The sequence below is a fragment of the Lactuca saligna genome, chromosome 4 (assembly GCF_052625555.1).
Source record: "Lactuca saligna cultivar CGN05327 chromosome 4, ASM5262555v1, whole genome shotgun sequence".
In the NCBI taxonomy this organism is placed as follows: domain Eukaryota; kingdom Viridiplantae; phylum Streptophyta; class Magnoliopsida; order Asterales; family Asteraceae; genus Lactuca; species Lactuca saligna.
The window spans coordinates 240,901,779-240,973,867 of record NC_136420.1 but is presented as its reverse complement, the minus strand read 5'-3'; the positions used below and the strand labels follow the sequence as shown (position 1 = coordinate 240,973,867).

General features: G+C 36.3%; 2 protein-coding genes across 3 annotated transcripts; one reads left to right on the top strand and one right to left on the bottom strand.

The window, feature by feature from the left end:
- The first annotated feature begins 35,522 nt into the window (after positions 1 to 35,522).
- On the top strand, positions 35,523 to 46,128 carry LOC145043426 (tetratricopeptide repeat (TPR)-containing protein). 2 transcript variants are annotated; one of them, XM_078992073.1, is made up of 19 exons: positions 35,523 to 35,718; positions 37,013 to 37,352; positions 37,509 to 37,608; positions 37,771 to 37,878; positions 38,311 to 38,492; positions 38,592 to 38,787; positions 38,859 to 39,116; positions 39,313 to 39,459; positions 39,870 to 39,948; positions 40,208 to 40,321; positions 40,396 to 40,580; positions 41,214 to 41,332; positions 41,433 to 41,556; positions 41,701 to 41,766; positions 42,268 to 42,394; positions 42,603 to 42,717; positions 43,005 to 43,189; positions 43,307 to 43,419; positions 45,644 to 46,128. In XM_078992073.1, exons 2-19 carry the CDS (start codon positions 37,018 to 37,020, stop codon positions 45,908 to 45,910), a joined length of 2,820 nt encoding a protein of 939 aa, XP_078848199.1. In that variant the 5' UTR covers positions 35,523 to 35,718; positions 37,013 to 37,017; the 3' UTR covers positions 45,911 to 46,128. The 2 variants fall into 2 exon arrangements, with proteins under 2 accessions (XP_078848199.1, XP_078848198.1); XM_078992072.1 differs by lacking the exon at positions 35,523 to 35,718 and adding an exon at positions 36,070 to 36,259.
- A 279-nt stretch (positions 46,129 to 46,407) lies between these two features.
- LOC145043427 (chlorophyll a-b binding protein CP26, chloroplastic-like) lies at positions 46,408 to 48,006 on the bottom strand. The gene is made up of 6 exons (XM_078992074.1): positions 47,728 to 48,006; positions 47,547 to 47,631; positions 47,408 to 47,458; positions 47,089 to 47,209; positions 46,858 to 46,992; positions 46,408 to 46,754 (listed from the first exon to the last, which is right to left on the bottom strand). Exons 1-6 carry the CDS (start codon positions 47,936 to 47,938, stop codon positions 46,494 to 46,496), a joined length of 864 nt encoding a protein of 287 aa, XP_078848200.1. The 5' UTR covers positions 47,939 to 48,006; the 3' UTR covers positions 46,408 to 46,493.
- Positions 48,007 to 72,089: the final 24,083 nt, after the last annotated feature.

Below are 72,089 nucleotides of genomic sequence, written 5' to 3'. Positions count from 1 at the left end.
GAGTTCTTGGCAAGCTCTACTTGTGTCGAAAGTTGCGTTTGGAGCTTGACTCCGCATCTGATTGCTTTGACTCCATTAGACGTCTATCTAAAGCGGCTTGTTGTTCCCTTAGTTCGGCGAGGGCTGCAATAATTTGCGCTTGAAACGCTTCGGTTTGGAACTGAGCGTTGTCTTGCCTATTGTCCAACCTACGGATGTCAGAAGTGTGAGCCTGCACTTCTACGTTGATATCCCGGAGTCGACTAGCTTGTACTCCAGACTGATAGGACTGATTGGCTAACTTACCCACCATTACTGGGAGTGCTCGATCAGCCGAACCTCCGCCGCGGACATCATAGAAGTCCCGGCACATGCCGTAGGGAGGGCGTAGGTTTTGCTGTTGGCTCCAATGGTGGAGGTGACTTCCCCAGACGGGAGTCGGTCCTTGAAAGTTCCTTACGAAGACGGGAGGTTGAATGGGTGGTGGATCGATAACTTCCGGCTCTGAGTCGGTACCGGAGTCATCACCCACGTCTATGGGTTCCTCGTCCTCTTCGGGATCATCTTCGATCCATCCTCCATTACCTTGGTTGGGAAAGTAGGGGTCGCCAGGGTGGTGAAATCCAGCCATTTGACTATACGAGAATTTAGGTTATAAGAATTGAATAAAGTCGGAACATGTAAAACATGTAAGTTAAACTAGTTTAGATAGCAAATACTCCTATAGTATTTAAATTCTTGTGTTTGATTTTTGTAATGGTTTGGTACGGTTTGACTTGTTGCTTACTACGATAATTTCTCGATTCGTGCGTGTCAATTTGCCTATATACTTGTAAAATTGTACAATATGAAAATAGTTTGTGGTATGCATGTAATTGTACTTAAATGAACTATTAATTTAAGTTGAACGAAATGATGTTTAAGTGTAAAAAGAAATTTGTTTTGTTAGAGAGTATTAGTCCCTTAAGCATTTATAGTTTGTATATCTTATGTGGTTCGATATACTTAGTTCACTATAAACATTGCTCTGATACCAATCTGTCACACCCCCAAACCTGAACGGCGGAAACGTTCGGGGGCGGTTGACTTCATGTGGTAGCGTAACAAATGAATACATAGTAAAGAAAGCAATACAACCATCATATATATAATTGAAAGTTTACATTTGTCAAAAGTTACATGTTCAAAACCAATTACAATATGATGTCAAAAATATGAGATTAAACTGGCGCCGCAGCATCTCTTCTTCAAAAGCATATTAGTACCTGAAATTTACTGGATCCCTGGGACATACAAGTAATTTTTGAAAGAGTTGATCAGCATTTAAGCTGGTGAATTTCATAAGTATTTAAATGACAATGTTTAAATGAAATGAAATGTCTTATCTTTGTTTGTATGTATTTTAGAAAATCCTATATTTTCTACTAGCATAAAAGTAGTCTTCATTCAAGACCAATGTTTGTTTCCAAGATATATGTAAAGGTAAAATAATAAATGAGTTTGAAAACCTGGTAAATCAATGCGTTTTTAAATACCCCTTGTGAGTTTTATAACCATACTATTGACTCGAAATGCCTATACACAACGTTCTTCAGGCGTTGGAATGTTATGACGTTTGTCACCCCAAACGGTGGACTGTAGCTAACAGTCAGGGCGCGGGTTGTCAAGCCCGTATAGATCTATACACAAACACCATGCTCCCCCTCCAAGGGATTCTGGTATATAATATAGGACTTGAAATGTGTACTCGAACGTACATGAAGTTAGTGTCTCACAAACCCGTGGTATAAAAACAGATCTACTGGTTAAAATGTTACGTTTGTTCTTGTATACGAAAGTAAACTTCTTGAAATATATGTTTCTAGTACATAAGAGTTAGAAATCTGTTCGTAAAACTATACCTATTATAGTTTTACAAAGTGTGCCTTGTTTGTTTTTAGAAATACGTAGGAAAAGAATCATTTGTTTATGAAAGCATAGATTTTTGGTGTCGATTCTACGATAGAAAAGAATAATTTAAGAACAGTTTAGTTTTATACCTGCATTACAACAACTTTATATTTTAAAAGATTGAATGCTATTGTAACATATGATATATATTTATATAATTAAAAGTTCCTTTAAAGGTTTATAAATCGCATGTGATTTGAATATTTAACAGTATATAAAAGAGTTTCTTTATATAACACACGATAATACTCGTGTGTTTTACTTGTAATCCCCCCCTTTGAAAACATATAAAAGTATTTAGAATAATTAAAACGGTTGATTAAGGGGTATGAAACTCACTTGAAAGTTTTGGAGATAGCGAGATGGAAGACCGGGCAGAGTTTCGTCTCGGGAAACGGATTTTCCTCGGGATTCTCGGGAATCTCGGGAGTAAAATCGACCTTCGGTACTTGAGCCAAAAAGACCAGAGCTTCGGGTTTGAAAGGGCACGGAAAACGAGGCAAAGTAGAGTGAGAGAGAAGAGAAATGAGCCCCTTCTTTGGAAACCCTCGCATGCTATTTATAAGGAGGCTGGTCTGCCTCGGTACGCGGGGCGTACGCTAGTACGCAGCGCGTACGCGTGCGTCATGCGTGACCGAACCCGACCGCCTCTGCCTCGGATGGGACGGGTTCCTGGGTTCGCGGGTCGGATGGGACGGATCGCTGGCACGCGGGTCGGATGGGACGTCGGGTCGGGTCTTCGGATCATGCGACGTGGACTGTTTGAGACCGAGCGTTCTCGGGTACGCGGGGCGTACAGCAGTACGCGGCGCGTAACGCGTATGCTGACTCCCCTTCGGATAATATCCGAATATTGATTTAAATAAATAATTAATTTATTTAATAAACTTCAAAAATTCATATCTTCTTCATACGAACTCCGTTTTCGATGGTCTTTATATCCCCGCGTAGGTGAGACTACGCTCTTCAACTTTCGTTTAGATTCCGTCGGCAAATTCCAAAATTATTTTTTATTAAATATAAAATCTATCGTGTTTAAGGAATTTCTTTGAAAATTCGTAACTTCTTTATCTGATGTCGGTTTTTGCCAGACTTTTTACCGCTAGAATACCATTGTTGAGACCTTCGATTCTCGTTTAGGTCATTCCGGTCAAAAGTCACTCGATTTCTGATTCGAGTTTTTAGCTGTCTGTTGCTGAGTCGAATTTGGAAAATTCATAATTTCGCTAAATGAAGTCGGATTTGGGCGTTCTTTTCACGTACGATCATGGTTCAAAGACATTTAATCATAGAAGGAAAATAAATAGGACTTATTTGTACATTTATTATGAAAGTAAATTTTATTACTCAGAAGTGGTTACAATACTTGACCCACTTTGGTCGTTACAAAGAGTTGAAATATCGGGTTGTCACAGGGGGGGGGGGGGGAATACAAGTAAAACACACGACTACTATCGAATGTTATATATAAAGATTATTATACACTTTTATTAAGTGGAATCATGTGTGATTTATAAACTTTATAGGGAACTCCCGTACACAAAAATATATTACAATAGCATTCTATCTTTAAAACTATAAATGGTTGTAATGCATGTATAAACTAAACATTTTCTTAGATTTAAAGTATGTTGTGTCTATCTTAGACTCTACAAAAATCTATGCTTTCATAACAAGTGATTCCTTTTCTAGATATTCTAAAACAAACGAGGCACACTTTTAGAAAACTATAATAGGTATAGTTTTATGAGGATATTGCTAAGTTTTACATACTAGAAACACGATTTTCGAGAAATCACTTTCATGTACAATAACAAACGAACATTTCAACACGTAAATCTGTTTTTATACTACGGTTCTGTGAGACATTTACTTCACGTACGTTCAAGTACGCATTTCAAGTCCTGTATTATATACCAAAATCCCTTGGAGGGGGAGCATGGTGTTTGTGTATAGATCTATACGGGCTTGACAACCCGCGCCCTGACTGTTAGCTACAATCCACCGTTTGGGGTGACAAACGTCATAACATTCCAACGCCTGAAGAACGTTGTGTATAGGCATCGCAAGTCAATAGTATGGTTATAAAGCTCACAGGAAGTATTAAAAATACATTGTTTTACGAGGTTTTCAAACATATTGGTTATTTTTACACTTACATATGTTTTTGGAAACAAACTTTGGTCTTGAAGTAGGACTACACTTATACTAGTAGAAAATATAGGATTTTCTAAAAACAAACAAACAAGGGTAAGACATTTCATTTCGTACAAACATTGTCATTAAATACTTATGAAACTCACCAGCTTAAATGCTGATCTACTCTTTCAAAATTACTTGTATGTCCCAGTAATTCAGTAACTACAGGTATCATTATGCTTTTGATGAAGGGATGCTGTGGCGCCGGTTTAATCTCTTATTTTGACATCATATTCGTATTTGGTTTTTGAACATGTTACTTTTGACAAATGTAAACTAACAATTATATATATGTGATGATTGTATTGCTTTCTTTACTATGTATTCACTTGTTATGTTACCACATGAAGTCATCCGCCACCGAACGTTTCCGCCGTTCAGGTTTGGGGGTGTGACATTGTTTGTCACACTCCTCCTGCTCCCCCATCATTCCTCTCAGTTGGATAGTCTCTCTTGAAGTGTCCCATTTCACCGCATAGGTGGCATACTGGACTTACACTGGTATTGGTGATTGAAGCAATGCGCTGGGTCTGGGTCTTGTAGATTTGGGCAGTATGTTCGTTCTTGTTGCAGTTTTTACAGTGCGACACTCGGCAAACCCCATTGTGATGGTAGCCCCACTCGTTACACTTTGGGAGTGTTCCCATATATTGTCTGACCGGTGCTTGAGTGACAAACGTTGTGGCTGGGGTCGAGGCATGTGTTATGATTGTTGTTGTAATTACAGGGGCAACCACGGATTGTTGTCTTTTAGCACATTTTTAAGATAGGTTGTGCTTCTTTTTGTCCCAAAACTTCTATTTCTTGCTCTTAGGTTTGTGGTATGAGGCATTTTTGTTGGTAGACGCCTGCTGGTGTTCTTGATTGTTATTGCGGTTAGTATTCCCGACACCGCCTTCATTTCTGCTGGCGTTGTTAGCATTGAGTTGCGCCATGACGACTATCACGGCTGCCGTAACCGCAACTTGAAAAGTAGCAGAGTCTATCTGCAGGATTGTTGCCTTGCTTGTTGGTCGGTTGCCTTCTTGTGAAGACATAACCCTGTTGCATGGGTAGAAACGATGTCGTGAGTGGGGATGACTATCTCTAGTTATAATTGTTGGATTAGTGCCAGTAACCATATTTGGTAAATACTTGACCCGATTGTGCATGGTCCTTTTGGGTTGCCTTCACCAAAGCAACTTGACTGGAAAAATAATAGAGAAAGAGGTTATTATGATTTATTAATATGTTATATGAATAATATATTAAAGGAGAAATCATATTTGTTTAATTAATATTGGTCAATAATTAATTAGGAATTAATTTTGTGATCAAGTGTAATTAATTAAACTAGAGGGGTTGAATTGTAATTATATGATAGTTGCAAAATAGGGTAAGGATTATCCTCGAATATGGGTGGACGAAATCTAAAGGATATGTATCCTTGAAATCGTCCAAAGAAAAGGGTTTTCAAGGCTTATCTTATTGTCACTTGGTGGGCAAGCAACTGGATAAGGATAAGGACTGAAACCCTAATCTATACACCTATATAAAGACCCCTAAGGCTCATGAATTCGTCCATGCCTTCCCAAGGGTTCCTAGGGAAGAAATTCTATACCCTTCTCTCTCTCTATTACCTCTCCATTTTCTCTTGGTGTTTGTGAGCCATTAGAGGCACTACACTTGTGGTGCTTGCTTTCAAGACTTAGGGTTTGAAGATTTAAGTTGTTATTACAATATAACAACAAGAGGTATGTGTTCTAACCTTCTACATGAATTTCGAATATTGTAGGCCACATTAGGGTTTCTTTATGTGTTCATAATGTTGTGTCTCTAATAGTGAAAACATAGATCCAATTCTAGGGTTGCATGCACACATAGGATTGTTTGTCTAAAACACATCAGTGGTATCAGAGCCTTTGGTTAACTTGTTTTCAATTAGTTTATTCAATTGTATGAACTTGACATTTTAGGGTTTATTGCCAATAAACCCTAGGAGGCTAGGGTTTTTCGAGATTAGGGTTTGCAAACCCTAATTTGCAAGAGTTTGAATAAGATCTTCAAATCCTTTCCTTAAACCCTTAAATTTCGAAATCTAGCGTTTGTTTTAATCCCTTGATTTTCGAAATTAGCCTCCTCCCCAAGATAAGATCCTAAATTTTAGGGATTTGGTTTATCTCATATCTTGTAATTATCCTCTAATTGTTATATATGGTAATTATAGATTTTGCATTATCCTATCCTTATTTTCGAAATCTATAGAGATATTTAAGGGATTAGGATATCTTAAATGTATAAATGGTAATTATCCTCATGATTTAGATAATCCCTTATGATTTAATAATTAAATTAATAGTCTAATTCAAGATAATTATTAAATCAAGAGTTTTAATATTTAAAATTTTAATTTAAATGTCATAAATTCGAAATTTTAAAAGAAATTAAAACTAAATTGTTTTGAAAAGTTTCAAAACTTGCCCTCAAGTTTTGGAATTTAAATTTTGATTAAAAGTTTAATTTTTATGCATATTTAAATTCTAAACCTTAATGTTTTGAAAAGTTTCAAAACTTGCCCTCAAGTTTTGGAACTTAAATTTTGATTAAAAGTTTAATTTTTATGCATATTTAAATTCTAAACCCTAATGTTTTGAAATGTTTCAAAACTTGCCCTCAAGTTTTGGAATTTAAAAGTTGATTAAAAGTTTAATTTAGGAATGTTAAATTCTAAAACCGTAGTATTGTTTTCGAAAAGTTCAAATCACACCCTTATGGTTTTATTAATTAATTAAGGTGTATAATTAAAAGAAGTTTAATAAATCCATAAAAGTTTTGGTTTACAATTAAAAGTATAATTGTTATATTTGACCACCTAACATTTTAAAAGTGTAAAATACACCCTATACTATATATAACATTAAAAGTCTAACATTATATATATGTATGAGTAAAAGTCAGTCTTACCGTTAGTAGGCTTCATTCACGAAGCTGGTCTATAAGGGGTGTTTGACGAAATTGCCTATAAAATGGCGATTGAATGGGTATCCACTCTTACCCACCACACTCTTGACTAGTGGAGGGTCGTTAGCCGAACGGGTAGGATAGGACAAAACTTTCCATTATAAGGATAATGAAGTAAAAAAGTAACTAAATGTTTAAAAATTCCCAATCTTAGTTACTTAGGCAAAAGTGAATTGATGCAATTCCATGAAATTATACTTTGTGCCCTTGCGAAGACGTTAGTGGAGCATGTGTGGTTCACCGGCACACTAAATGGTTCTAAGCAAAGGTAGCAAAGGGTGACTCAATGTTTGTCATAGTTCGGTGGAGCGTGTGTGGTTTACCGGCACATCGAATAGGTGACTGTAACATGTGAGGGCACCATGTAAGTTTGCATGGTTATTCACACCCACTTTGTGATCCTCGGCATCCCAGTCACAAACAAGAGGGGCATATCAAGATTTAAACATGCCATTGAAAGTTCAATGAATCTCAAAGGATCTAGGAGTTTTCATAGATTTAAAACTTAAATTTCTTTTTCGTTTTTCGTGGTGGAAATTAGTGAATCGTCATTCACTTACCTTCAAATATTCTGCAATTAGGGTTACGGCATCCCTCTCCCGAGTTGTGGAATATTGTGTTGGGTCCTAGACTTAGTATTTCATTTGGTTGATTTACTAAGGACTCAATCAATCAACTAACTTGAATTTGTTTCTCCCGTTTTGTAGATGTCAAAGTTTGACAACTATGGTCTTCACAAATTTCGTGGAACAAGCATTCCACATGAAGATGGTATTCCACGATTCGATCAAGGAATAAGAAATCATGCTTCACTTCCTCCACCTCCTCCAATTGTTCTCCCTAACCCACAAGATCAAAGAATTGAAAGGTTCAATATCACTAAGGCCCTATTGGAAATGAAACGTGAAGATGGTAAATCCGTGTGTGCCCACATTCTAGGAATGAAATCACACATCGATAGGTTGATTATGTTGGGTGTATCATTTCCCGATGAGTTGGCTGTGAACTGGGTTCTGCAGTCACTCCCTGAATCATATAATGAGTTCAAAAGAAAGTATTATATGATCGATCATGACGATAACCTCATTGACCTAACTTACATGCTCATTGCTGTTGAATCAGAAATGATTTGGCGAAGCAATGGAGCGTATTTGTTGGGAAAGTCAACCGACCATGCTTCCAAGGATGTTCTAAGAGAAGCGACTTGCGTTTTCTGCCAAGAGAAAGGGCGTTGGATAGAAGTCTGCCCGAAGAGCCTGAAGATTCCAAAGATGGGAGAGTCAAACAGTATGGTTGTGCTTCAGGTAAAAATCCATTATCTAACTCCATTAAGTTCCTATTCGTTGATTCTTAATACATGATGTGATAAGATTGCATCTGAATGTTTTGCAGGATCGGTGAAAAGAAAGGAAGCTTGATGAAAGAGCAAGATGAGTCTAATCACAAAGAAATGGATCTCGATCGCATAGACTTGAAGATTAGATTTTGAGATTATATATTTATGATAGAATTGTTAGGAATATTCGACTACATAGTTTTCAATGGATTTTGCATTGTAAGGACAAATGTTTTCCGCTGCTTTTATAAATAAAATAAATTTTGTTTGACTTATTTATTTGTTTGTTTGTTTCCTTGCAATGAAATCGTTATGAAAATTGATGTTTACATATTCCTACAACGAATGGATATGATCCTTATTTACGGAAATGTCGAGAATTTACCAAATAGGGAGAGTTTCTCATCGCCCAAATTTCAATTGGACAGAAATTTGGAATCACGCAACTTGGTTGCATGATGAATGAGAAATTTCATATTTGGAAATTAGACTAATTCGTTGACAAAGTGCCAAGTGAAGGACTACGAGATCGAGCACACAAAGTTGTGTGTTGATCAAGTCCACCATAAGAGTAACAAAGATATTCGTCATGATTTACTAAAGGTTTAGTAAATATGATAAGATTAAGTGTAATTTGGAATTGATTAAAAAGGTTTAAATCAATGGCAGAACGAATAAGAAGAATCAAGTAGGCAGAAAGATAAAAGGTTCTCCATTCTAAGAAGAAGGGAGAGTACCTTTTATGTTTTATGATAGGTCTTAATGATTAAGAACCATCTCTCAAATGATACTCTAAGTGAGTCTTAGTACAATTGTATGTTTAAGAAGAGGAATCAAGAATCGAAGAAATGGTTAAATCAAGAAGTCAATCATACTTTGTTCCAAAAGAAGTCTTAGAGTTAAGATTGTGACAATGAGTGACAAGTATTAAAAGGTTTATAAAGTTCATCAAATGTGGAAAGTTGTGATGTCTTGGATAAGACAAAGACCAACTAGGAGCAATTTATGAAGTGTTTTGATAAAAACTACACTAACTCTTGAATATTTGTTTGTCAAGAAATGTTTATTGACAAGAGAATCTTATATGTCAAGGAGTCAGTGGGAGTCTTAATGGTCTTGAAAAGTTTCAAGAACAAATCAAATAAACCTTATCGATCATCACTAGCACACGAGTTGAGGTTAACAACCTATCGTGTTGACATTATTTTGTTTCTGTGCTGTTCCAATTGAGTTAATTATGCATGTGAGTCCTATGAGTTCTCATTTGAATGCATAAAAGGCAAGTACCTTGATCAATGGAAAGTACATTGATAAGAAAAGGTGAGTTGCTTAACTACTTGGAAGACATGGTGGGCAGTCGTGCTACCATAAGGCAAGAAATCAAGATTAAGAAAGTTCGGTCCATATGAGTTTGAATTTGTCGTAAACCTTGGTTTTAACAAATTCACATGGATAGGAACACATGCACCGTTTAAATCTAAGTGTCATAAGATTCCCTCCTTCATGAAAATGATTGTGAGAAAATGCTTTCACTAAGAAAGATTTTAAGAAGATAGTGATTGTAAAATTGCATTCTCGAATTCGATTATGGTTACGGTATCCCTTTCCATAATTTGAATTGTGCGGTTTGGCAATTAGTCTTAATTGTTTAGACACACATATGAACTATCGAAGGAAAAGGTGTATAAGTTCGAGAAGCCTTGATAAAAGATTATCAAAACATTAAGAATAAGAAACATGGACTTAAGAAATTCAATAGGTATTGGTTTTCTGAAAGTTAAGATGTTTATGAATACATGTCAAAGCTAGTGGGAGCATAAGTGTTATGTTTATAATAATCATCATGATATTGGGAGCAAAAATGTTATGATTGTATGATTATTAAGGCACGTATTGCAAGTTGGCAATATTAATTATAGAAAACAAGAGTTATACATTGCAAAGTCGTAAGGGTGGTAAAGTTGTTTTGCTATAATTAAGGGAGAGAATATTATGCTTCATTTCAAATATTAAGGCTTAGGTTGAGAACTTAAATACATTTAGTCAAAGGTACATAGTGTGTTCTTAAAATTTCGATTATGATTACGGCATTCCTCTTCACAATTCGAATTTTGAGAACATAGCAAATAAAACATTATGCATCGTGTCCCATTCACTTCGGGTATAGGATCGATTGCAAATGCTTTAATATTTGACCATTCTAAACTTTTGCAAATGTCTAGCGCATTTAGAGGGAAAAGGGATTAGAATCGGTTTTGACTAAAATAATTAAACAACCATCAAAGGACAATCTAAAGTTCGACGAGGATTGGTTGCTTGTGAGTAGTTGGAAGCATGGTATTGGATGGACCATATCGACATTATTATGAATAGAAAAGATTCTATTAAGAATGAGTTGTCATATGGAAAATATGGAAATGTTTCCAGATTGGATGGACCATATCGACATTATTATGAATAGATAAGATTCTATTAAGAATAAGTTGTCATATGGAAAATATGGAAACGTGTCCATATTGGGAATTGAATATTGAAAATCTATGTCTAGATTAGAAACATTTATGCAAAAGGATGTTCAAAGGAATGTAATTTGAGTGAGAGACATCATATCTAAGGAATTGTCTTGTAACAATCTTCGATAGAGGACTTTGTAATATCATTGGCAATAGTCTTTGTGACTTTGGTGCAGTGACATTACGAAAGGATCATTGCATAAAATGTTAGAATCTAGCATATTCTATAAGTAGCAAGAATTTGATATTCTTTCACTTATGGAAAAGGATTTGGAGTTGTGAAATGAGAATGATTGGAAATGTGTTCAATTTGATATATTTCACAAAGAAAGAACCATAGGTAAACATTGTGTGCATGCTAGGAGCATGGGACAAGTGTAATAATTCAAGTAAGAAATCGATTACCCGAAACGACAAATAATGAGTAATCAATATGGTGATAAATAAAAGGTGTTTTATTTATGCTCAAAGGTTTGAGGCCATATGGGATTAGTATTATTCTTGTGTTTCACTTTGCATGCTTTGACTTCCTGAATAATTTAATTGGTTTAGAACAGTCAGATTATTCGAACAGGCCACAGTCGTTCATATGTTGGAAGTAGATATGAATGAAGACTGTTGTGAATTGGTGTGTGGATTGTCTAAAAGAGTATTAGACATAAGTAAATGTTTGTTGCAACGTTCATGAGTGCTTATTTGAGCATTGGATTAAACCCACGCTCACTTGGATCACTCCATGAATTATATCACGAGTGATTGGTGAGACGATAACATCTTATATTCTTGAAACCGAGATATGTGAGTTGTATCTTGCAAATCGGTTGCACATTGATAATATGTAAACGCACTAGTAACTTGGTGTTATAAAACATATTGTTGTGTGTGATTTGGTGAGTGAGTGCAAGCGAGCATTGTATCAAAGTTTATCCGTTCCTTTTATCCAAAGTAGGATAAAAGCGATATCTTTGGGCCCCTCGATGATTTAGTGATGACAAACGTCAATGCTCGGCCGGGCTACGGCTAATTTGATTTGTTCAATTCGTCGGTCGTCGTAAATCGGAAATCGAGAAACAACACATAGACTGAGAGAATAATTTCAATCCATGTCTCGTGTCTATACGATATCTAAAAGGGAGGAATATATGATCCCTTATCTGAAGGACAGGTTACTGATAAGATTAGAGTTTGACAACGTCTTTGAGAGCTACGATTGCAAATCGAGGTGTACTTACATTTGTAGTTACTAGACTTATCCAAGTGGGAGACTGTTGGATTAGTGTCTAAGCCAGTAACCATATTTGGTAAATACTTGACTCGATTGTGCATGGTCCTTTTGGGTTGCCTTCACCAAAGCAACTTGACTGGAGAAATAATAGAGAAAGAGGTTATTATGATTTATTAATATGTTATAATAATAATATATTAAAGGAGAAATCATATTTTTTTAATTAATATTGGTCAATAATTAATTAGGAATTAATTTTGTGATCAAGTGTAATTAATTAAACTAGAGGGGCTGAATTGTAATTATCTGATAGTTGCAAAATAGGGTAAGGATTATCCTAGAATATGGGTGGACGAAATCTAAAGGATATGTATCCTTGAAATCGTCTAAAGAAAAGGGTTTTCAAGGCTTATCTTATTGTTACTTGGTGAGCAAGCAGCTGGATAAGGATAAGGACTGAAACCCTAATCTATACACCTATATAAAGACCCCTAAGGTTCATGAATTCGTCCATGCCTTCCCAAGGGTTCCTAGGGACGAAATTCTATACCTCTTCTCTCTCTCTCTATTACCTCTCCATTTGCTCTTGGTGTTTGTGAGCCATTAGAGGCACTACACTTCTGGTGCTTGCTTTCAAGACTTAGGGTTTGAAGATTTAAGTTGATATTACAATATAACAACAAGAGGTATGTGTTCTAACCTTCTACATGAATTTCGAATATTGTAGGCCACATTAGGGTTTCTTTATGTGCTCATAATGTTGTGTATCTAATAGTGAAAACATAGATCCAATTCTAGGGTTGCATGCACACATAGGATTGTTTGTGTAAAACACATCAATATCCTTACCATTTATATACACATATATAAATTTCACACTTTACCGAACTATTCTCGCTGATTCTGCCAACGTTCCTGAGACGAAGTTATGGTAGTGGGTAGAAGTAGGTTTTGTACGGGCGTTAAGTTTTACCCATCCTAAGATTATATTTGTCCAAATATGCTTAGCCGAGGAGTTCTGATGGAATCCGGTTCATTAGTGCTGGTATGATCGCACCCTATATGCCTACGAAAAAGGCACCTTTCAACCACGAGGTTTAAAAAAAGGTGAGATGATAATGAGTCTTGATCAAGGATTTATACATCGTGAGTTATCTAACTAAGTTTATCTTAGTTCTGTGTGTATCAATTTCCAATTTTTATGGTGATTGTTCTGACTCATAGCTCTAAGATGACTAGCATGAATGAGCCAGCTTCAACACCACCTAGACTCTTAATCATAGACAGCTTGCGACCTTAACATAAAAGGATGAGCCAGGTCTGTCTATTTGTACGTATTGGCTTAATTCACTCCTAACCTCCCGTAAAGAACACATAATGAAAACAGCCTGCCTGGTAAGGCTGTACAAGGGGAAGGGCTTTGATAAGAAAGAGTTTGGGGGTGTCCTGCTTAGTTAACAAACATCGAGTTTAAATTAAAGTCGAGGCAGCATGGATACGAGACTCTTTAAGTGAAGTTTGGAAAAATTATGGTTTTCTATCTTCATATTTCAAAATTGGAGAATCACCAAGGCCTTTCAGGGATTCGGCGCGCTCCCCAAGCTAGACGCTTCTGAAAACAATTCATATTGAGAGTCTATATATAATAAACTTATAAATTCTTAGTAGTATTGTTCCAAATGAAATAATACGCATGTCCATTTCATTTGTATGATTCTATCATATTTAGCTTTCAGTGAAAGGTTTGAGCCTGATGCAGGTCATCAACGCATCATTGCAAGGAAAAGTTTGGACCGCAACTAAATCTCTCGACTAGTGTAATCACTAACTCGCAGGGTCGAGCCTACACATGGAGGGGAGTAGCAGCAGCGCATACTCATAGACCCAATCTACAAGGCCTTGTGATTAAAATGAACCATGCTCACGACAGTAGGCCCCAGTGGTGCTTGAAACGAAGCCGATGCGTCGTGTAGTTCTGCTAACCTATGCTCGGCTGCGACCACTCTCTCTACGAGATTCGAGTGTCTATCCTGACACTCTCTTGCCTTTTCCTGAGTGGCGACAATGTCCTTAACGAGTTGGTATCTAAAACAGCATTCTCTTTTCGAGTCTCGTTGTGAGATGATAATGTCTATAGCAGCTCGCAGTTCCCTAACTCGAGGTTCGTGATCTGTTGGGTCATCACCGGGAGGGCTCTGTCAACTGGTCCCACATGGTTGAGGTCATTGCAACTTCGTGTTGGGTTTTCAGCATTCTAACACTTCCTAAGTGTACATGCAACCCTAATAAACCTTGGATATATGTTTGTCTAAATACATGCAAATTTTGTTTTCCAAGGTTTATAACTTATCTAGCATGGCATGGGGAACTTTTAAACATAAAAGGAACTAGATGAATTACATACCTTTTGATGAGTGTTGATTCCTTGGAGTTTGAGAGCCACGCACCAATAATGTGAATGCCTCAAATTGAAATTACAAATCACCACAAACTTGGAAAACTTTATGAGAGAGTATACACACTCTTAGAAATCGGCCACACCTTACACACACACTCTAGGGTGCTATTTCATGCAACATAAGCTTGTTTATATAGTGTGCATGGTTAGGTTGAAACCCTAATAACCCATGTCTTTTCCTTTCCAAGGATCCATGGGTTAAAAGCTCCACGTATCATCCATGGACTTCCATATAAGCTTAGCCCATTAACAAATAAGTATTAGCCCACACCATATAAATATAATAGCCCATGATTTAATTAGTCTTCCTTTTAAACACTAAATTAATTCATAATTAATTCAAGATTAAAACTAATTAAATAACATGACTTTATATTAATATATTATAACTTATAATATATTAATAAATCGTAAGTACACAATTCTCATAAAATTATCCATAAATAGTTTGGGTGAAGTGCAACCCAAATGGACCATGCCGGGTCGGGTCAAGTATATATCAAATAAGTTATGGACTTAGACACCTTATCCAACAGACTCCCACTTGGATAAGTCTAATAACTGTACTTGCCTATATTACTTTAGGAACCAACCGACAATCGTAGCTCTCGAAAACTCTGTTGAACTATGAAGCACCATTTTAGATAAGTGATCATATAGTCCTCTGTTCTCATTATATCAATCGGACAAATACATGGAACAATGTCTTACTTATTGTCTGGCAGTTGTTTCTCGATTTCTGATTTGTTTGACAAAGAACTTAACTGAACACATCAATTTAGTTCTGACCGGGCCTGGTACATGGGTCAACACAAAATCATCGAGGGGCCCAGATATCGCTTCTATTTCTAGAAGGAACAGATAAACTTCGACTCATATGCTTGTTGTACTACTTGTTGAATTGTACATAAAGGCACGTTTTATAACATCAAGTTACTGAATCGTTTACGTGCAATCAATGCACAACTAGCTCATAGGTAATGACTCATATCTCTAGGTTTGAAGACTTATATGATATTATCATCTCACGATCACTCGAGATAAATTCCATGAAGTGATACAAGTGAGCATGGGTTTATTCCAATACTCATAACTTATGAGCACTCATGAATTTTGTAGCAACCATTGGTATATCTAAACACATTTAGCCATCTAGAACCTTGATTCATGACAATCTTAATTCATACCTACTTCCAACATATGAGCGACTGTGGAGTGTTTAAATAACTTAGTCATTCGAAAGAATAACCTAGCTATTCTGGAAGTCAAAACATGCAAAGTGAAGCACAATAATAATTGAATCCAATATGGTCTCAGATTCCTTTTGAATATAAATAGAACCAGCTTTTATTTATCACCATATTTATTGCACATTATTCATTGTATAATGTTTCAAGTAATCAACTTAATACTTGAATAAAACAACAGTTATCCCATGCTCCTAGCATGTATACTTTGTTTCCTAAACAATGGTTATGCCATACTCCATGTATGCAAACTATGTTTGTCTATGATCCTAACTTTGTGAAATAGATCAATTGAACATGATTCCAATGATGCTCATTTCAAAATCCCAGATCCTTATTGTAAATATAAGAATTCCTAATTCCTACCATTTACCAAAAATCTGTTAGATTTTAAACTTCTATGCACTGATTCTCTCATAATGATTATGCACAAGGTCACCAAAACCTTGTCATCAGTCATTACAGAGGATTCCAAAGGAGATCAACTCTATGGATCATAATGATTATGCACAAGGTCACCAAAACCTTGTCATCAGTAATTACATAGGATTCCAAAGGAAATCAACTCTATGGAAATGAAGTCTCATCTTCAAAGTACATTGCTTTGAACATCCTTTTTGCATTAAGGTTTTCCTAATCTTACACAGATTGAATAACTTCCACCTATGGAGACATTTCCATAGTCCCATTTTGACTATCACTTCTGAACAAGAGTTGTCTCTTTTCAAAAAAATGTCAATATGGTCCTGCCAAAATTAACACTATACTTCCAAATGTCCCTGAGCAACCAATCTTTGGCAAACCTCAGATTGTCCCCGACAATTGCTTAATCACTTTAGTCATATCCAGTTCTAGACTTTTCCCGTCTAAATGCCCTGAGCATTTGGAAAATTTAGAAAGGATGAATATTATAGAACATGAAATCGATCCTATATCCGAAGCATATGGGACATGATTCATGATGTCTCACATAAAGACATGATACTAAACCAACTTTTGCTACAATATTTTTATTTTCCATGTTTTCAAAATTTAACTATGAAGAGGGATGTCGTAATCATAATCAAAATTTGATAACGCAATATATATAGAATTTCTGTAAGTTGAGCCATTCCAACATAAAATACATACACACACACACACACACATATATATATATATATATATATATATATATATATATCTTTGACTAAAGATGATTAAAATCTCAATCTAAGCTTTTAGAATGGAATTAAAGTATAATTTCCTCTCCCTTAATTATAGCAAAACAATTTTTCAACCCCTACAACTTCACGAATTGAAACTTTTGTTTTTCTATAATTAACATTGCTAGCTTACATTAATAATAATCATAATTATCATGCTCCCACTAACATGATGATTATGAGCATAACACTTATGCTCCCACTAGCTTTGACATGTATTCAGAAATCGGTTGGACTTCTAAAATTTAGATTCATACACCTTACCGTAGATAGATCACATGTGTGTCTAAGCAGTTTCAAGAACTATGAAAAGGGATGTCGTAATCATAGTCTCAAGTGTTTAGACCTTTGCCATTTCTCACAAGTCCATGTTAGTGTGCCGGTTAACCATACACGCTCCACTAACGACTTTTGAAAATGCAAATAACACAATTACTATCTACTTAAAATCTACTTAGTGAAAGCGTTTCCTCACCATCATTCTCATGAATCGGAGAGAAACCTTATGACACTTAGATTTTATGGTGTATGAGTTCCTATCCATGTGAATTTGTCAAAACCATAATCACAAGACAAGGCTAGTGACAAATTCAGCCTTACATGGATTGAACTTGTGAAATCTTTATTTCTTGTCACCTGGTAGCACAAGGCCCACCAATGCTTCCAAGTTGTTATGCATACACTTTAGAACTAACCGAACTCACATGCATAGTCAACTTAATAGGAACAGACACAGAAACAAGAATTATGTCAACTTAATAGGTTGCAAACCTTAAGTCGTGTGCCAGTGATAAAACTCAGGTTTTACTCTTGATTAAATCTTGAAATCCTTTCAGGATCTTTAAGACTCCCACTGTCCTCTTGACATATAAGTTTCCATAGTCAAGGACCATTCCTTGACAAAACAAATATTCAAGGGATAGTGCGGATTCTTATCAAGATAAACACTTCACACAATTGGTCTTATTTGGTCTTTGTCTTATCCAAGACATCACAACTTACCAATTTCAAATGTACAGGAGTACAAAAAAAATTTACACTACATTTAATAAGTGTTGTAAACCTTACTTTATGTCACTCAATGTTACAATCTTGGAGTATGACTCTAAGAGTTGTTTTGGAACGAAGTATGATTCATCTTCTTGATTTTAACCATTCCACAGTTCATGACCCCTCTTCTTAGTCATAAGAATGCACTAAGATGTCCTTAGAGTATGAATTTGTGATATGGTATCTTAATCATTAAGATGATCATAAAACACAATACTAAAGTACTCTCCCATCTTTTCAGATTTGAGAAACTTTTATCTTTCTTCCTAATTTAATTCTTTCCCATTCGTTTTGTCACACATTGAAAACTTTTCAATGCTTCAGAATTATACTTAAACTTGTAAATATAACAATATTTACTAAGCTTTAGCAAATCATGACAAATAGTCTTATCAATCTTTGTGGTGGACTTGACCAGTGCACAAGCATGTGTACTCGATCCCTTTAGTCCTATCCTTGTTCACATCAGGAATTAGTCTTAATTTTCCAAAGATGAAAATTCTCATCCATCATACAATACAGCTTGTATGATTCCATGTTTCGATCCAATTGAAACTTGGATGATGAGAAACTTTCCTCATTTGGTAAATTCAGACACTACCACAAATGTAAGAATCAAATCCACTTTCCAATATTGCTATTACTAGAAACATATAAGCAACAATTTTTCACAAATGCCATTGTAAGGATGTTTTTTTTAAATAAATAAAAATAAAAACCCCCTTTTTATTTTAAAAACTTTGCGGAAAAACTTATCCTTACAATCCATATGAAAACCTTATTGTTATCTATTCCTAAGTAATATATCATAACTCTCAAGCAACAACTCAAAATTCTGATCATCGAACCATGCGATCGAAACCCATCTCCGTAATCAGAATTAGCATATACTTCCTTTAAGTTTCCTATCTTTTCTTTGATTCTTAAAAACATCAACATATGATCCATTCACATTATGTAATAAGAATCTCCAAATAGCAACTTAATAGAGTTAGACAGTGGACTTTAACTGAAGTAGAGTCAAACTTCTTGACTTGATCAATCTTATGATCTTTCAGGTAAATATGGCAGCTTCGCAATCAGTGTCCCTCCCTTTGGCAATAAAACATATGGACCCTTTGGTAGTGACACATGAGACTATATCAGACTTAGCCTTTCTCTTTACCATTTGGTCAATCGAGTTGACTATGGTCGATCCCTTTCCATTGAGAAGAGAAATCCTTTTCTAGATATCCAATGTCGCCATTGTCAATGTCCATTTAAGGTTTGGGAAGTTGATCTTCTAACAAAATTTGCTTTACTAGTGTTCTAAATCATTGTTGATTCCGCAACACCAAGCAAATAGATAAGATCACTAAGGGTCATGTCATAGTCTGTCTCATAGTATTCCTAAACGGACTCACTATGTTACCAAGAAAGTGAGTGAACATCCAACTTTCACAAGACTTTGACACCCAACTCTCCCGGCTTGTCAATATGTGACTTTATCTCCAAGATGTGAGCACACATAGACTATACTTGCCAATAGGGATTGAGTGACCTTAAACTTGTGGGTTAGGGAGAATAAATAGAGGAGGTGGAGGAAGAGAAGCATGATGTTGAGGGACATCATCTTTAAGAGGAAAGCTTGTTCCAAGAGATTTGGGAAGATCATAGTTGTCTGAACCAGACATCTATAATGGGAGATAATCAAGTTAGTTGATTCAAAATCCTTAATATAACACCCAATATGAAATATTAAGGCTAGGACCCAACACAATATTTTATAACTTGGAATAGGGATGCCGTAACCCAAGCTATAAAATATTTGAAGGTAGGCGAATAACGATTCACCAATTTCCACCATGAAAAACGAAATAATTATTAGGTTTTAATTGGATTTGAAATTCCTAGATTCTTTTGAGATTAATTGAACTTTTCAATGGCATGTTTCGATCTCGATTGTGCCCTTCAAGTTTTGTGATTGGGATGCCGAGGATCACAAAACAAGGTGTGAATAACCATACTTATTCACTTGGTACCCTTAATATTATCACCTAATCAATGTGTCAGTTAACCACACATGCTCCATTGATCTATGACAAACATTAAGCCACCCATCGTGATCCTTACTAGTCCAAGTTAGTGTGCTAGTTAACCACACACGCTCCTCCAACGACTTGGTAAGGTACAAAGTGTGAATTTCATGGACTATCACTATGTTCACATTTTTCCTAAAGTAACTAAGATTGGGAATTAAAATATTTAGTTACTTTATAATAATCATTATACTTTTAATGAGGATTTAAAGTCATTGTCCTACCCGTTCGGCTAACGACCCTCCACCGATCAAGGAAGCGGTGGGTGAGAGTTGACACCTATTAAGCTGCCATTTTATAGGCAACAACCTTATACCCCCCCCCCCCCCCCCCCGCCCTTATAAACCGACTTCGTGAATGAGGCCTACTAATGGTAGAACGACTTATTCTTATACATATATATATATATATATATATATATATATATATATATATATATATATATATATATATATATATATATATATAATGAACCATTAATGTGATAAATAGTATAAGTGTTGAATTTTAACTATTAAAACTCTAAGGGTTGGAATTAAAGTTTATTAAAGTGTGTGAAACTTTACAAATTCCAAAACTTGAGGGCAAGTTTTGTAACTATTCAAAACTTTTCATTTCATAACTTATGAATTAAAGGTTCATAAAATGAATACACTTCATTTTTATGTAACTTATGTGTTTAAATGTGTGTTTAAAAGAAGTGACCTTTGGATATCCATAACTTGAGGACAAATTATGGTCTCCATTAAAACACATAAATGATCAAGAATTAATCCTAAACAATTCAGCAAATAATTCCTATCATCTTCTAAATTCATAAGAACATGAACATGATCATCAAAGTTTCAAGGATTATATGAACACATACAAAGCATGAAATTTTGATATAAGCTATTGTAAATGGATTAGAACAACCATTACACCAACTAAAACAAGTTTTCAAGTACCAAAACAGTTTAGGGTAATGTTTCTAGTCCATTTCCAGCAGCAAAAGTCGAAAATCTGCATTCTGAGGCTCATACTCGTCAAGTGCACGAGCCTACTCGGCGAGTAGGATGAATTTACACATTAACTAGGCGATTCCCCCCATGGACTCGGCGAGTTCAGCAGGCAGACAGCAAAAAATTGACTTTTTTTCCACTATTTTCCATCAACTATCAAACAAACAAGCCTAGGCTCTGATACCACTGTTGGGTTTTGAGCATTCTAACACTTCCTAAGTGTACATGCAACCCTAATAAACCTTGGATCTATGTTTGTCTAAATAAATGCAAATTTTTTTTTCCAAGGTTTATAACTTATCTAGCATGGCATGGGGAACTTTTAAACATAAAAGGAACTAGATGAATTACATACCTTCTGATGAGTTTTGATTCCTTGAAGTTTGAGAGCCAAGCACCAATAATGTGAATGCCTTAAATGGAAATCACAAATCACCACAAACTTGGAAAACTTTATGAGAGAGTATACACACTCTAGAAATCGGCCACACCTTACACACACACACACACTAGGGTGCTATTTCATGCAACATAAGCTTGTTTATATAGTGTGCATGGTTAGGGTGAAACCCTAATAACCCATGTCTTTTCCTTTCCAAGGATCCATGGGTTAAAAGCTCCATGTATCATCCATGGACTTCCATATAAGCTTAGCCCATTAACAAATAAGTATTACCCCACACCATATAAATATAATAGCCCATGATTTAATTAGTCTTCCTTTTAATCACTAAATTAATTCATAATTAATTCAAGATTAAAACTAATTGAATAACATGACTTTATATTAATATATTATAACTTATAATATATTAATAAATCGTAAGTATACAATTCTCATAAAATTATCCATAAATAGTTTGGGTGAAGTGCAACCCAAATGGACCATGTCGGGTCGGGTCAAGTATATATCAAATAAGTTATGGACTTAGACACCTAATCCAACACTTCGTTGGTCCCTAAATGGCGATTGTTGTTGCTGATGGAGACTCCACCCCTCGATCAATGCTGCCTAACGTGGCACAAGTTTGATGTAGTTAAAACGGTTTGCGAGAGTCTTGGCTACATAAGGAGAGTTGTCGACATCTGGCTCCACTTCCGACTCTTTTCCCAATCGCCCACAAACTCTTCGGGTTCGGAAAGTAGGGGTAACCTGGTAAGTAAAATTTTTCCATGATGTCCGTGCGAGAATAGGGGTGAGGTAAGAGGCATATAATAATCATATTCCTAGAAATACTTATAGGGGTTTGATCCTCCTTAGTTACTTCTATAATGACATGGTGCATACCAGTTACATATAACAAAAGATATGATAGACCTTCGAATAAGTGATCATACTCCAAAACCACAACCAAACAAGGAACATGAAGTAAAGCAATGATCACAGATTCTAAGTATATGATATCCAAGTTATATATAACTTTAGCATATCCACTTAGTGATTGTGGATCTACTAGTAAGAATCTATTTAGTTTTCACATAAGTTATAGTACCACAAAATACTCCTATAGTATTTTAAATGTTATGTTTGGATCTTAACGGTTTTTTGGTTTGGGAAGTTTTTAGGCTTGTTGCTCACTACGACCATTCCCCGGCATACGTCAATCACACCTCGGATAAATATAATTGATCAGGCTATATTCGTTCCAAGTATGATCACATATCCTAAAGCCTACCCGTAGTGTCCAACTCCTCATTTTACTGTCGTATTGTCCTAGATATGATATTATACTAGTATGTGCGCATGTACTCATACTTTTAATCAAGAAACTATTTCATTTCTAAAAGTATAGTTATTTGAAAAATGTTTAATCAGAGACTTTCAGTCCTAATGCAGTTATAGTTTGTATATCTTATGTGGTTTGATATACATATTTCACTATAAACAATGCTCTGATACCAATCTGTCACACCCCCAAACCAATGATGGCGGAAACGTCTAGGGGTGGCGAACTTCATGTATAGGATCATAACAACGAGTATAATAGTGCTCAAAGTATATACAACCATCATAAATATAATTGAAAAGGTTACAATGTAGCATGTGTTTACATATTTCAAAATCAATTACATTATGATGACAAAATGGAATGTTTAACGTTTGAGAATCCCATCCTCAAAAGCTGTCGTTTATCTGGTTCACTGATTTCCTGAGAATACAAAAAGTTTTGAAAAAGTGTCAACAATTAAATTGGTGAGTTCATAAGCTTTTGAAGGCAGAGTTTGAATTTCTTTCCATGTAAAAGTAATGCTTGTTCCAGAAAATTTCAATATTTCCCTTATAAAATGCATTGTAGTCTTAAAAGTCAAGACCGAAATGTACAAGTATTTTACCATACTTAAATAATTTATGCAAGTTTAAATCGACATAAACTCATTTAATTGGAAGTAAAACCCGTAAATCTTATGTTTTGTTAATACCCCATGTGAGTTATTATAACCATACTATGACTTAGACGGCCTCGTAATACGACATTCTTCAGGCCTCACAAAGTTAAATGACACTCATCGCCCCAGACATGCTGGTCTAGTTGTTGCATGCAGCTCAGGTGTGGGTTTGTCAAACCCGATATAGTTCTATACACAACTATCACACTGTCCCTACAACAGACTCTGGTTACAATTTACAGGACTTTTCATTTCGTTACTTTGGAAGTAACGTGAAGCGAATGTCTCACAAATTTATTCATTAACAGATTTACGTGAACTGAACTGAAAACCCCTTTTTGTATAAACTCGGTACTTTGTATTCCCACTCTGTTTATATGAACTGAAAACCTTTGGTAATGAGTTTGAAATGTAAATGAAACATAAACTATATCTAGTATAGTTTAACATAATTGTTTATAATGTATATGAAACATAAACTATACTTACTACAGTTTATCATAAGTGTTTGTAATGTATACGAAACATAAACTATACCTATTATAGTTTATCCAAAATGCTTGTAATGTAAAAGAACCCTTTTCTATGTAAGTCGAATGTATAACAAAAATATAACTATGTTTATCATGCCTATCTTGCATTAATTGTAATGATAAAGAACTCTTACAAATCAGTGAATATTTTCTATTATATAAGCATATCACAACGGAAAGCACATGTAAAATATGAAGTCGTCAAGGATTAACACTTTGCTCAACATGTTACAAAGAGTTATGAAAGTTATAAGCTGTTGATTTGTTTTTAGCATTTTTGCACTGTTTTAGAAAAATCACAGAAAAATCATACGAAATCGAAAACTAAATCCGTAAACTCTGAGAGTTTAGAAAATGTGTCTAGTTTGTTCATAATTTTTTAATTATGATTTTTAGAAGTCTCTAACTGGTGTGAAAACGTTCAAATAAAAACTGGTCCGAATTCGTAGCTACAATGATAGATAGTTTTGTAAAAATCACCATAAATTGTAGAAAAATCTTGTGAATATGTGAAAGTAGTCATTTTAAAGGTATAAACCTAAACTATTTGCGCCTAATTCAGTTTTGAAAACTAAAAAGTTTAAGATGTTCAAAACAGTCCGTGAATGGAACTAAACTTTCCTGATGAAAGATGATGTTTTAGTTTAGTTAAGTTGTTGGTGTTTTAACTTGTATTCTCCCCCTAAAACTTGAAGAAAACATTAAAATGTGAGGGTATGAACTCACCTTGAGTGTTCTCAGTGGATGGATGATGAAGAAAAGGAGTTTCCAAGTCAAGAACACTTGGGAGATGCTAGAAGATTTGAAGGTTCTATGAACAAATATGATGATATTTGTGTGAGGAATCCATGTTTTGAGTGAAATGATGTAAGATTTTCAAGTGTAGGATGGAAATACTTACCAAATGTGAGTGATAAGCTCAATCACGGCCTTGGAGTCTCGAGTTTGAGAGAGAGAGAGAGAGAGAGAGAGAAGGTGAGAGAGGTGTGTTTGTTCTTCTTGAGAAAGAGTGAAAAATGTGGGAGGAGAGATAAGAACTTCCAGCCTTTGATTTGATTATAGACTAGCAAAAAAGGCTGAAATGACAACTAGTTGACTAAGTATGGAGGAATAGTGATTGAGTATGGCCCTGGAGTGGGTGTGGAGGGTTGCCTGTGTCCTACATTAAAGTAAAGTCAACACTCTACCTCAAAATCTCACCCACTAGATTTTATTCTTAGACAATGACTTTTCTTCCAAAAATGATTAAAATATGATTATATAGGGTCTCATGTGCCAAAATATGAGTTTGGGTGAAAATCCCATAGCAAAATCATGAAAAAGGGCTTAAAAACGCGAAAGTGATCGAAAACCGGGAAAAAAGGCGAAGTCTGTGAAATTTCGGATTTGGATTCGAGGGTTCGGTCTTTAGGGGTTGAGAACCGAAGGTGGTTTTCGGTTGTGGGTGAGAGTTGAGAAATCTCGCAGGCAAGAAGGGAAGAAGCGAAGGTGAAGTTAGAACTAGAAGCGAAGGCGAGGCTCGGTTTGGTCTGCGAGGTTCGGTCCTGTCTGAAGATTCAGCCTATGTAGTTTCGGTCCTCTGGTCTTCGGCTTCGGTCCTATAAGGCTATTTTTGGTCCAAGAGGCTTTTTAGGGGTTTTTCTTCTTAGGGTTTCGGTCCTAAGAAGGTTCGACCCTATAAGCCTGTTTTTCGTATAAACTCCCCGTTTTGCGCAGTTTTTGGTTGAGTTAAGGGTCAGGATGCCCCCAAATCATTATAACAAGTCGAGGGAGGTTATGAGGGAGATTTGGGAGAGATTTCACATGCTTGGAGAGATTTGGGAGAAATTTCACACACTTAGAGAGATTTGGGAGATATTTCACATGCTTAAGAGATTTGGGAGAGATTTCACATGCTTGGAGAATTTGGGAGAGATTTCACATAATTGGAGAAATTTGGGAGAGATTTCACATGCTTGGAGAGATTTGGAAGAAATTTGGGAGTGAAAGAGATAGAGCGAAAGAGATTTAGAGAGACTTTATTTGCGACTTTTGTGAGTGTTTAACTTCGAAATGCGAGGTTTGTAAATCCCGTTTTGCCTTATTATGAGCGTTATATGCCCCCGAATGGTATGTATTAATGTTTTATTGAGTTGTTCCATCAGTTACACTGATTAGGGTTTAGATTTTCTGAACACGTGAAGACTCAAAGTAATACTTTGCATAAAGATAACGTGTTGTACAATAGTAAACACGATGTAAACACTAATACCCAAGGGTTAATTGAGTTGACCGGTTTGACTTGTTGACTTTGTTTGACTTTGACTTGACCAGAAATTGATGGTTGTCACACCAATTATGGAGCATATCAATATACTTAACATGTATTGCTTTAATCAATTACAAATATGTGGTTCAAACAACATTTTATACATATACAAATGCAAATATAAAAGGAAATAAAAATCTAAGAAAAAACAAAGCATATTGAAATATTCATAACAAAAACGAAGATATAAAAACAAATAGGTTAATGATGATATTCTCACATGTAACTTCGAAAATTGCAAACAGCAACTCAAATTGCAAATTACTGCTGGAAAAAAATATAACACGATCAAATTATGAGTAAAAATGATATATTCATCCATAACCTTAATTTGTAGAGATCGTTTATACACTTCATCACTGTTATTACGTTCTAAAAGAATTGTGCCTATTAAACTTTTTTTTCTTTCCATTTTCTTATGACATCCCTCTTATATGTAAGAGTTTATATAGAATGTTTGATGTCTAATGCTAAATCAATTACTTAGAAGATATTCGAAAAGTCATTCGAGAACATGAAAAGACAAAGAAGTTTCAAATCAATGTGGTGCTTAGAAATATAGTCATTTGAGAATATGAAAAGACAAATGAGTTTCAAATCAATGTGGTGCTTAGAAAAATGCTTATATTATAATATACTAGGCGAATGCCCGCACGTTGCGCAAAAACACCTATATAGTTGAAGTCATTACAAATATATGTTTTTTTACATATAAGAATAACATTGTTGTTAAATTTCATATAATATATATTTTGAACTATATGATAATATATACATCTATTATAACTGCACAATCTCAATCGTTTAAATGACTTCTACCTATGAGTTACACATGAATAAAATTGAATATAATATATGGTTTAATGCTATTTAAAGTTGTTATTTTTAATTAATTTTTTAAACTTTATTTGCTTAATGTATTAATTTCTATCATTATAATTATTTAAAACATCAAATATTGTTTTTTGATTGTAAAGGTAACAATATAATCATTTATATAGAGTTATTTTTAACTATTGTTATTGTCAGTTATTTTAAGCTGCTTATTTGAAAACTTTTAACGATTATAAAAAATATCTTTAGAAAATATTTTATTTAAATTGAGATTACAATTTAGTTTTTGCATTTATCACTACAATTTATCACTTTTAACTATTTAGAAAATATTATTTGATTTTTTAAGTGGAACTGAAATTTATATTTAAGTTGATACTGTAATGTTATATTTAAATTAACAATTTAAGTATTTTGTCAAAATTGTTCAAAAGTTGTAGGTTTAAATTGATAATGGTTTACATAAAACAACATTTTAAATATAATAAATTAACTATAATATCTTAAAAGTTAAAGACATAACTTTATAAGTAGAAGTAAATATATTATTTTAAAATTGAAATTTAGTTTAGTTATGATTACACTTTATGTTTGATATATTTATTTAACCTTATTAATCAACTTATAATCATTATTAGAAAGACACTACAATTCATCATTTTTAACTATTTACAAAATATTTTTTTAGGTTGTTTAAGTTAAACTAAAAATTATACTTAAGTTGACCCTATAATGTTATATTTAAATTAATAATTTAAGTATTTTATACAAATTATTCCAAACTTGTATCTTTAAAATGATAATGGTTTACATCCAACAATATATTAAAGTTAATAAATTAAGTATAATATGTTAAAAGTTTAATAACATAACTTTATAAGTAGAAGTAAAGATGTTATTTTAATATTGAAATTTAGTCTATATGTGATTACACTTTAGGTTTGATCTTTATTTAACCTTATTAACCAACTTATAATAATTATTATAAAGAAATTAAAAAGTCATGAGAGTTTTAAATGAATGTGGTGAAAGGAAAAATGCATGAGGGTTTCAAATGCATGAGGTTCAAGGAAAAATGCTAGCTTTATAAGATATATAGATATAGATATAGATAGATAGATAGATAGATATAGATAGATAGGTAGATATAGATTTTACCAATGAATTGTCCAATATAACAAAAGAGAGGAGTGGGGGGGGGGGGGGTGAAGATATGGGGTAGAGGTAGGGGTGTGATGTTTTTTAAAGTTATATTTAATTTAAAAAAAGATATAAAAGAAATGGTGGATGACCAACGACATGACCCATTACCATATAAGCTTCCTCGACACGTCACACTTCTACATAAGCTCAGTAGTAACTAGGAAGCCGTCTAAAATTAATGAAAATGAATTAACTGACAATTAACTTGTAACTTTAATGACCTAATGTGCAAAAAATAATTTAGTGACCAAATCAGGTAAATAACAATAGTTGATTGGATATAATAACGTTTTCCTAAAAAACTACAAGCTTTGGTTTCCATCTTTCATCATAATGGGGAATGAATTCCTTATTGCCTAATTTTGTTGAGCTACAGAAAACTCTCTTTTCCATCTCGGTACATACTTAATTTGTGAGTGCTAAGTTGGTTTAAGTTCATATTCTTTCCACCAATTTTTGAGTTCATGGGTTTTGCTGGGTTGCACGTTCGACAGGGTCGTGTTCGTATTATGTTTTTCAACATGTTTATTACATGTGTTGTGTCCGGATCTATCATTCTCAACTCGATACGAACTTGACACTACACAACCCATTTTCCACCCTTAGTAGTGCCTATGTGACACCAAATGTTAGCGCCAATTTAAGACACCATGTCTTTAACTTTAGTCATTTTATCTTAAATAATCATAAAATATTCCAAAAAATAAAAAATACGACTTCTTAAAAACTCATTAAAAACAAAAATAAAATAGTATCATAAAATATTCCAAAAAATAAAAAATTTGTCTTCTTAAAAACTCATTAAAAATAAAAATAAAAACTATTTTTTTACATTTACCAAATACTTTTTTAAACTTATTTAAAAAAAATGAATAAGTGAATAAGTTATTTTAAAACTCAATACCAATTCCCAAACCTTTTGTTTTTCACAGTTAAAATCGAACAAACTCTCACCACCATCACTTTATATATATCGTCGATCACTACCCCACCATCACTTTATATATATCGTCGATCACTACCCTATCCTCTCCAGCTCCCCAACACTACGAGGGTGTTTGGCAAAGGTTATTTAAAAAGATTTGTGACTTTTTTATTTATAACTTATTTGATGAAATAAGGAGTTTTTAATAAGTAAACGGTAGGTACTTATCACTTTTTAATTTATTAGAGGTCACCAACAATTTTAAAATACTTTTTTTTATTACTTATTCCAATATCAAATCGATATTTTTTTTACTTGTTCCGGTATCAAACAATTTTTTTTCTTATTAAAAACTTCTTATTTCACTGATATTTTTTTACTTGTTCCAATATCAAACCGATATTTTTTTTTACTTGTTCCAATATCAAACCAATATTTTTTTTACTTATTCCAATATCAAATCGATATTTTTTTTACTTGTTCCGGTATCAAACAATTTTTTTTCTTATTAAAAACTTCTTATTTCACTGATATTTTTTTACTTGTTCCAATATCAAACCGATATTTTTTTTTACTTGTTCCAATATCAAACCAATATTTTTTTTACTTATTCCAATATCAAACCGATATTTTTTTACTTGTTCAGGTATCAAAATTGCAATGAACCTGCGCTGCCTTCTCCGTTCACCTTCGAAGTGTGCCCGACATCCGGTGACTCCTTAATTTCAGGCGGCTATTTCACATCCAGTAAGCTCTCTTATGCTTATTATGCAATTTTGATTATCGTTTGGGGAAGATTCTGGGACCGCCCCCATGACCTAACTTCTTGCCATAGTTTTGGTTTTTGATGCTTGCCTGAAGGAAACATGTTCATTCATGGTTTTCCCCATAAGATAATTCCGATTTGATCTTGTATTTTTATTGGGTTCTCATTTAATTTACCTTTTTTTTGGACTGGAGGTGATGAACAAGACGAGTCCTAATTTGGTTTAGGTTAAAGTTCTCTTCTTTTATTGGTTGTCTCTGTAAATATATGGGTTATTTGTTCTTAGATTTACGGTCACCCCTTTGTTTCTTTCTTCAGGTTGTAACCAATGCCAAAAATATCAAAATCTGTCAATATTTTTGTTATCTAGGATGATTATTCTAGTTTGTTGCCTACCCATATAAAAACACCCGAATAAATGCTCCACAAATAATTTTATGTAAACTAAATGGAACAACTATAGAAAGCAACATATCCGTTTGTAGATTTATTCATCTATTTGATAAAAGACCCATAGAAATTCATGTGACTTCAATAAGTATTTTCTTTTTTTCATAATTCAGAAAATTTATGACATATGGTTTATCATTTCAGGTATAAGAATTTTATATAATCTGTTAACTAAAATAACTTAACAAAGACCAGTGTTAAATTCTCCATGGGTCCAATTTGTTGAGGTAAAACCAGTGAAGCAGGTGGCTACCTTTGATTCTTAAGCCATGAAGTACTTTAAGTACCATACAGATCCTTCATTCTCAAAATGGTGGATCAATTAAGAACTTGACCTAAGTTTCTAAAATTGCAAGAAAAAAAGAGCATGAATGAAAATTTAACATAAAATTGCAAAGTTTATTGATACAATTACTTTGCTAACATTAGTTGGATGAGTTCTGAGTTGAACAAAAGCTTTTGGACCAAAAGATAGCAAAGGTCTATGAACATGCTGTATTGGCAATAAAGGTTTACAAAATTAAGGTTTGTTTGGTTGGATGGAATAGAATGAACCATTCATATTTTGTTACCTTCCAAACTTGTATCTATTACCTACTATTAAATCAAATTTAGCCATTCCCAGATGATTACTACTACACAATTTGTGATAGATATTAGGTAACTGAGAAAATAAATTTTGGTTAAATCTTTTCTCAATTTCAAATATGTCAAACAAAAAGAAGATAAAAATAAAAATCAGTTAATCAAACTATCGGGGTTGGTTTAAAAGCATCATCTCTTTTTGGGTTTTTGTGGCTTCGTATAATAGCAACGTGCTTCCGTTAAATTCATCAGGTCTTTTTTATTTTATTTATTATTATTATTTTTTATCCTAATGATTCTTGGGACTTAGATGCTAACTTTAGGTCTTCTCTTCCCTTATCTCAAATTTTTAAAAAGCAGTCCTATATGTATGTATTATGACCTTGTTTTTCTTAGTTTTCAGTAAAGATACTGATGTTCTTTCCTCTTTCTCTCTCAAATGTTTATATCATATATCTTGGCATTTTTTTAGAGTAGGCTTAATCAAGTACTACCCACGTCCACTTAAAAGGTTATGCTTTCCTCAAAAAAACAAATTAACTATGGTTTTTGATCAGAAAAAAGAGATGTATATGAATTTTTTGAATTTTAAGTTTTCAATCTAATATGTAGACCGTTATTTGCATTTGTTTGTTACTTTATTACTGTGGTTATATGTTTTCAACTTTCATTTTTTTTCCTTATTAGAACATCATATTTTAAAAACTCTACCCAACTTGTACGCATTTTTAGATGAAGAGTGTCACGGACCAAGTTTCTGGAAAATTCTACAATCGTCTAGAGAACTCTGGAACGATCAAGTATACTCGAGAAATCTCCGGAGAAATCAAAAATGCTCTACGAGACCCTGGAAGGTGCTAGAATATTATAGATGTCCATGGAATTAAGGAGAACGATCCGGAATAAATGATGAAGGCACTAGAAGAAATTAGAACGACCCAAAAGACTTTGGAAGGATCTAGAACATGCTAGATCATACAAGAACGATTTGGATAATGTCGGGAAGACTTAGAGATTTCTAGAGCATCATATACAAGTTTACAATATTCTAAAGTCTTGTAAAATCCATGTATATAATAGGAAGAGTCTAGATTAGTCATGAATGATCGGGACCTAGAAACTTCCATTTTAGGAGGTGTAAGGTTCCTATAAATAGGGGGGAGGACTCATTTGTCAAAACCATCAAGAAGTTGCCTTGTAAAGAAGTTGAGTTATATAATAGAAGCTTTATTGAAGTGTCCCTTGTCGTAACTCTTGCTTCCTAAGTTCGTTAGTACATCTAGCTCGTCGAAGTTAGCCTGACTTAGTCGGAGAAAATACTAAGTGGCACACAGTGATTGAAGCATCCCGTGACACGTGGTATCAGAGCCGGAGTTCGTACAAGCAAGAGATCATGACTACGGAAGCAGGAAGTAGTGAAGTCGCAAGCGTGCCCCCTGTCGTCGAGGAGAAAGGAAGAAAGTCCAGGAAGAGGGACCAATCGATAGATGCCTTGGCAAGCCTAGAGAACAAGCTTACAAGGACAGAGATTAACGTCGGTGAGATCCTTGAATGGAAGGATACCGTCGATCAGTTCGTTGTCGAGATCCTTGAACTCAATATCAAAAGATGAGATAAAATCTTCTAAGAAGGAAGAAGATAAAAGAGGGAGTCTCATGTTCGTCGAAGTTAAAGTGAATGCAAGGAACACTAATGCGCTAGTAGATTCTGGAGCAACCCATAGTTTCATCGCAGAGGAAGAAGCAAGGAAGTTGGGTATTCATTATACAAAGGAGTTAGGTCGGTTGAAGGTTGTCAACTCTCCATCTAATCCGATCCTCGGAGTTTCTCGTGGAATACCCATGAAGATCGCAGAATGGGAAGGGACCATCGACTTGATAGTGGTTCCGATGGACGACTATCGCATGGTACTAGGAATGGATTTCCTGGATATGGTATGTCCTTGGTCGTTCGAAAGAGACAACACCCTGCGTATAACCAAGGGATCAACTATCCATATAATTCCCTTGGAAAGAAGAAAGACAAAAGCTCGATCCCTTTCAACTATGAAGTTGTGTTATGACAAGAACAATATAATCAAGAAGAATATGAAGCCAAAACGGGAAGTTCGAATAAGCGAGGCACGTTCGAAGGAACAGGGATCCATATCCTACATGAAGAGTTACTCAAGGTTTTACGAGGATGAGAGAAGAAATAGGAATCAAAGTACATCGAGAAATAAAAGCACGCCTTGCTCGAAGAGATACTTTGGAGAAAACGAAAAGACACAAAGTAGCCCCGTGACAAGATCAAGACATATGTATAGAAGACTTGACGAGGACGTCAAGGGTTTAAGTGGGGGAGGGTGTCACGGACCAAGTTTCTGGAAAATTCTACAATCGTCTAGAGAACTCTGGAACGATCAAGTATACTCGAGAAATCTCCGGAGAAATCAAGAATGCTCTACGAGACCCTGGAAGGTGCTAGAATATTATAGATGTCCATGGAATTAAGGAGAACGATCCGGAATAAATGATGAAGGCACTAGAAGAAATTAGAACGACCCAGAAGACTTTGGAAGGATCTAGAACACGCTATATCATACAAGAACGATTTGGATAATGTCGGGAAGACTTAGAGATTTCTAGAGCATCATATACAAGTTTACAATATTCTAAAGTCTTGTAAAATCCATGTATATAATAGGAAGAGTCTAGATTAGTCATGAATGATCAAGACCTAGAAACTTCCATTTAAGGAGGTGTAAGGTTCCTATAAATAGGGGGGGAGGACTCATTTGTCAAAACCATCAAGAAGTTGCCTTGTAAAGAAGTTGAATTATATAATAGAAGCTTTATTGAAGTGTCCCTTGTCGTAACTCTTGCTTCCTAAGTTCATTAATACATCTAGCTCGTCGAAGTTAGCCTGACTTAGTCGGAGAAAATACTAAGTGGCACACGGTGATTGAAGCATCCCGTGACACGAGGCTATATATTTAGGGAGGTGATACTTCCACGGATCTTTTTGATACATCCACTTAATTTTAAATGAAAATGACAATTATGCCCCTAATATGTATTTAGAATATAATTAATTATTCAAAGGAAGGGGATAATTTGTATCAAAACAATTAAAGTATAATACGTCTATGCTGGTCTTTCTCCAACGTTGCAATCTTCACTACAATCCACCCCAAATTTCTGATTCTTTTTTACGACAATCTTTAGCTTGCAATTCCTTCCAACTCTACTCAACTTGCTGATTCCGCCACCATCATTCTCATTGAATACCCTCCGCTGTTCCAATTTCTCATTTCAGATTGTCCGTACAGAAAAAGGAAGATAGTTAGGAAGAGCCGAAGAGGGAAAGAAAACTTACACCGATGGGCTGAAAACGATGAGGGGGAACTGGTTATTGCCGACGTATGGAACGGTGATGGTAAGCAGTAAGCACGAGGCCTACACTTGTGAGACTGATACAAGTGCAAAACATGAGCAGTGCATTTTCCCTCTGCTCGGATTCAAATTCAAATCTGTTGCAAATTACATCAAATCGAAGATACAATAAAAAGAAAACCATCATAAACTCGAAGAAATTCATATTATGGTGATGAATTATATGATTATTTTTCCTTTAGCCAACACTAAGAAATTGTTGCGAGCGAAAAGGAAAGAATTTCTCCGACGATCTGTTTAGGCGCATTTTCTTTCCTTCCTTTTGTTCCTCTATGAATGTATATTGCACCACCTGAAAAAATTTCTCCGGCTACTGTTGCAGTCTCATGAAGCGGCGTAATATAGACGACGACGGCATACACAAGCATAAACAAAGGGTTGTAAACGGCGATTGTTTGCAACCTCATAAAGCGATGAGTAGATCTCAAGAGGATACTATCACCTCTTCTACACCCCGTGGCTGATAATAGAGATTGGGAGCTTTCTCGTGTTTTTCAATTTGGATGGAAGATTGAGAGATTTGATAAAAGAATTGTTTCCTTTTTTTAATAAGCGGTCTCCGAGTATTGAGAGACGGTTGATTAACCTTTTTAAACAATTAATTACATTCTAAAGGGCATAGTTGTCATTTTCCTTGTAATTCCGTGGATGTATCAAAAAGTATCTTAGAAATATCAGCACCCATATATTTAGGTCCTGTGTGTTTAACTGTTAATTGAAAAATTAATAGGCAAACTTTTAAAAATTTAGATTTGAGGTGTTTGGTAGCCGCTTAGAAAATACCTCTTAATTGCACAAATGCCCTCTTAAAAACCTCTTAAAAAATCAGACATAAACCCGTGTCAAAAATAAAAAGAAACAATTGTGCCCCGGATAAAACTTCGCTTTTTCTTTTCTCATACGCACGCCTTTCTCTTCAACGCCACTTCTCTCTTCGGCCCCTTTCTCTTCCAACTCCGACCTGTTGCCTCCTTCCGACCTGCAACGCCACTGGCGCTGTCGGCTTCGCCTTCGCCTCCGTCACCTCTTTCGCCTCTGACAACTTTTGCAGGTAAAGTCTTTTTTTTCTCTTGCTATGTAATTCGAGTTTAATGCTTGAAAATCAATTATCATAGTTGTTTCCTCTAAAATTTGAAGATCAGAGCATCATTTGCTTTTTTTTTTCTCCCTAAAATCAAAGCAAGGTTTCCTTTTATTCCCCTGAAATTAGGGAATCGTTTGAAAATCTGATGATGTTGTCTTCATGTTGAATCATATGTTATCGTTGTCTTTCTCACTAATTTTTACAATTTTTTCATAATTAATCAAGTTCTGTATATGTCAAGAGCAATTGCGTCCTCACATCAACACTTCTCAATTTCCCTTTTGCTATGGTTTGTATATTGCATTTTGTAAGATCTTTCTAGTGAATTGTTCATTGTATGTACATGGATAATGGTGAATTGAGAGTTTAGGTTATTCAACACAACTTATAACCTTACCTGTTAAAGATTGTTTGGGAGAAGAAGTATGGGAGGGTGTACAACATAAGTATTGACATGTCGAGATACATATTATCTTCTTGTTTGTTAATCTTTGGAAGACTCTGAATGGTATGTACTCTAGAGACATTTTTGTTGAATTAATAGCAATTGAGTTATTGTAGTTTTCATGTTTTTGATAGCTATATCTTTTTTTACTAAAGATAAATCGAGAATAACTGTTTAGTATATATATCTTCACTGAAAGCAAGTGAATGAATGTTTCACTTTATGTTTGAGCAATACTATGTCATGAGTTTAAGCACCAAAAATAAATATGATAAGCTTATATGTTTCTTTGTTGAATTTGAATTTGTAGGTTAAACTGTTTGATTTGGAGACATGTTTTTGTCGATTTGAAAATATTAATGTTTTATTTGGATTTTGTGTTTAATTTGGATTTTGTATGGTATTTATATTTTTTTTTTTGTAGTTATTCAAGAAGTTGATTCAGCAAAAAATAATATAGAAGGGTATACTGGTCATTTTTATCATTCATCACAGTAATTCAGAGGTTCCAACCAAACAGCATGTTAAAAATTCAGATCTTAAAAATTTAAACCACTTTGCGCAGCTATTCATAGATGCATACCACAACCACAACCACGTTAATGATCGCTTTTTAAATCGTTACCCAATCAGTTGAGATACAATTTCAGTTCTGCGATCAAACACGTTGTAGGCTCGTTTAATTAAAATTAAGTCAAGATTATGTATAATTTAGACACTATTTTTTTTAATTATCTTCTAGACATTCTTCTGTTATGCATAGTGAAATCAGACACTTGTTTTATTTTCCTCTTCATGGACAATTACTTAATTTAGGTCAAATGGGGGAAGAAGAAATAAGAGATGATGGGTTAAATAATCAGAAAGAGACCGTTGAATTGGCCTCTGAGTTTACTGCAATAGAGGATATAGACATGAATCAAGCAGAAGACAGTAATGCTGAAGAAGAAGAAGATGATGATGATGATGATGATGATGATGAAGATTCAGAGGAGCCATATACATTAAGATTTGAAGGGGATATAGATCCCTTGGCTCTCACAGAGGTGGATGCTTTTGGAGTTGAGCCTTATGAGTGTTTGGAACGCATGGAGAATGAGTATGAAGCCTTGGCTGCTAAAAAGCGTAAAGCAAACCTCAGTTACAACCATGAAGGGTAATTATTATTATTTTTTTGTATCACTTTCCATGTCATATGTTTCCATCTCATGAACTGGGCCTTCTTTATGCAACCTTGTGGATTAAGCACAAGCTTATATTGATAATTGATATGATACTATCTAACATTTAGAAATTTTGTGCATTGTGCCAGAATGCCACCAGAAAAGAAGTTGAGACAAGAGGATTTCCCTGGTGCAAACTTTGAAGAATTATTGGCGGAAATGACATATGGAATGAGAAGAAAAAGAAAGGTATGCTAGACTTTCTTTTCAGGGTTGATTCCTAGTCCTACTATTACTATTTTTTTTTCTTTTTTAATGAATGTATAGTTGCAACATTCATTAGTTAGTCTCTTGTTGCTACCTGTATTATTATGTCAACTTGTGATTTTTGACGAATATGAATTCTGGCAGATTAAGAAAAGAGGTAGGAGGAAGGGATCAAAGAGAAAAGTTAGTCCAGAAATTACACGAAAATTAGGTGATGCTACACTCTTGTATGCACATGGGCAATATGAGGAGGTACAATGTTATAGTATTACCTTTGGTTTCCTTGTATATACCTTACCTTTTGAGGGTGTTTGGATTCCTCAGGAATTGGAATTCAGTTCCATTTGATTTCACTAAATCCCACCAGTGATTCCATAAATTAATGTTATTTCAGTTCCAATCCTACCTCATTTCTACAAAATGACTGATATATGGCTATACGCAATCTAAGCCATATTTTTAACGTTTTAGTATGCTGGTTTCTTCTTATTATCATCAAATTTTGTAGTTGGATCTCATTTCATCTTCTGCCAACCAAACGTGTGACAGATTCTCTTTCAAACAAAAAAAAACATCAAAACTTGGGAAACGTTTTCTTATCATTTGTTATTTCATGCTTCCATTCTCTTGGTTGTGTTTATATTTTTTGTGCTCATTTTGTTGTTGGTAATGAAATGATGTTAGGCCATACCTATACTGAGGGAAATCATTCGTGTTTCACCGAATCTGCCTGATTCATACCATACACTTGGTCTTATATATAATGCCATTGGGGATAAAATGAGATCCGTTAACTTTTATATGATTGCTGTACATTTGACACCCAAGGATGCATCTCTCTGGAAGCTACTCGTCACTTGGTCTTTGTGAGTTTTCTTCCAACATACTTAAATGTGTATATATATTCTTAGATGCATTTTTCTACTGAAAAGAAGAATATAAAAATGAGGCGTGATAAAATGCAGGGAACTAGGGAACCGTAAACAAGCCTGGTATTGTCTTGACCGAGCAATAAGGGCAGATCCGGAAGATGTGAGTCTTAGATATCACCGTGCCTCAGTTCATGTTGAGCTTAGAAACTATCAGAAGGCTGCTGAATCATATGAGCAAATCTGGCAACTTCGTCCTAAAAATGTTGAAGCATTGAAGACAGCAGCAATGGTTTGGTTTGGATTTACAAATCTATATATATTATTGGAATGGGAATGAATTAACTGTTTTGGTATTTTCAGATGTACCAAAGATGTAGTCAGCATGAACGCATTGTCTGCATTCTTGAAGAGTATTTGAGAAAGAACCCAAAAGATGCTGATCTGAGTGTGGTTCATTTATTAGCTTCAATGCATATGTTGGGAAATGCACATGAGAAAGCTCTTCACCATATTGAGTATGCACGACAGAATTATTCTGCTGGTAAAGACTTACCTGTTGAGCTGTTGGTTCAAGCAGGGATATGCCATGTTCATCTTGGAAACATGGAAAAAGCACAGGTATTTTTTTTTTCAAAAAAAAAAAAAGGATTCCTTTATATTTCATGGATTGTAATAAGAAGAAATGCAAGTGTAATGCTTGCTATAATAGAATTTTTTGTGGAAAGAACATTACTATTTCTTATATTTATCCCTTGACTGTGCTCTTTGAAACTAACCCCTCTTTCTCTTTTTTTTTTTTGTCAAATGTTTGTAGGCTTTCTTCGGTGTGTTCACACATGAGACTGTAAATGATTATTCTCACTTAATTATTGAAGCTGCTGACTCATTAATGATTGCAAAGCACCATGAATCCGCATTGAAGTACTACCTGATGTTAGAAGGGAATGATGGTGTCAATAAAGTAAGTAAATAACCTTGATTTCTTGTCTGTGCAAAAGACGTAAATACCCTCATGCTGATTGTGTTTGGTGTATCGGACTGGGACAAAAATTGCACTTTTTAAAAGGTGTAGCAAGACTCTCGTCTATGCAAAAGACGTAAATACCCTCCCCATGCCCATGCCCATGCCCATGCCCATGCCCATCATTGGAAATATCTCTAAAAAGCTTGTCTGTGCACTCCTTCCTGGTATAGCAGATGAAGTCTAATGTCATGGATAACTTTATATGTTTTTGAATCTGGACCTTTTCTAGTATGGAAAGGGAATGCTCAATGCTCAATGCTCCATGTGGGAGAAGGGAATATTTTATTTAAGCCTAGAGTCTTGTTGATTTCTAATTTATGTGATTTTTTGTATTGAATTGGGTAAAGGGACTACTTTATTTTAACATCGGGCGTTGTTACTCCTTCTTAAGTTCAAGAACACAAGCAATTGACTACTTCTACAAAGGTACCACATGATTCAGATTCATCATCTATAGTAGTGAGTTCTGAATATCAAAACATGTTCTTCAGTTTATATGAGTAGATAAAAACTTAAAATTATTGTTTACTCACATTCAGTCTGAAAAAGAAATACTTTTTTTATGTTGTGAAGCTACTGGAAAGCTTTATGAATCTTTTTCTAAATGAACTTTTTGTTTCACATTTGATTGAAGCGTTGATATCTCAGAGTAAAATATTTATTGGTAATTGTATTTTCTTGACAGCTCTACATGAACATGAAGACAACATTGATGCTAGGTTGGAACTAGTGTCAGTTTTGTTATTAGTAGATAAGGAAGATGAAGCCATTTCTGTACTTTCTCCACCTTCTGATTCAGGTTTGCTAGATTTTATTTTAAGGAGTTAATAAATAATACTCAATTTGTTCTTATCTAATTGTTTACATTTTCAGAATCAAGAGTTGATGGAACCTCTGATGCCGATGGGGTTGGGGTGATGAAACCTTGGTGGACTGACAAAAATATAAAGTTAAAGCTTTGTTATATTTATAAATCCAAAGGTTTGACCGAAGCATTTATTGATGCAATATTTCCATTGGTTCGTGAAACATTGTTTCTTGAAACTATTCAACGAAAGGTGATTTTGCGCAACCTCTTTTTAACACATAGTGTTGAGTAATCATTTATTACTTTTCTACTATCGATCATAAAAAAATATTCTTACTTAATCAAGTGCTATTTGCCTTTCTAGGTGGAATTTAAGACAATGGTTTACTTTTCAGCTTTAAATTCATTCATGTGAATTATTTTAAACTTTCTATAAAATGAAATTTTACATTAAGTTTTATAAGAAATATAGTGTGAAGTGTAAACTTTATATATTGTTTTGAACTTGAAATGTAATCCATATGACTCCAAAACATATGTGTTTCATTCTCCTCAAACTGCAGAAGTATGTATTATAATTACTTTGTATGTTTATTTACTACTCATATTTGTTTTGTTATTAAGGAGTATTTATCACCCCCTTACATGAAATAAAGCATTTTATATCCTTGGTACATTGAAAATTGTATTTACATTTTGGTTGATTTTCCTTTACACTTGTCTTCTAGATTAATTTTTTATGCTCACTTTTTTCCAAAAAAGTTCATATGTGCACTGTATGACTTTCCATTCAGGATATTTAGAGAAACTGAAACATCCAAGCATTTCACTTTACGTTAAAGATGCATATTTCATATGTTTTGATAGATATTTGATTTATTAGGTTAGACCAAAGAAAAAGCTACCAAAAAGTGAGCTGCATAAAAGAGCTGAGGTATTAGATGAACATCAACCTGACAATTTATTTCAAGGATTCCGCCCTATTGCTTCTTCTTCAGATCTGTAAGTCTTGCATATCCGTTCTTTATAGATTATTGTTATTATTATTAAAGAGTGATTTTATTTTTTGCATGCATTGCTTGGAATAATTAATGGTGAACAGGTCGAAAGCTTCTAGAGCAAAGAAGTTGCTGAGGAAAAAAGCAGCAGAAAGAGAAGAAAGGCGAGCTGCAGCATTGGCTGCTGGAGTTGAGTGGCATAGTGACGAATCAGATGATGATTCTCCTGTAAGTATGCATGTTAAACGGATAAATGAGTATTATATATTATTTTCTTTACATTTCAAGTTTGTTGTAGCGTATTATAATTGAAAATCTTGATCTATTATTCTTATGTAATAAATCATTAAATTGTGTCATGTCATGTGGCAGGTATATAGAGAACCTCCCCTGCCTCATCTCTTAAAGGATGAAGAACATCATAGGCTCATTGTAGATGTAAGTGCTTCTTGTGGAAACCTGTAATTATGTTTATGTTCATATAATGGAAACATGAATTCTTATATAATTATATTTCTCAATGTTAAGAAAGGTGGATAATGTTCATGTATATTGTTGAGGATAATGTATATAGTTGATGATTTCCAGTTGCTATTGTGAGTTGGGTTATTGCATAAGGATAAATATAGAAAAGCACAATGCAATTATGAAGTACCACCATTTTATTTAATTTAGCCATTTACATCTGTATAAAATTTAGGGTAACATGCAGAAAAAACCCAATGCGCTTTTTATCAAAGAAATGATTATAACTTTGAAAGTTAGAAATGTATGTCTGTGCACAAAACCAGGAAAAGCAGAGTTTTTAATAAGTTAGAAATATAAATGTTTAATCACTGTAAGTGGGTAACCTACAGTCCTACACCTACCTGTAGAATTAGAATCTTTCCAGATTAAATGCCATTAATGATGGATGATGATACATGCTTTTATTTGTAGCTGTGCAGAGCATTAGTATCAGTGCAAAGATATTGGGAAGCACTTGAAATTATCACTTCAACCCTTAAATTGGCACAAAACACTCTAACAACAGACAAACAAGAGGAGCTTCGTTCACTTGGAGCACGTAAGTCTTAATAAATATCACATGACACTACCAAACATCCTACCTACATACATTTCTAGCATTGGGTTTTCAGAAAATCTCCTTATTAGGACATTGTACTTTGAAAAGCTATGATGGTAGATGACACTGCTAGATATTTCAAAGTACAATGAAAGTAAGATGCTATATGATTATTTATTTATTTATTTATTTTTTTAAATTCCTACAGAGATAGCGTATAATATTGATGGTCCCACGAATGGATGGGATTGTGCCCGATACATCATTACCCAAAACCCTTATAGCTTTGCAGCCTGGAACATCTACTATAAAATTATGTTAAGGTATACTACATACTTACTTTATCATCATATATGCATATTTTTACATCATCACATCTTGTTTCTTTTTATTTTCCCATTATTTGATTAATGACGCTTAAAAATATCTGCACACCAGGGGCAGATTTGTAAAAGATTACGACTTATTCCTTTACTTTGTCTACTAAGTTGTTCTTTCTGCATTAAGTTAAAAAGATAGCTTGCCTTACATTATTTACAGGATCAAGTCCTTGTTGTGGATAAATACGCTGAATTGAAAATAATGTTTACGTTCTTTTAATCACACACAGATCGAGGCTGGATAAGCATAATAAATTTTTGCTTGAAAAGCTTGCGAAACATGAAGATTGTGTGCCAGCACTTTTAATAAAAGGACATGTATTTACAATGCATAGCCAGCATCAAGTAGCTGCAAGATATTACCTGAAAGCATATAGATTGATGCCAGAGAATGCTTTGCTAAATCTTTGTGCTGGTATGTATTTCTTTTCTTTTCTCTCAATAGCATATATTATATTTGTTTTTAATTTCTATATAGCATAATTAATGAATTGCTCTTGTTTCACTTGGTATTTTTTTTTTAATCTTAAAGGAACTGCCCTAATCAATCTAGCCCTTGGATTGCGACTTCATAACAAGCATCAATGTGTCTTGCAAGGCTTGGCTTTTCTCTACAACAATCTTCGCCTTTCTGATAACAGCCAGGTCTTCATCATTCTCCTTCATTTCATTATAAAATGTTACATTTTATTCGTTATGTTGTTTTTTATTTGAGTATATTTCTTGTGGCATTCCTGTTGTCAAGAAATACAAAAACAATCTTTCACAACATCATAGGGAACATACAAATATTGTATAAGAAAAATAGAAAATATCATGCAAATACCGTTATCTCCTATTTGAGTCAAATATGAGTTGAAACATGGAAATGATATATTTAATAGAATAGAATAAAGTCTAGACTTGTGTGGCCATTATACTTGTTTACAAACTATGCTAAAACAGAAAGCAACTTAGGGTGCGTTTAGTTGCGGAAAAATGGACCGTTTTCCGGAAAAATTTTCCAAGAAAAATGAGAATTTTGAAAACACGCTTAGTTCGTCTATTTTTCACGGAAAATGAAAATTTTCCGTTTTCTAAAATTACAAAGAAGTTGGAAAATTTTGGAAAACTGATAATCATTGTTTTCCATATTTTTCTAATTCCAAAATTTTTCTATAAACACACACCCACTCCACCCCATCCACCTCTACCTACCCTCACCTTAACATCCCCCACACACACACCCGCACACGCACACCAACCCACAAACACACACATACATACATACATACATACATACCCACTCACACACACACACCAACCCACACACACATACATATTCACCCACACACACCCACCCACATACATACATGCCCACACACACACACGGACACATCGACCCGCGCACACACACACACACACACAAACCCACACACATACACATACATACCCACCCACAAACACACACATATATACCCACCCACCCACCCACACACACACCCACACACCCACCCACACACATACACATACATACCCACCCACACATACACCCACCTACAAACACACACACACACACACACACACCCACCTACCCGCACACACACATACACATACATACCCACACACACACACACACACACCAACCCCCCCCCCCCCCCCCCCCCCCCCCACACACACACACACACACACACACACACATACATACCCATCCACACACACACCCACAAACACCCACACATACATACCCACACCCACCCATACACACACACACACCAACCCACAAACACACACGCACATACATACCCACCTACACACACATCCACACACTAACCCACACCTACCCCCACTCCCACCCTTACAGACACACACACCCACACACACACAAACCTACACCTACCCCCACAAACACACACTCGCACCCCCACCACCCAACACCACCACGACAATCACCGACCTACCATCACCACCACCACCACCACCGTTGCCGCCACCATCACCACCACTGACATAATTGTCGCTGCCACCACCATCGCCTGTCATCACCACTACCGCCGCCGACCCGCTACCGTCACCACCACCACCCACTCCTTACCACCGCTACCGTTTTTTAAAAATGAAATCCGATAGAAAAATACACATCTAAACACGTTTTCTAATTTTTTAAAACTGAAAATGAAAAATGAATAAGTTTAACTAAACGCGTTTTCTAAATTTTTCAATGAAAAATAAAAACGGAAAACGAAAATCGAAAAGGGAAAACAAAAAATAAAAAATGAAAATTGTTTTTCCGTAACTAAACGCAACCTTAGTGTTTTTTTTTTTTTTTTTTTTTTTTTTTTTTTGTTTGACTTGATGACTTAATCCGGTAGGCTATATAGGGATGCTTCTCACTGACTTATTGTGGAATGAATGTCTTAATAGGGAAAGCCAGGAAAACAAGATTTTCTCTTATAAAAAGAATCAGATACCACATTTATTATATAATTGCTCATCAAGGACAGTTTATCCTAAACAGTAGATTTTTGGTTGTAAAGTAAACTAGTGGCATAAGATGAGTGAGAAATGAGATGCAATGACCATATAACTGAATTTAGAGTTAAATGCAAGGAATAGCAATCATTTGTATATTATTACACCTTACAGCCATTTCTTTCTATTATGGCATTGTACTTACAGTTTATTTTGAAAAATGTACCCAATCAAAGCATCGTACTTTCATAATTCTTCATATTATGACATTATACTTTGTATAATTGGGTTGCTTTTTCAAAGTGCAATGCCTTAATAGGAAGAAATAAGAGTAAACAAATCAATGGAAGTAGGTTGTTATTTCTTGCATCTAAAACCATAACTGAAGTGGCTTTTGGAAATGTTTTTTGTATTACAGGAAGCTTTATACAACCTAGCACGAGCCTATCACCATGTTGGTCTTATTTCACTTGCGGCTACATGCTATGAGAAGGTGCTTACAATTCATCAAAAAGATCACCCAATTCCAAAGCTCCCCAATGATGGTCTACAACCCACACATGACTTAAAACCCGGATACTGTGACCTTAAAAGAGAAGCAGCTTATAATTTGCACCTCATTTATAAAAATAGTGGGGCCATGGATCTTGCCAGACAGCTGCTTAAAGACCACTGTACTCTTTAACTTAGGACCTGTGTATATATGTAATGTATATTACTTTTTCAGCTTACTTACTACCCTAGAGTTTTTTGCTATTTGTTGGCTTTTATCCCAAGACTTTATTAACACCTAGGATAAGTGGTTATATTAACAGGAAAGTGTATGCAACTTGTGTTGGCTCTGGCTTTGTTAGAAAAGTACGCACATAACACCTTAATACATGGAAAAATACTTCAGTTGCTTGTTTGTTTGCTTACTCGAGGCATATGACAAAACAAGTTGCACTGTGTGTTTCTACATTTCTTTTTGTTTACTAAGGCATTGCACTTTGAAAAATCAATCAATTTTGAAAATTGTACTTTTTCATTTTTTTTTTGACATGCTAAGAAACATCCATCAATTTTAGCAATGAAAATTGTCATAATTGAATGACATTGCTGTAATTGGGTGAATGTTTCAAATGTTGTAATAGGAAATAATAAATGTAAACGAATGAAAATATGTTAACCCAACATAACATATGATCAAACACCTTGTCATAAAATCAAAAAGTATAGATTACATGAGTGGCATTTGATTGTGATGATGAAGAGCTGAAATTTGGGGTTTACAGGGTTGGGGTTCGTTCAATGTTTCCAGAAATAACAGTTAGAATGTTGTTTCCAAAGGGATCGCTCAAGTGAGAAGCTAGGTTTTCAACAGGGCCCTGTCCAGTCACATACGCTTGGATGAAGAACGCAAACATGGAGAACATTGCTAGTCTACCATTCTTGATCTCTTTCACCTTCAACAATGCAAACTGGTCTGGATCATTAGCCAATCCCAATGGGTCAAATGGGCCACCAGGGTGTAGCTTGTCCTCAAAATCCTGTACATAAATAAATTAAAACCTCCCAAAATTAATTAATCACGGAAGGAATACAATATTCTGAAACAGTTGGTTATTTATTAATTCTATATATGATTCATACCAAGCCGTTGGTGATTCTGTAGTATTCAGCACCACCAACAAGAACAACCTCTGCAACGACAGCCAGGACGAGGTTAATGGGGATGTTCTTCCCAAAGTAATTCAATGTGTTCCCATCAAGTAGTAGAGCACCCGTCTGCATCCATATACCCAAATAAACTAAACTCGTTAAAGTTTTAGTCTTTAATTAATTAGTTATTTCAGCATGATATATATGATATGTGATACGAACCTTGAACCAGACAGCTTCAGGGCCACAGTTGGCACCATACTTGTTGAAGGCCTCGGGAATGATGCAACCCGCGGCACCCAGCATAGCCCATCGTGCATGAATAAGCTCGAACGCTTGGTATCTGCATACCATATCATTACTTGTTGTAATTAACTTAGAGACAGCAATGACTGTGTCAATGTGTGTGTGTGTACACAGAAATATATACAGAAAACCAAACTCAGTTGACAGTTGGTTGATCATAATCGATTTTCCCCAATCGAGTTGACTCCATAAACTATAATCTATTATCTTGAGTAATTGATCAGTGGGAACTTACTTGGCAAAGTCTTCTGGTTTCTTGCCAAGTCCAAAAGGATCATAACCATAACTGCATATGAGATGATGAAAAAAAGTCATTAGGTAATTGACTTACTTGTGAATGTAGATGGTAGTGTGTAATTAGGTAATTGACTTACTCTCCGGCGACTTCCCCATTGAGGTACTCTGGGATTTCCGACCGGTCCAAAAGACCTTCGGGCAAGAATATTCTTCTCTCAGGACCTGTAATTATTTCAGATAAGTATTTCATGAGGATGGATGCATAGTAGTAGTAGTAGTAGTAGTAGTGATATATTATTATGTATAATTAATACTTACCGTACCACTTGGCAAGCTCGTCGGAAGCCGGGGTGACGGGGGCGGGCTTAGCCTTGGGTGCAGGTTTCTTCTTTTGGAAAAGGGCGACGGTCTTAAAGCTGGCTGCAGGACTAGAAGCCGAAGGAGCCGTCTTGGATGTACCGGAAAACTTGAGCTGGTTTCCAAGAATTTCCGACACACCCAGGGAGGACGCTGCTGCCATAGAAGCCATTCTTGCCGGAAATTAAACCTTTAGCTGTTTTTGTTTGTCTGCGATGAGAATTGATGACAAGGGAGAGGTCCTTGCTAAATGGAACTTCTCGTGGATGTGGACTTGCCACGTAGGATGTCTCTGATTGGTTGGAGGAGGGAAATGAAATCTGATGCTGCTATCATATAGGATTATCTCGATGACGTGGCGGATTACGATATTTGAATATACTGCATCTGCATGCATGATGATGGCCCTGCATTAGCTACGGAACTTTTTGAACTTGTGGATCAGAAAATGCCGGATAACATGTCAATTGTTTTCATTCTAATTTATACATTCCTATTTCATTTTCTTGTATATACATATTACTAATATTTAATAAAATATAATATCTAATTTATACATTCCTACTTCATGACATTTTCTAAGAACCCTAACTAATCATCTAATCACAAAAATGGCCACCCAAAATTGGGGGATTCAACTATCTATCTATCTATTATTATTATTATTATTATTATTTTTTTTAACTGACCAACATTTCCAAAATACCTAATTTCGGAGTAATTTATATAAACATTCTCTGCTTTGGAATTATTTTTACTGGTCCTTACAATTTATAGAAATGATCCCTATAGTGATAGGAAAATTATAGAAATGATTGATTTCCGCCTAATAGAAAAATTACGTAATTGATCCTCTTCTTCACAAAATTATGAAAATAGTCATACTTAATAATAAAATTACAAATACCCTCTATGTAAGAGGGAAGAAAACATTACAAAATGATATTAAACATATTGGATTAGTTAACCCGTGACAATACGAAATATTATACTAGTTATAAATAATTTCATGTCGATAAAGTCATGAAAAATAGAATAGAAAATTTGTACGGTTACTTTTTGATAATTTAAGACAAGGATAATAACTTAAAAGGGTAATATATTTTTCGATTTGTACATATTTGGTCATTGAGTTTATTTTTTGTTCACATTTACCCTTTCAACTTGTTAAACTGTACACATTCAGTCCTTATGACCCGTTATTTCAGGTTAACCGGTAAAAATATCTTAATAGGGTAATATATATTTCATTTTGTATACATTTAGTCATTAATATTTTTGTACACATTTAGTCCTTAATTTTTTTTGTTGCAAAATAATTTATTTTTGTTTTTGTACTCATTCAATACTTATGAATGTTTTATTTAAGTTTTTCTCACAACATCTTACATGGAACAATCATTAACGAAGTGTTTTAGGCTTTTGATGCTTATGTCAATCGAGATCTCAACTACTTGGTTGCTTAGGTTATATGTTTTGAACGTCATAAGTTTTTTATACTATCTCGGATTTTAACGATCTTTATATCTATACGTTTGTATTTAAGTCTACTACAACTTTCGTTTAGATTAATCACATTAAAAAGTAATATATTTTCTAATTACGATCTTTATATCCATATGTTATTTTATGAATGCATGTATGGATGTATTTTTATAAAATCGTAGTAAAAAATATTATATTTTAATGTGAGTAACCTTAATGAAAGTTATAATAGACTTAAAAAACGAACATGTAAATATAAAGATCGTAAAAATCAGATATCTTATGAATAAGTTACGATGTCCGGAATACAAAATCTAAGCCAAATCACAAGACCTATGCAACCAAGCAGTCGAGACCGCGATGGATATAAGCATCAACAGACCCAAACACATCATCAATCAGGGACAGATACAAGATTTGGTAGTAGGTGTTGCCGGTCCGTAGTAGGTGTTGCTAATAAGTAGAAAAAAGAAAAACAAATCGAAAAATATCAAAAAATTTACACTGCGTATAGAAAAAGCAGGGATTGTCGGTGCCACTGCGGGCACCCAAAGAGAACAATCCCTATCATCAATGATAGTTTCATGTCAGATGTCGTGAGAAAAACCCTAAATAAATCATTCATAAGTACTGAATTGGTACAAAAACAAAAAATGACTTATTTTGAAACGAAAAAAATATTAAGGACTAAATGTGTACAAAAATATTAATGACTAAATGTGTACAAAATGAGAAATATATTACCCTAATAAGTCATTTTTTCCGGCTAACCTGGAATAACCGATCATAAGGACTGAATGTGTACAGTTTAACAAGTTGAAGGGGTAAATGTGGACGTAAAAAAAACTCAGTGGCCAAATGTGTTCAAATCAAAAAATATATTACCCTTTTAAGTCATTATCCCAGACAACTAAGTAAAAAAAAAAAAAAAAAAAAAAGAACGAATAGCAAAGTTACAAATTGGTTCATTTGCTTCTTAAAAATATAAAAAGAGCCCCTACATTTTATAAAAATATAGAAATGGTCATCGTATTTCACAAAATTATTGAAAAGGTCCTTGTGTTTTACAAAATTACGGAAACTTTCCCTATATAATAACGAATTAGCATAAATGATCTATATGTTTGATAAAGTTACATAATTGATTTCTACTTAATAGAAAAATTAGGTAATTGATCATATACTTCACAAAATTATGAAAATAGTCCTACTTAATAATGAAATTACAAATACGCTCTAAGAGAAGGAAACATTACAAAAATGATATTAAATAGAGCTGACAATTTTCGACACGACCCGCGATACGATACGAAATAAATGAGTTTGGGCCGTCAACCCGCTAACGCGCCAACCCGTTTACTAAACGGGTCATATATGAGTTTCTAAAAAAAATAAACGGGTTGACTCGCCAACCCATTTATATTCTTAATTAAAAATTTTATTTTATTTTTAAATGTATTTATGTATCAAGTATTAGTATTTAATAAGTATTATATATATATATATATATATATATATATATATATATATATATATATATATATATATATATATATATACGGAAAGGATCAAATGAGAACACCTAAAAGGTTGAGAACGCGAGAACAAGTATATTCATTTGTGATGTCATGTATTCATTTGTGGAGAAATGATGAATTTTTATGCACAATCAACATGAATAAGTTTTTTCTTTTCAATTGAATTTAAAGGCGTAAAAATTTATCCTTTTCTCTAAAATGAATATATGGAATCACAAATGAATATACTTGTTCTCGCGTTCTCAACCTTTTTAGTGTTCTCATTTGATCCTACTCCTATATATATATATATATATATATATATATATATATATATATATATATATATATATATATATATATATATATAATACTTATTAAATACTAATACTTGATACATAAATACATTTAAAAATAAAATAAAATTTTTAATTAAGAATATAAATGGGTTGACGAGTCAACCCGTTTATTTTTTTAGAAACTCATATATGACCCTTTTAATAAACGGGTTGGCGCGTTAGCAGGTTGACGGACCAAACTCATTTATTTCGTATCGTATCGCGGGTCGTGTCGAAAATTGTCAGCTCTATTTAATATCATTTTTGTAATGTTTTCTTCTCTTAGAGCGTATTTGTAATTTCCTTATTAAGTAGGACTATTTTCATAATTTTGTGAAGAATATGATCAATTACCTAATTTTTCTATTAGGCAGAAATCAATTATGTAACTTTATCAAACATATAGATCATTTATGCTAATTCATTATTATATAGCGAAAGTTTCCGTAATTTTTTAAAACACAAGGACCTTTTCAATAATTTTGTGAAATACGATGACCATTTCTATATTTTTTATAAAATGTAAGGGCTGTTTTTATATTTTTAAGAAGCAAGTGCACCAATTTGTAACTTTGCTATTCGATCTTTTTTTTTGTTTACTTGGTTGTCTGCGATAATGACTTAAAAAGGTAATATATTTTTTTTATTTGAACACATTTGATCACTGAGTTTTTTTTACGTTCACATTTACCCCCTTCAACTTGTTAAACTGTACACATTCAGAACCTTCGTTAAATATTTTTTTCCCAGACAACTAAGTAAACAAAAAAAAAAAAAAAAAACGAATAGCAAAGTTACAAATTGGTTCATTTGCTTCTTAAAAATATAAAAACAGCCCCTGCATTTTATAAAAATGTGTTCAAATCAAAATATATTCAAATCAAAAAATATATTACCCTTTAAAATCATTATCCCAGACAACTAATTAAAAAAAAAAAAGAACGAATAGCAAAGTTACAAATTGGTTCATTTGCTTCTTAAAAATATAAAAACAGCCCCTACATTTTATAAAAATATAGAAATGGTCATCGTATTTCACAAAATTATTGAAAAGGTTCTTGTGTTTTACAAAATTACTGAAACTTTCCCTATATAATAACAAATTAGCATAAATGATCTATATGTTTGATAAAGTTATATAATTGATTTCTGACTAACAGAAAAATTAGGTAATTGATCATATTCTTCACAAAATTATGAAAATAGTCCTACTTAATAATGAAATTACAAATACGCTCTAAGAGAAGGAAACATTACAAAAATGATATTAAATAGAGCTGACAATTCTCGACACGACCAGCGATACGATACGAAATAAATGAGTTTGGGCCGTCAACCCGCTAACGCGCCAACCCGCTTATTAAACGGGTCATATATGAGTTTCTAATTAAATAAACGGGTTGACTCGCCAACCTATTTATATTCTTAATTAAAAATTTTATTTTATTTTTAAATGTATTTATGTATCAAATATTAGTATTTAATAACTATTATATATATATATATATATATATATATATATATATATATATATATATATATATAATACTTATTAAATACTAATACTTGATACATAAATACATTTAAAAATAAAATAAAATTTTTAATTAAGAATATAAATGGGTTCGAGTTAACCCGTTTATTTTTTTTAGAAACTCATATATGACCCGTTTAATAAACGGGTTTGCGCGTTAGCGGGTTGACGGCCCAAACTCATTTATTTCGTATCGTATCGCGGGTCGTGTCGAGAATTATCAGCTCTATTTGATATCATTTTTGTAATGTTTTCTTCTCTTAGAGCGTATTTGTAATTTCATCATTAAGTAGGATTATTTTCATATTTTTGTGAAGAATATGATCAATTACCTAATTTTTCTATTAGGTAGAAATCAATTATGTAACTTTATCAAACATATAGATCATTTATGCTAATTCGTTATTATATAGGGAAAGTTTCTGTAATTTTGTAAAACACAAGGACCTTTTCAATAATTTTGTGAAATACGATGACCATTTCTCTATTTTAAAAAAATGTAGGGGCTGTTTTTATATTTTTAAGAAGCAAGTGAACCAATTTGTAACTTTGCTATTCTTTTTTTTTTTTTTTTGTTTACTTAGTTGTCTGGGATAATAACTTAAAAGGGTAATATATTTTTTGATTTGAACACATTTGGCCACTAAGTTTTTTTTACGTTCACATTTACCCCCTTCAACTTGTTAAACTGTACACATTCAGAACCTTCGTTAAATATTTTTTTCCCAGACAACTAAGTAAACAAAAAAAAAATAACGAATAGCAAAGTTACAAATTGGTTCATTTGCTTCTTAAAAATATAAAAACAGCCCCTACATTTTATAAAAATATGTTCAAATCAAAATGTATTCAAATCAAAAAATATGTTACCCTTTTAAATCATTATCCCAGACAACCAAGTAAAAAAAAAAAGAACCAATAGCAAAGTTACAAATTGGTTCATTTGCTTCTTAAAAATATAAAAACAGCCCCTACATTTTATAAAAATATAGAAATGGTCATCGTATTTCACAAAATTATTGAAAAGGTCCTTGTGTTTTACAAAATTACGGAAACTTTCCTTATATAATAACGAATTAGCTTAAATGATCTATATGTTTGATAAAGTTACATAATTGACTTCTGCCAAATAGAAAAATTAGGTAATTGATCATATTCTTCACAAAATTATGAAAATAGTCCTAATTAATAATGAAATTACAAATACGCTCTAAGAGAAGAAAACATTACAAAAATGATATTAAATAGAGCTGACAATTCTCGATACGACCCGCGATACGATACGAAATAAATGAGTTTGGACCGTTAACCCGCTAACGCGCCAACCCGTTTATTAAACGGGTCATATATGAGTTTCTAAAAAAATAAATGGGTTGACTCGCCAACCCATTTATATTCTTAATTAAAAATTTTATTTTATTTTTAAATGTATTTATGTATCAAGTATTAGTATTTAATAAGTATTATATATATATATATATATATATATATATATATATATATATATATATATATATATATATATATATATATATATATATATATATACCATTTGACTGTTTTGACATTTTCTCGTGGTGGATGATCTAAGATCGTAAGTCGTAACCATAAGGCTAAGTTTGTAAAATGTTTCTATGAATGTTTTAATTTTCATTTTGATGTTTAAGAATTAGATGTTTAAAATTCGAATATGTTTACATCAAACATCAATAATTTATTAATGTTTAATTGTTAATTTATTTATGAAATCTAACCCATGAACCCAAATCTGACCTACGAACCCGCCAACCTGTGAACCCGTATAAATAAATTGGTTGATGGGTCATATATGAGTTTATGTTCCAAACCCGCCAACCCGTGATCCGCCAACACGTGACCTATATATTTAAATGAGTTGTGTTTGGGTTGACATATTTTGACCTGCCAACCCACCAACCAGCGATACGCCAACTCGAACACGACACGATTGTCAGGCCTAATATTAAACATATTGGATTAGTTAATCCGTGGCAACATAAAATATTCCACTAGTTATAAACAAATTCATGTCGGTAAAGTCCCGAAAAATAGAATAGAAAATATGTACGATTATTTTTGATAATTTAAGACAACTAAGGTGCTGTTTGTTTTTTGAAGCAAAAACTCATAAAGTCTGCGAACCACCTCTGTAACCTTCTGCAGTAGAAGAGGTGGACCAAACGGCTACAGACTGTAATAAGAAGCGTGTTTGTTTTTTTTAACATCTGCATGTTGCTGCAGATATCAAAAAAAATTAAATTAAACTGATTTTATAATCCGAAAATAGTTTTTTAATACCGAAAATTTAATAATGTATGACATTTCAACAAAAAATTATGATATTTCATCAAAAAAATAATGATATTTTAACAAAAAAATAAAAATATTTTAGCATAAAATAATAATATTTCATCAACAAATTATTATTATTCAAATATAAAAAAAAGAAAAAAAAATTCAACAAGAATAAAAAAAACGAAAAAATATGAAATAAAATTTCAACAATATATAATCAATATTTTAACAAGAAAAAAAAAAGAAGAAGAAAAGGTTGGAAGAGGTAGGAAGAGGCAAAATAAGTGCTGCGCCAAGAAGAACACGCACATATGTTTTTTAATCCGAAGACTTCTGAATAACAAACAATTGCGAGATGAAAAATGATGCGTGTGTACTGCGTCGCGTAATAATAAGAGGTTTGAAGAGGTTTTTATTCAAAAAACAAACAACACCTAAGTAAATAAAAAAAAAAAAAGAGTGTGAACCTAGGTTGATAATTTTTTTTAAAAGAAAATATTGTGTATTTAATAAACAAATTATAAGGAAATTTTGTATTCAAGTCATCGAAAAGGTTTTGATATGAGAAATTGAGTAAACTACGCTTTAAATGAGGTTTTCAAAGAAAATTGTCATATTTTTTCAGTTTTTGAAAAATAATAATTTTCTTCGAAATGCTTAACTCTGGAGTATTTTTTTTCAAAGATTTTTTTTTTTTTTTTTATTTTACTTTGGGATTCCAAATGTTACATTTTGAAATGTTTAATGTTATCGTTTCTTAACAAAATGTTTAATTTCATGCCCTAATGTAACACCGTAAAAATTTGAACAATTTTTCACTTTTGAAAAACCATGAAATATAGTTTGCATTCATAAATAAAAACATTGTATCAACATTGTATCGGTACAAAACCCCAAGATCAAAATATTTAAACTCCAGTGTGCGTGTGTACGAGTCATGTCGGCGCCTTCCCGCGATCCTCGCTAGTACCTGAAACACATAACACATAACACTGTAAGCAAAAATACTTAGTGAGTTCCCCAAAACACCACACATATCACATACGCCTTTCCAGGCCTCGGGACCTTCCGATCCAAGTGTCTCAGGGGATTTCCATCCCAGACTCGGTTGACCTTCCGGTCCGTATCATCTTGACCTTCTGGCCCACATCATGCTTACATCACATAACATATCACATATAACTTACATCGCATATACATCATACACATAAGACCCTTCAGTCACATACAATTACCTCATCGGGTAAGGCATAGTGAGAAGACTCACCTCAGACGTCTCGTAAATCTTTGACTCGGTAGAAGTATTGCCTAGCCTCCGCCTATTCATACAAAGTAAATACCCTTATAAACATAACACTCGAGGCTAGACTCGACCCTCTATTGTCATCCTCAGAAGAGTAAAAGACTATTTTACCCCCCTCTTGACTCAAGGACCCCTTTGTTGACCAAACCCTAATAGTCAACAAAATTCAACGGTCAACTTTGACCCAACTCGCCGAGTGCACTCCGATGACTCGGCGAGTACACACATGTCCACTAACTCTCTGTCCCGCTTGGTACGTCGAGTCCTATCCTATGCTCGACGAGTCACACCTGGCATGAATCGCGGGGCTACCCCAACTCAACTCGCCGAGTCTCAAGAACAACTCAGCGAGTACCGCCTTGAACTCCAATCTTTTAACCCCCTTCTGACTCACTGAGTTATCCCTAACTCGGCAAGTCTATTCACTGAGTGATCTGCGTGGACCTTAACCCTACTCGCCGAGTCCCAAGAACAACTTGGCGAGTTCATGCCATGCACAAACTCTATTAATCTCCTGTGGTCAGATCTGTGCCCCTAATCCATAGATCTGGCCTTCCCAAGCATAAATGTCACGTAAAGTCTGAATCTTGATGCTTATAACTCAACCAATAAGCATCAAATGATGATTTTATCCCAACTACCTTAACCCAAGGTCATGACCTCCATTGTTCTCCATAAAGCTTGAAGAATAAGGCTCTCTGGACCTCTATGGGTCCAGTTACAAAGCCTCATCTCCAGAAGGGACTATTTGGACTCCAAATCAACTTAGTCAAGGGTACAAGAAACCCTAAAACCACATATCCTTCCCAAAACAAAAGAAGAGTCGAAAATAATACCTCAAATGAATGATCTTAGCTTTTAGTCCTTAGAATAGAAACCTCCTTTGCTTTCCCTTAGCTAGAACCTCCTTCTTCTTACTAAATGACACCACAAAGATCAACAATGGTCACTCCTTGCTTCTCAAACGATCTGAGACTCTCTCTCTCTGGAGGTAGTAGCCACAATGGACGACCATAAGGGCCTTTAAATAGGTCCCAAGCCCTGGAAATTAGGGCTTCACTAAACAGCGTGGACTCACCGAGTCCGGTCATGAAATAGAATGAACATCCGCATCCCTACTCGGCGAGTCTTGGCGCCAACTCACCGAGTTCCTTCACAAACTCCAAAAATTAAATGAATAATAATATACCTGGGAATCCGTATATTACAATTCTCCCCGACTAGAATCAGACTTCGCCCTCGAAGTCTCTCTTTGAAAACAACTCCGGATGCTGCTCACGCATCTCGCGCTCCGGTTCCCAAGTAAGCCCCGACCCTTTCTGATGCTGCCATTGGACCTGTAACAGCGGCACTTCCTTGTTCCTCAGAACCTTGATCTTTCGATCCCGTATCGCCACTGGTTTCTCGATGTAGTTCAGGACCACATCCACCTGAATATCCTCTAATGGCACCACCACCGACTCGTCGGCTATACACTTTCTCAGCTGCGACACATGGAAGGTATCATGAATCTGGTCTAACTCTGCAGGTAACTCCAAACGATACTCTACCTTGCCCACCCTAGCGATCACTCTGAATGGCCTAATATACCGGGGACCCAGCTTGCCCCTTTTCCTAAATCGGATCACTCCTTTCCAAGGAGATACCTTCAGGAGCACGAAGTCACCAACCTGAAACTCGAGCTCAGATCGTCGCCTATCCGCATAACTCTTCTGGCAACTCTGAGCGGTTAGTAACCTCTGCCGGACCTGCTGAATCTGTTCAGTCATCTGAAGCATGATCTCTGTACTTCCCATCACACGTTGCCCTACTTCTCCCCAGCAAATGGGGGTCCGACACCTCCTCTCATACAACAGCTCAAAGGGTGGCATACCAATGCTCGAATGATGGATGTTGTTGTAGGAAAACTCCGCTAAGGGCAAATACGTGTCCCAGCTCCCGCCGAAATCTAGCACACATGTTCGAAGCATGTCCTCGAGCGTCTGAATCGTCCGCTCACTCTGTCCGTCAGTCTGCGGGTGGTATGTGGTACTAAAATGCAACCTCGTACCCAACTCCTCTTGGAATTTCTTCCAAAATATGGAAGTTAAATGCACATCTCGATCTGAGACAATCGAGATTGGCACTCCATGTCGCGATACCACCTCTCTCACGTACAATTCCGCCAGCCTCTCAACAGAAGAGCTCTCACTGATGGCAAGGAAGTGAGCGCACTTCGTCAACCATTCCACAATCACCCAAATTGCATCGACACCCCTAGCAGTCCTCGACAACTTGGTGATAAAATCCATGGTGATCTGTTCCCACTTCCACTCGGGAACCTCCAATGGCTGCAACTTGCCATGTGGACGCTGGTGCTCAGCCTTAACCTTGTGACAGGTTAGGCACCTCTCAACGAACCACGCGACATCCCTTTTCATACAAGGCCACCAATATTCCCTCTTCAGATCCAAGTACATCTTAGTGGCACCGGGATGGATTGAGAACTTCGTTTTATGCGCCCTTCTATCAAAACGGTACGCGTTCCGCCCACAAACGGTACCCAAACCCGTCCCTGAAAAGTAATAAGCCCTCGGTTATCGGTAATGAACTTCGACACTTGATCGATAACTCGCTCCCTCTTCTGGTTCTCCCGTCTCACGGTCTCGCCCTGGGCTCCTCGGATAGTGTCCAACACCGGAGTCATCATTGTCAATCTCATACAAACATATTGCATCGAAACGCTCTCCACCCTACGACTCAGGGCATCGGCTACCACGTTAGCCTTACCCGGGTGATACAGGATCTCACAATCATAAGCCTTTACCACATCCAGCCATCTCCTCTGACGCATATTCAGGTTGGGCTGATCCATCAAGTATTTCAGGCTCTTATGATCTGTGTAAATGGTACATCGGACTCCATACAGATAGTGACGCCAGATCTTGAGGGCGAACACTACTGCCCCCAACTCCAAATCGTGAGTAGGATACCTCGCCTCATGAGGCTTCAGCTACCTCGATGCATACGCTATCACATGTCCTCTATGCATAAGCACTGCTCTCAACCCTGATATCGACGCGTCACAATATACCACAAAATCCTCCATTCCTTCCGGAAGGGCTGACATCGGGGCTTCGCATAGCCTCTGGCGAAGTGTCTCGAAGGAGGCCTGCTGCTCCGGACCCCAAGAAAAAGCTACACCCTTCCGAGTCAATTTAGTGAGTGGCATGACGATCTTGGAGAAATCCCTGATAAACCTCCGATAATAGCCTGCCAGCCCTAGGAAACTCCTGATCTCCGTTGGTGACCTCGGCACCTCCCAACTCATCACCGCCTCAATCTTGGCCGGGTCGACCAATATCCCTTTTTGGTTAACGAGACGTCCCAGGAATTGGACCTCTCGCAACCAGAAATCACACTTGGAGAATTTGGCATAAAGCCTCTCCGATCTTAAAACCCCAAGGACCTCCCTCAAATGCTCCTCATGCTGCTCTCTAGACCTCGAATACACCAAAATGTCGTCGATGAATACGATCACCGAGCGATCCAACATCGGTCTGCACACCCTGTTCATTAGATCCATGAACATTGCTGGTGCGTTGGTGAGCACGAAAGGCATCACCACAAACTCGTAATGCCCGCAACGAGTCCTGAATGCTGTCTTCTGGATATCCTCATCCCGCACCCTTACCTGATGATATCCAGACCTCAGGTCAATCTTGGAGAACCAAGATGCTCCCTGCAACTGATCGAACAAATCGTCAATCCTTGGCAACGGATAACGGTTCTTGACTGTCAACTTGTTCAACTCCCGGTAATCTACGCCCATCCGGTGTGAACCATCCTTTTTCTTGAAGAAAATGATAGGTGCTCCCCACGGCGAACTGCTCGGCCGAATAAATCCCTTCCCCAGCAGCTCCTGAAGCTGCGAGGATAACTCCTACATCTCGGAAGGCGCAAGGTGATAGGGCGCCTTGGCGATAGGTGCAGCCCCCGGGATCAGATCGATACCAAACTCTACCTACCTCGCGGGAGGCACACCCGAAAACTCCTCCGGAAATACGTCCGGGAACTCACGTACTATCGGGACCTCTTCCACTGACCTCGATCTCTCTGAATTAACCCTCGCGTCCATCACATACGCTATAAATCCCTTACATCCCTGCTGAAAACTCTGTCTCGCCCTGGCGGCTGAACAAAACGCCAACCCAGAACGTGTACCCTCGCCGTACACTGTAAGAACTCCCCCACTAGGGTCTCGCATGGTCACCAGCTGTCACTCGCAGTCGATGATCGCTCCAAATCTGCTCAGCCAGTCCATACCCACGATGACACAGACATCCCCCATCGCAATGGGGACCAAATCGATCAGAAACTCAACCCCGAAAATCTCAAGCACACAACCTCGAATCACCTCGGTGGCATAGACCACTCTCTCATCCGCTATGGAAACTCTCAGAGGTCGACTCAACGCGTCTCTACTCATACTGATGTGTCGGCTAAATGCCAACGATACAAAAGATCGACTCGCACCCGAGTCAAATAACACTAGAGCAGGTACATAATTCACAAGAAAAGTACCTACTCATAACATAATATAAGCACAATATCTCAACATAAGATGAATACATGATAGAGTACATACCAGCCACGACGTCAGGTGCTGCACGGACCTCTTCCGCTGTCAGCTGAAATGCTCTCCCTGGCTCCTTTGGCGCCTCGACTTTCACATGCCAACTCTCACTAGCTCGTGCAACAGTAGGGGCAGATCCCTGAGGTACTCCCTGCATCATCCCTCGCAACTGTGGACATTTCACCTTCCGGTGCCCGGTTTGGTTGCAGTGAAAGCAGACCATGAATCCCTTGGGGCAATCCTTGGCGATATGCCCCTCCTTGCCACACTTGTAGCACGCACCAACCCTACAAACTCCGTCATGACCCTTTCCGCACTTTCCGCAAGTGCAACCCTTCTGGCCCCCAGTCCTCGAATCGGCGGGCTTGGCCCGCTTGGCTGCCGGTTGAGACTGTACTGGCCGCCGATCCATCCTCTGAGACTCGGTCTCCTCCTTGGCCTGCGTCTCTAATTCGATCTCCCTCTTCCGGGCATTTGCCTGAAGCTCAGCAAATGTCCGGTATGATGAGTTTGCCACAAAATCAAGAATGTCCCTCCTCAAAATGCTTAGATATCGACTCATACGTCCCTGCTCGGTCGACACGTGCTCAGGGCAGAACATCGCCCTCTCGTGAAACCTCTGTGTAATCTCTGTAACTGACTCAGTACCCTGCTTAAGGGTTAGAAACTCCTGTGCCAATCGCTCCCTCTCCAACTGGGGAACATACTCATCTCGGAACATAGCAGTGAACCTTTCCCAGGTTACTGCAACAAGCTTAGCAGGGGTGTAGTGTGCCGTCACAAACTTCCACCAGTCCTTCGCTCCCAAGCGAAGCTGGTTCAGCGTGAACCGAACTCTCAGATGCTCCGGACAGGAACATGTATAGAAGCACCCTTCTATTTCAGAAACCCGCCTCATTGCGGCTATCGGATCCTGAGTTCCGTCAATTTCTGGTGGCTTTGTGTTGCTGAACTCCTGATACAACGAGTCACCCCCTTGCGGCCTGGCAGCAGCAACGGCCGCAGTGGCTGCAGCAACAACAACATCAGTAAGAGCACCATACCTCTCATCAAAAGTCTCAATGAAAGTGGTCTTAATGGGACCCGAACATCTCTGGAATCTCAGCCCTGATGGCCGCAGCCACCTCCTCGTGGATGATCCTACGGATCTCCTCACCACTCGTCCCGTTGACCTCTGGTGTGTGGCGCGTCCCAACCATGATCTCCCTCTGAAACACAACATAAGAATATTAGGGACCCACTCGAGTATAATCACACTCGATAACTCCACCCCACTAGTTCCTTAGTGCCCAAAGGATTCTTACTTGGACTGCGCACCAACCCGATATCTTCAGTAGTACGTGCCCAATACTACCGTCCATACCGCATCGGCATTCATCCCAAGTCCTCCTCCTTGAGCCCTAAATCCTAAGTGCTCTACTCTTACTATCATGTGCTACCCGCTAGCAATTCTCTCATAAGCACCTCGCTGCTACCTAAACATTCTTAAGCATTTCTAGAAGCAAAACCCCTAGACTAAGGCATCATATATCAGGCCACTCTAGTCCTAATAAGAATACATAGTCTACTCTAGCATGCATATCGTAATACATCTTATAGCATATATGATAACCTTTATTATGAGAGTATTTTGGGAAATCACCATTCGGGCGCTGGCTGATCGTACACACGGCTCTGCTCCGTTTGTCTCAAAACCCTTTTTCTCTTTTTCAAAAATTTTACTTTATTATTATTTTTTTTTTCCTCAAATCCCCAGTTTGAGTTCAGATACGCCCGAAGATGTATCTGAATCCCTCAAACCAAGGCTCTGATACCAACTTGTAACACCGTAAAAATTTGAACAATTTTTCACTTTTGAAAAATCATGAAATATAGTTTTCAATCATAAATAAAAACATTGTATCAGTACAAAACCCCAAGATCAAAATATTTAAACTCCAGTGTGCGTGTGTACGAGTCATGCCGTCGCCTTCCCGCGATCATCACTAGTACCTGAAACACATAACACATAACACTGTAAGCATAAATGCTTAGTGAGTTCCCCAAAATACACACATATCACATACGCCTTTCCAGGCCTCAGGACCTTCTGATCCAAGTGTCTCAGGGGATTTCCATCCCAGACTCGGTTGACCTTCCGGTCCGTATCATCTTGACCTTCCAGCCCACATCATGCTCACATCACATAACATATCACATATAACTTACATCACATATACATCATACACATAAGACCCTTCGGTCACATACAATTACCTCATCGGGTAAGGCATAGTGAGAAGACTCACCTCAAACGTCTCGTAAATCTTTGACTCGGTAGAAGTATTGCCTAGCCTCCGCCTATTCATACATATTAAATACCCTCATAAACATAACACTCGAGGCTAGACTCGACCCTCTATTGTCATCCTCAGAAGGGTAAAAGACTATTTTACCCCCCTCTTGACTTAAGGACCCCATTGTTGACCAAACCCTAATAGTCAACAAAAGTCAACGGTCAACTCTGTCCCACTTGGTACGTCGAGTCCTATCCTATCCTCGATGAGTCACACCTGGCATGAATCGCGGGGCTACCCCGACTCAACTCGCCGAGTCTCAAGAACAACTCGGCGAGTACCGCCTTGGAATCCAGTCTTTTAACCCCCTTCTGACTCACTGATGTGACAACCCGAAATTTCCATTCTGTACAAACTATATCACTTCAATAGAAGTTATAGCAGTCACAGTTAATTTTCAAACTTTTCGCGTAAGTTTGAGTAATCCAGGGTTTACACTTCAGGAAATATTAGGAGAGTGGGTGCACTAGGGTTTTGTGCAACACTGTTATTCTAACACTCTATTATATTATAGATCATTTCAGGAATAAAAATATTTTCTGCCAAAATATCTCAGGACTATAAATAGAATTCTGAACCAAATTCATTCATTATTCACATTTCCAACTAGAGAAAAGCCATTTTCTCTCTCACGGATCTTCGAGTTTTTATACCAAAACGTGAGTAACTCTTTATAGTAATGTTAGAAAGCTTTATATGTGTTCATAACATGATTTAGAAGGCTAAATCACTAGATCTAGGAGTTTACTCCCCAAGGTGTTCTTGGGCGGTAAACTCCCGAAACCGAGTCTAGCTTGTTGCTTGTGTTATGCTACTGCCTTAGACTTAATTGTAGGTGTATTAAGGACAAGAAAACAATCAAAGAACAAAAACAAATGAGAGTTTACGACCCAAGTGTATCTTAGGCCGTAAACTCCATAGAAATGGACCAAAGGGTGTTATTAAGACACCTAAAGCCCTAGACCTTACATGGAATTGTTCCCACTTAATCTAAGGACCAAAGCACATCAAAATCACTTATCAAAGTGAGTTTACTCCCAAGGCTTTCCTCTTGGGTCGTAAACATGAAAGAATGGCACCAAAGTGTGCCTAATGTCTTCATATACTTGGAACAAAAGCCTAGAACCTATACCACATGTGCAAGAGACTTGGAAGCATCAAAAACACCCCATACTTAGAGTTTACAGCCGTAAACTCTAAGGGAAATGGACTTAGGGCCATAAACTCCTAATTGGAGCATTTCTAGACCTTAAACCCTTCCAAGGACTTAACCACCAAGTTGGAATAATTCTAGGAATTATTTGGGACTTCAAAACACACCATACACCCTTGGTTGGGAGTTTACGGCCGTAAACTCAAGAGTTTACAACCGTAAACTCCATGTGTGATGGTATATGGGGAGTAAACTCACATATAGAGTCTTTTGAATCCCTAAAACACAAGTGCCTTGTCCCACATTAGCTTAGATGCAATCCTTAGGGCTTAAAACACTTATATAAAGTGTTTATTATGTGTAGGATGTCTTAACATTATCAATTAGTGATTTAAGTCTAATTGAATGCATATATGTGTGATTATATGTTCATTAGGATCGTAGTGTGTGTACAAGTCCTCGCTTGACACCTAGCAATCCTATACCGTTCAGTTCATCCCAATCACCAACTACAGGTGAGTTCATACCCCTAATCAATGTTTTAAATGATTTTAAATGCTTTAAAGGGGGGGGGGTATACAAGCAGAAACAAACATGTTATTAAATCATTGTTATGTATTTTATAAATGTGTTTGTCATTTAACAGATTTCACATACTACAAAATGTGATGCATGAAATGGTTTTAAATCTTAAAAACACATTATTATCAAATGTTTTACCTTTGAAATGTATATTAAAAATGACATCAAGTCATTGTTAATTATTGTTCAAAACCCATAAGATGTCTTACAAAACCTTTTTACATTCTTGAACTAAACTATGCATATAGACTTATATTCTTATATATGTATTGATGTTATAGTTTACATCTTTCATTTTCTTCCCACACCCTTGAGTAGTAAGAGTTACATGATCAACCAATTATAGTTCAGTAAATTATCATAGGGATAATTTGAAGATATCAAACATTACTCCTATTACAAGGAATCACACAAGAGTCAGTTCATTCATGAGTCTATACTAGTACATTACCTGATACATGAGTACATATACATATACTTACCTGTTACATGAACACACTTACATGAATATCATACTGGAACACTGTTACATAAGTGCATTATCCCGTATTCACTTACCTGGATACTTGTACTTAGAACTACGAGGGTAATTTATTAGTACTTTCTGTGTAAATTATCTTTCCTATTCCGGTTCAATGGGATAGCTAGGCGGGACTTACCATTCCGAACCCCACTGATTAGCACCAGTGGTCGATGACCATCTATGGAGGTCTAAGGTTACTACTTATACTAGGAAGATCGATAACCGGGGCTAACCCCTCCACCCACCTGCTGCTGCTACAGAGAACAAGTGGACAATCTTCGATTGTTCATAAGGTTATACTTTTCGCTTATTGTGATGTTGTGTTACTCCTAGTACCCAGCGATGACACTTACATTATTACTTTTATGGACAATCTTCGGATGTTCATTAGGTTGCATTTTTCGCTCAACGCAACGTTGTGTTGGTCCTAGTACCCAGTGACAGCACTTACAGTAGTACATTTTCCTGTTTACTTTATTTTGTGATACTTTCACATAAACGATGAGTTTGACTAAGTACTTTAGTACTAAACAATTAAAGGAAAAACCATCATTTTACTAACAAAACATTTAGGTCTTGGTAGAAGACTACATTGTTATAACAAAACATTCGGGTCTTGGTAGAAGACTACATCTCACACTGATACAAAATAAGGGATTTTCTAGGGTTTTTCACACTTACATCAACATTTACATTTAAAGGTTTGCATGAGCTTTAAAACAATTTTCAGTAAGCAAGACAATGACACATAAATACTTATGAATTCACCAACTTTAAAGCTGATACTCTCTTTCAAAATAACTTGTATTCTCAGGTCATCAATAGACAGGTACGGAGGCCAGGTTTTGAGAAGACGGAGCAGACAAGTCTCGTGTTTTATTTTGATTGTATTTATTTGGTGTCTTATTACAATGAAGAACACACATGTATTAAAACTTTACTTATAATGCAATGGATGATGTTGTTGCTTGTTTATTATATTACACTGTTGTGATACTGTACATGACGTCCTCCACCCCTGAATGTTTCCGCCGTTCGTGGTTTTGGGGTGTGACAGATTGGTATCAAAGCATTGTTTATAGTGAATATAGTATATCAACCCATAAAAGATATACTAACTATAAATACATGGGATTAAAACACTCTGTCTAAGTGTTATAGTTATAAATAATAAAATATTTAAGTAAGTATACGTGCCTGCATTCATACTAAAATCAGTGTCACAATGACAAGAACAAAAGTATTACGATTGTTGAATATCACAAGTAAGCCTGGGGATATGTGGTCAGTCTTGGGAATGGCATAGCTTGATCAACTATGCTGGTCCGAGGAGTGATTAGCATATGCCCAAGAATGGTTGTGATGTGGCAACAAGTCTAAAAACTTACCAACACAACCACAAAGAAATACCATATGGGTATTTGATCTTACTGAAATTATCTTAGTTAGTTCGTCTATTTTAGCTATTTCTTATATCCCTTTTCTCGCGTAGATTAAAATGGCTAGATTTCACCATGGCGATCCGTACTTCCCAAACCAAGGTAATGCTGGTTGGCTAGAGGCAGAACCAGAAGATGATCACCCAATCCCTTTGGATGATCACCATGCTGAGGGTTTTTCTGATAGTTCTGAGTCGGAGCCAGAAGTCAACAACCTACCCCCAAATGCTCAAAACCCAAACCTGAACCCCCACCCTGTGTTTCAAGGACCCACACCCTTGTGGGCCATTAACTTGACTGAATGGAGTTAGGAACAAGGTCAGCCCATTCCCTACAATGGAGAACGAAGTTTCTACAACCTCACTGAAGGGGGTTCTGCTGATAGAGTCTTACCAATCATGGTGCGTAGGATTTCTCGGAACACGATCATGGCTCAGGCAACTATCAGTCAAGTTTTGGAAGTTGACGCCAACTCTGGTGTTAACACTGTCCACATTCGCCAACTAGAGTCTGCTCATGAAAGGACTCTGGTCCGCAATGCAAATATGCATAGGGAACTTGCTGGAACCCGAGCTAAAGTTAGAGAACTTCGAGCTCAACAAGCAAGGTTGGACAGGCGTATAAGGGACATTGAACGTCTACTGTCGGGATCGAGGACTCATGCAAGCAACTCTCGTCGCCGATAGAAGCTCGTCGACTCATCTTTTGGATATAACCTAGTTTATGTAAAACTTTGGTCTAATTTCCTATCTGTATAAATCTTAGACTTGTTAGGTCTTGATCTAGTCTTGATTCTGTCAAAATTTTCCATCTTGGTTGATGTATGGCCTACTTCTAGGACATTTTTCCCGAACTTGATACATCTGTAATTCTAGTATTATTGACAGATATCTAATCTTATGGAAATTATTATCAAACTGCTGTCATTTTCAGTTAGTCATTCTGTTCATTCTGTTGTTGGACTATGGGGAGTTAGTCCATGAGACACATTCATAAATCATGTATTCTTATCCATGTCGTCATCTTTTAAACGTATAGTTAAAAATGCCACCACGCAGAAGTACAAGGCGTAACCCAAACAATGAAACACCGATACCACCACCTCCACCACCGCCTGTACCTGTTCAACCACCTAATCCTTTCGAGGCCAACATGTTCCAGACAGCTTTCACAGCAGCAGTTGCAGCTGCTGTGTCAGCAATCAACGCCCCTGTCTCTAGTGGATCGGGAATAGGTGCACCTCCCTCGAACCACGGCGAAAGCCATGGACACCCTCGGGAATGCACTTACAAGGATTTCACGAACGCCAAACCTTGCAGCTTCAATGGAACTGGGGGTTTTATGGTGTTAAGGCAGTGGATCGAGAAGATGGAATCTGTCTTCGAGATCTGCGGATGCCAAGAAGGCAACAAGGTCAAGTTCGCAACTTGTACCTTCTCTGACAGAGCATTAACATGGTGGAACGGCCATGTTAAGTACCTGACTCTGGTGGTGGCATATTCCATCAGCTGGGAAAAGTTGAAAGACATGTTGATGAAAGAGTACTACCCTCGTGGCGAAGTACATAAACTCGAGCAGGAGTTCTGGGGTCTGCAAATGGTTGGATCCAACATCACGACCTACACAAATAGGTTATGTGATCTGGCGAACTTATGCCCTGATATGGTTGCTCTCGAGAGCAAGAAGATAGAAAGGTATATCTGGGGACTATCGCCCCAGATCTAGTCAAGTGTGTTAGCCTCCAAGCCTGTCACTTTTGATAGCGCCAAGGAGCTGGCACAGTATCTCATAGACCACGGGAAACACAAGAACCCAACAATCCCTACACCCGTACCCCAAAAGTCCAACCCCGACTATAACAAGAAGGGGTGGAATAAGAGGAAAAGAGGGGCTTCTCAAGGATCCTCCAATAAACAACAACTTGTGGCGATCAATGCTGCCACAATGACTCCCGTTGTCCCTGCGAACCCCTTACCAGCAAAAACTTATGTTGGGTCTCTCCCGAAGTGCAACAAATGCAACTTCCACCACCACGGGCCTTGCAGGGAGATGCAATGCACCAACTGCAATAGGAAAGGGCACACAGCCCGTTTCTGCCAAACTCTAACAGCTCAGGCCGCCCAGGTTCCTAATGCCGGTATGGGCCAAGCCTGCTACGGTTGTGGCGAGGTAGGCCACTACAAGAGGAACTGCCCTAAAGCGGGGATGGCTGGAGAAGTAGGAAGAGTTATGGCCCTAGGTCACGAGGAAGCAGTAGCTGATCCTACGATAGTTACTGGTACGTTCCTCCTCGATAACTCATATGCTTGCATACTTTTCGATAGTGGAGCCGAGAAAAGTTTTGTAAGTCACAAATTTGCACACCTGCTTAAACAAAAACCCTGTGCATTAGACAATTCATTCACGCTAGAAATGGATAACAGGAAAACGGAGAGTACTAACTACATATACGTAGGTTGTACTTTAACTTTAGATGGCCATACTTTCAAGATAGATCTCATGCCAGTCCAAATTAAATGTTTCGACGTTATCATCGGTATGGATTGGTTGAGTCTTCTTCGCACCGACATCATGTGGTTTGAAAAAGCAGTTCGTCTTAACCTTCCTAACAACGAAACCTTAATTATCTACGACGACAAACCTAGTACGAGCCTTCGTATCATTTCGTGCATTCAAGCCCAGACGTGTTTGCGAAAGGAATATCATGCATTCCTCGGACACGTCGTTGATACGAGTCAAGAAATGAAAGACATTCAGAAAATCCCAGAAGTACTTGACTTTCCCGACATCTTCCCAGAAGAACTTCCCGGTTTACCACCGTAACGCCAAGTCGAGTTCAGAATCGACCTAGTGCCAGGAGCTACCCCAGTAGCCAAATCTCCTTATAGTCTGGCACCGGCCGAGATGCAGGAACTTTCCAGTCAACTTAACTAACTTCTTAAGAAGGGATTCATTCGACCAAGCTTCTCACCCTGGGGAGCACCAGTCTTGTTCGTCAAGAAGAAAGATGGATCGTTTCTCATGTGCATCGACTATAGAGAACTTAACAAACTTACCATTAAAAATCGTTATCCCTTGCCCCGCATTGACGATTTATTTGATCAACTTCAAAGAGCCAACTACTTCTCGAAGATAGATCTGCGATCCGGATATCACCAACTACGAGTGTTAGAGGAGGATGTTCCCAAGACAGCCTTCCGAACTCGTTATGGGCACTACGAGTTTGTAGTGATGCCGTTCGGATTAACAAACGCGCCCGCAGTATTCATAGATCTGATGAATAGGGTGTGTCGTCCTTACGTTCTTCATCATCTTCATTGATGACATACTCATCTACTCTCGAAGTAAGGAGGAACATAGTCAACATCTCCGTAAAATCTTAGAAACATTACGATCAGAGAAGCTCTACACGAAGTTCTCAAAGTGCGAATTTTGGATTCGGCGAGTCAAATTTCTGGGCCATGTTGTTAGCGAAGAGGGAATACACGTGGACCCTTCCAAAATTAAGGCCATCGAGAACTGGTCAGCACCGAAGACACCTATCGAAATTCATCAATTTCTAGGTCTCGCTGGCTACTATCGCAGGTTCATTCAGAACTTCTCCAGCATAGCGAAACCTCTTACAACCCTGACCCAGAAAGGCGTGGCCTTTGACTGGGAAGAGAAACAGGAAAGAGCGTTCCAAACGCTCAAACGAGCCTTGTGCACCGCCCCGATACTATCCCTCCCCGAAGGGATAGAAGACTTCATTGTCTATTGCGATGCATCCAATCAAGGACTCGGATGTGTTCTGATGCAGCGAGGTAAAGTCATCGCCTATGCCTCGAGACAGCTGAAGACACATGAGGTTAATTACACAACCCACGATCTTGAACTAGGAGCAGTTGTGTTTGCTCTGAAGATCTGGCGACATTACCTATATGGTACAAAAAGCATGATCTTTACGGACCATAAGAGTCTACAACACATTTTCGACCAGAAAGAGCTCAACATGAGACAACGACGGTGGGTCGAGCTACTCAGCGATTACGAATGTGAAATTCGTTATCATCCGGGTAAAGCCAATGTAGTAGCTGACGCCCTAAGTCGGAAAGAATATACTGGTCGTAGGGTCAAATCTTTGACTCTAACTATCCATTCACACTTATCCACGCAAATTAAGGAGGCTCAGCTCGACGCTTTGAAACCTGAAAATGTGGCTGGTGAATCCCTTAGAGGGATGGATAAGAACTTGGAAGTCAAGGGTGGCAGAGCCTTATACCTCATGGATTGGATCTGGACACCGAAGCACGGTGGCTTCAGAGACTTGGTCATGACCGAAGCTCACAACACTCGTTATTCCGTCCACTCGGGTTCAGATAAGATGTATCTGGATCTTAAAAAGTTATACTGGTGGCCTAACATGAAAGCAGATATTGCTACCTTCATGAGTAAATGCCTTACTTATGCAAAGGTCAAGGTCGAATACCAGAAACCCTCCGGTCTTCTACAACAACCGGAGATACCAAAATGGAAGTGGGAGCGGATCACTATGGACTTCATAACCAAGTTGCCCAAGACGACAGGTGGACTTGATTCCATATGGGTCATCGTTGATAGACTGACGAAGTCTGCACACTTCCTACCGATCAAAGAAACAGACAAGATGGAGAAACTTACCCGAACTTACATCAGGGAGATTGTAAGGCTGCACGGTGTTCCTTTATCTATCATCTCAGATAGAGATAGTAGATTCACTTCGAGGTTCTGGCAGTCATTACAAAATTCCCTAGGAACTAGGCTGTACATGAGTACAACCTACCATCCACAAACCGATGGGAAAAGTGAGAGAACTATCCAAACCTTAGAAGATATGTTGCGTGCCTGTGTGATTGACTTTGGAAAAGCTTGGGATACTCATTAACCCCTTGTCGAATTTTCCTACAATAACAGTTATCACACTAGCATAAAGGCAGCTCCATTCGAGGCCCTCTATGGCCGAAAGTGCAGATCCCCTCTGTGCTGGGCTGAAGTGGGTGATACCCAGTTAGCTAAGGGGCGAATTCCCGAAAGCACTCTCACGGGTCCGGAGATCATTCGGGAAACGACAGAGAATATCGTTCAAATTCGTGAATGATTGAAAGCCTCTAGAGACCGACATAAAAGCTACACTGACAAGCCTAGGAAACCATTAGAGTTCCAGGTG

What these genes read in the sequence shown, in the direction of transcription:
- LOC145043427 (XM_078992074.1), bottom strand. Translation starts at nt 47,938, where the DNA reads ATGGCTTCTATGGCAGCAGCGTCCTCCCTGGGTGTGTCGGAAATTCTT. An exon ending in CGAGCTTGCCAAGTGGTACG is followed by an intron (nt 47,632 to 47,727) that starts GTAAGTATTAAT and finishes AAATAATTACAG; the next exon opens with GTCCTGAGAGAAGAATATTC. An exon ending in ACAGAATCACCAACGGCTTG is followed by an intron (nt 46,755 to 46,857) that starts GTATGAATCATA and finishes ATTTATGTACAG; the next exon opens with GATTTTGAGGACAAGCTACA.
- LOC145043426 (XM_078992073.1), top strand. Translation starts at nt 37,018, where the DNA reads ATGGGGGAAGAAGAAATAAGAGATGATGGGTTAAATAATCAGAAAGAG. An exon ending in CTACTCGTCACTTGGTCTTT is followed by an intron (nt 38,493 to 38,591) that starts GTGAGTTTTCTT and finishes GATAAAATGCAG; the next exon opens with GGAACTAGGGAACCGTAAAC. An exon ending in GCCTTTCTGATAACAGCCAG is followed by an intron (nt 43,420 to 45,643) that starts GTCTTCATCATT and finishes TTTGTATTACAG; the next exon opens with GAAGCTTTATACAACCTAGC.